General features: G+C 56.7%; 3 protein-coding genes across 5 annotated transcripts in view; 2 read left to right on the top strand and 1 right to left on the bottom strand.

Annotated features, from left to right (window-relative positions):
* Window positions 1–3,181, top strand: part of REXO1 (RNA exonuclease 1 homolog) — a 24,016-nt gene extending 20,835 nt beyond the window's left edge. Inside the window, exons 11-17 of one of the 3 annotated variants that reach the window (XR_013995157.1) lie at window positions 1–42; window positions 287–397; window positions 935–1,050; window positions 1,143–1,281; window positions 1,405–1,525; window positions 1,597–2,021; window positions 2,587–3,181. The exon at window positions 1–42 is cut by the window's left edge and continues 32 nt beyond it. Coding sequence is in view for 2 of the 3 variants with exons in the window: in XM_081077098.1 (XP_080933224.1) it covers window positions 1–42; window positions 287–397; window positions 935–1,050; window positions 1,143–1,281; window positions 1,405–1,525; window positions 1,597–1,681; window positions 1,884–1,983 (714 nt within the window). In the remaining variant the exon portion in view is untranslated. Of the gene's footprint in view, window positions 43–286; window positions 398–934; window positions 1,051–1,142; window positions 1,282–1,404; window positions 1,526–1,596; window positions 2,531–2,586 lie in introns of those variants that run through there. The other 2 variants (XM_081077098.1, XM_081077099.1) reach the window with 2 other exon arrangements.
* A 3,167-nt stretch (window positions 3,182–6,348) lies between these two features.
* ATP8B3 (ATPase phospholipid transporting 8B3) lies at window positions 6,349–25,105 on the top strand (the record flags this gene model as incomplete). Its single annotated transcript, XM_081077413.1, has 26 exons — window positions 6,349–6,397; window positions 6,863–6,954; window positions 7,468–7,581; window positions 8,426–8,524; window positions 8,864–8,925; window positions 9,458–9,530; window positions 9,653–9,723; window positions 10,176–10,258; window positions 11,326–11,484; window positions 12,193–12,281; window positions 12,869–13,059; window positions 13,142–13,370; window positions 14,455–14,611; window positions 15,052–15,240; window positions 15,319–15,431; window positions 17,035–17,199; window positions 17,305–17,416; window positions 18,291–18,366; window positions 18,562–18,676; window positions 18,932–19,313; window positions 19,398–19,621; window positions 21,526–21,609; window positions 22,245–22,484; window positions 22,662–22,800; window positions 22,963–23,090; window positions 24,248–25,105. 26 exons carry the CDS (start codon window positions 6,349–6,351, stop codon window positions 25,103–25,105), a joined length of 4,293 nt encoding a protein of 1,430 aa, XP_080933539.1.
* A 4,681-nt stretch (window positions 25,106–29,786) lies between these two features.
* Window positions 29,787–47,816, bottom strand: ONECUT3 (one cut homeobox 3; the record flags this gene model as incomplete). The annotated part of the gene is made up of 2 exons (XM_081077114.1): window positions 29,787–30,164; window positions 46,682–47,816. 2 exons carry the CDS (start codon window positions 47,814–47,816, stop codon window positions 29,875–29,877), a joined length of 1,425 nt encoding a protein of 474 aa, XP_080933240.1. The 3' UTR covers window positions 29,787–29,874.
* Between the last annotated feature and the right edge of the window lie 21,586 nt (window positions 47,817–69,402).

Genomic DNA, 69,402 nt, shown 5'->3' on the forward strand with positions numbered 1-69,402 from the left:
TGTTCAGCTGCCATCGGCTCTGTGGGCTGCCAGGTCGCCAAGGTGTGTCCCCTATGCCCTGCTCTGTGGATGCTTCCTAATCCTGGGCAGCCCCTTCCCTTTCCTAGCTGGAGCTGTCTGCTTCCTGTCCTCTGGTTTATCTGCCTTGGAAAGGGGAGTTTGGCCCATGAAATCCCCCAGCACAGGCCTGGCCCCGGGACCTCGGCCTCATTGGCTTTTCCTGAAGCCTCCTCCTCGCCTTGCCCTCCAAACCTGCCACCTTCACCTTCCTTCTCCTTACCCTTAGCAACACGTGCAGGACGGACGCAAGGAAAACCTGGAAGGGTTCGTGAAGACCTTTGCTAAAGAGCTTCCAGAAGAAGCTCACCCCGGAATCTACGCCCTTGACTGTGAAATGGTGCGTCAGCCAGCTGCAACCGTGGGGACTCGCTGAGAACTCGTGGCCTCTGCAGGTGGCAGGGCTCTTCTGCTCCGTGGGGCTGTCCTGGCTCCCCTTCCTGAGGCTTTGGGCCAGTGCAGGTTTTAGTATAAAGAGCAGACGAAGAGCCGTGAACAGCAGCCGGGTCTTCGCCTCTGGGTGGGACATGGTGTCTGTAGCTCTGAGCCTTGCCAGCATCTGGTCACAACGGGGTTTTGTCCTGTCACCAAGCAGATACTGTCACCTGACCCCCAGCACACACTACACGCTCTTGACAGAGCTGGCTTTACTCAGGCCCCCCTGCACTGGGCGGCTCTGCGGGCCCTGTGAGTGCAGCGCGGGCTTTGGGGAAGGGTGCTCTGCTCACCCCACTCTGTCCCCGGGCCAGAGACCTTCAGGGCAACATCTGCCGCAGGCTCAAGCTCCAGGGCAGCCTTGTCGTGGGCACGGGGCTGGGGTGTCCGGTGTGTGGGGCCATGTCGGGGCCACGTGTGAGCTGCGTCGTCTCGCCCGCAGTCCTACACCACGTACGGCCTGGAGCTGACGCGTGTCACCGTGGTGGACAGCACTATGCAGGTGGTCTACGACACCTTTGTCAAGCCGGACAATGAGGTGGTGGACTACAACACGAGGTAGGGCCTGGCCCCCTGGGCCTGAGACCCCGGGTCGTGGCTCCCGGCGCCCTTCCAGGCCCCTGAGGTCCCTGCCGTCCGTCCTTCCCCAGGTTTTCGGGGGTGACCGAGGCTGACCTCGCTGACACGAGCATCTCACTCCGGGACGTCCAGGCTGTCCTGCTGAGCTTGTTCAGCGCCGACACCATCCTCATCGGACACAGCCTGGAGAGCGACCTTCTGGCCTTGAAGGTAAGCAGCCCTCCTCGGTCCCCAGAGGCCCGGCGGGGCTGTGGGGACAGTGAGCGGCAGGAGCCCCGGGTTCCTTTGTAGCCCAGCTGTCCTGAGGCCCCGGTGCGCTGGCTGTTCCCACAGGTCGTCCACAGCACCGTCGTGGACACGTCTGTGCTCTTCCCGCACCGCCTGGGCCTCCCCTACAAGCGCTCCCTGCGGAATCTCATGGCTGACTACCTCAGACAGATCATCCAGGACAACGGTGAGCGGTGGGCCGGCCTGGGCCGCCCAGAGCCCGGGCTGGCCCAGCCTGACCCTCTGCCCCCCCCACAGTGGACGGCCACAGCTCCAGTGAGGACGCCAGCGCCTGCATGCACCTGGTGATCTGGAAGGTCCGAGAAGACGCCAAGACCAAGCGGTGACTGCCGCCCACCCGCCTCCTGCCTCCCGCTGTCCCAGCCCGTCCTCTAGTCCCAGGCCTCTTCCAAAACAGTGCAATAAATCTCAGAGCTAACCCTGTCCACGTGGCCAAGACACAGAGGCCTCGAGCATGGCAGGAGCCCACGGCACCCGAGACAGCACCCTTGAGGCCCCTCGTGCCCCCCGCCTCTCTGCCCTAGACCTCTGTCTTCTGGAGACTGCTGCCGACCCGACGACAAGCCGAGGCCGGCACCACCCGCCTGGCACACGAGCTGGGCGCTGCTGTGTCCCAGGCACTGAAACCACCTGCTCCTCGCTGCTCACTGCCAGGGTGTCAGGTGGGCCAGGCGGGCTTGTCGCAAGCTTGTTTAGACAGCGGTTAGCTTTCTTTTTTTGTATTGTTATTTTTATTACTTTTAATTTAAACCTGATGACTTCCCTGACCTGGAGGAGCAAGACCCTGGTGCTGCCTTCCCTCCTGGGGGATGGGGTCGAGTGGGCGGGAGCGGTCACCTAGCGCCTTGACAGCTACCAGGACCCAAGAGTCCAGCCCGGCCTGGGTGGGTGGGAACTGGCCTCCTCCAGCCCACCCAGACACGACCTCTGGGAACCGAGCCAGCCCCTCCCCCAGCCCACAGGGCCTCAGCCTTTGGACACTTCCTACTAGAGCCCCAGCCTCCCCTGGGGGCTGTCTGTCAAGGCCCACAGCCCAACCCCCCAGTACCCTGACCCCCTCTCCTCTACCCCCCCGGCAGGGACAATAAATGTTTGTATGGATTTTACCTCGGTCTGGTGGTGGTCTTGGATCCCGGTGTGGCTGCACACCCTCTGTGGAGGTCACTGTCCCCATGACCAGGACCTGCCCCAATGGGGGAGCAGGAATAAAACCTTGCTCACCTGCAGGAAAGCCAGCACAGCACCCGGGCCACTCCCCTGCCCAGTGTTCCCAAGCAGACCCAGAGCTCTGGGCAGCCTGGATTGGAGCCTGTCACGCTTCCTGCCCCTTGGGCTGCTGCGATGGTGGAGCCAGCAACGAAGTCCTGTGAGTGGGCTTGCTCGTCTGACATCTACCACGGAAAGGGCCGGGCAGACCAAGCCCACTGTATCACCTGCTGCTCCCCGAAAATGTGTGTGTGCCCAGTGCCCTGAACCCAGCCCATTCGTGCATTGTTCTGCTCGTGGGGGTGGGAGGGCAAGGGCTGTTCAGGTCACAGCTTTTAATTTACTCAAAGTGAAACCAGAAAAAGCCTCACGGGCCGGTGATGCTGGGGTCCTTAAGACTGGATGCCGGCGCACAAAGGTGCTGGGAGGAGGGCTGCCTGGAGGAGGCAGCTGCCACCCTCCTGGGGTTTTGCTAAGGGCCAACAGGGCAGGATCCCAGACTGAGGACACAGCAGCCCCTCCCCGAGGGACTCCCTGGGCTAGGGCTGCATCGGTTTCCTCTCTGGGTCCTGGGAGCCCTGAGGGGGTTGTGTCTTGTTCTAATTAGGTCCCACCACTGTCATATCCCTCCGTGGCTCTTGGAACCAGTTCACTTTCTCCTGCCTCTTCGATAAACAAGAGTTGTTTTCTAAATATGTGCCTGTGGCTTCACAGAAACCCTGAGTCTGTGTTGTGTTTGCACTCCCTCCTCAGGGCACAATGAGGGAGGGAAGGCTGTGGGTAGCTGGGGGAGGAGCTCCGCAGCTCAGACGGTATGCGTGTTTTCAGCTTGCCAAACCTACTGCCTCTTGGAGACCCAAACCCATTTCTTGCCACTTGGGAAGCTCCTGTCCCCTCTGTTACTACCCCAGGGAGAAAATTGTGTCCCCTGACCCACTCTGCAGAGCTGTACCCAGCAAGGTCTCTTCTAAAGGCTATTAGGACAGTTTGCTCAAGCCCCATCCCTAGGGTCTTTTCATTAACCGTTGAGTAGGATAAACGTGTTGAGTGAATGAATGAAAGGAGAGGTTTACCGGTACCTCCAGAGGCCAAGCAGAACGCACAGACCTTCCGCAGAAGTTTGAGTAGGAGATTGCTGCTCTGACGGCAGTGGGATCCGTGTGCAGTCACCCCACCCACTCATTCATTTAACATCCGCTCCTAGGTGATGCCTGCCTCAGAAATCCCAGCCCCAAAGGAGACTAGGGCACAGAGTCAGACACGGGCACTCCCATCTGCTGGGGCAGGGCTGGGCTGCAGGGAGGGATCCCAAGCCTTCCTAATTTCTGGAGTTCAGGGGGTTCCTAAAAGTAAATATGAAAAACACAGCTTAATCATCTCCCCTCTGTCCCGTTTGCCCCTCCCCCTGAGCCCTCACTATCAGGGGGACCCTAACTTTAATAGCCCCTTCTACACACACTCCCACCCTGGCTCTAGCTCCCCAAACTCTGGAGGCTGTCCCAGCCTCACCGCTGTCCCACCCGCATCACCTCCTTCAGGAAGGCCCCTCCCCCCCTCCAAGAACCCCGGCTGCCGGCGGGGTGGGCCCACGCTGGGACAGAGAACTGTGGGCTTCCTCTTGGCGTTAGGAAGGGCTCGGTGGCTTTAACGGCCTCTCCTAGGCCAGCGCCCAGCACTGCACGGGCGCATGGCAGGTGTGAAAACCCAGGCACACAGCTCAGACTCAAGACGAGGTAGGTACCTGCGGTTACCTACCTGTGCTTCCCTCCTCCGCCCTTGGCCCCACATGGGCACAGCCCAACCTCAGCTGGCTCCAATCCACCCCACCTGGGCCGAGCTTTACAAGGTCCCGCCCCTAATGACAGAACCTTTAATACCCTGGCGCTATTAAGACGCCCTCATCCCGTTCCGCTGTGCGAGGCCCGGTCCACTGGCCCACCGCAGCCCCAGACTGCCCCCACCCTAACACCTCTGCACCCCATCTTGGCTCGCGCCTATGCGGCCACCACCCCAGAGACACTCCCAGGCGCTGCCCTGGCCCCGCCCCTACCTTGGCCCCGCCTTCTGCCATGGTCCCACCCCCAGCCCCGCCCCCGACCTGCCCTGGCCCCGCCTTCATCTCCCACCCCCTCAACCTCGGCCCCGCCCTTCGGCCCCTCACCGCCCCGCGACCACACCCGCACCGCCCGTTTCAGGCCGGTTGGCACCGAGCTGACAACTACATCACGTCCGCCACCCTGGACGCCTGTGGACCTCCCCAGGCAGCTCGGCGCCTCCCGTCCCTCCCCTCACAGGTGAGCGGCGGCGCTGCCGCTGCTGTGCTTTCCCGGGCTCCCGGGCACCCTCTCTGAGGGAGAGAGGACTGGAGGTCGCTGAGGCAGCGGAGGGGACTCCCCTAGAGGTTCGCGCGGGGCGGGATCCGGAGGGATGTGGACCCGGATCTCCCGGTCCAGGGAGGCTCCGGGGTGCTGGACCACGAACACTGCGCCCTGCGGCTGCGGGAATGCTGGGGCTTCCGGGGGGCTAATGGGCAGCTCTAATGAGCTGAGTGGGAGTGAGGAGGGGGCAAGCACTAGGAGCATCTTGCTGCCCCAGATACACTTTGGGTGCATTCTGGCCGTTCCAGCACCTCTCCAATCCCACCTGACCTGCGCCGGTTCTCTTTGGACTCTGGGTTCCATTGGCTAAACCTCACTCACCCTGAGCCTCACTTCTCCTCATCTGGTGAATGGGCACGGGTCCTGTTCAGGCTCCCAGGCGCATCAGAGCTGGCCCTGAGCCAGGTCCTCCCCTATGGGCACTGGGGACTCAGGTGCCAGCTGTCCCTGCCCTGGGAGGTTGCCAGTTCAGCAGGCGATCCAGACAGGGAAAGAAGCAGAGGAGAGAGGGTGATGAGACCTGGGATGGGGGACACCCCAGACAGAGGGGGAGCCCAGAGGAGGCGCTTGAACAAGCCGGGACCATCTGAGATGTATAAGCTGAAACCAGAAGGGTGAGGAAGCAGACCAGGCATGTGGGAAGGGTGCTCTGTGTGAAGGGAATAGCCCCCGCAAGGGCTTGGAGAGGACAGAGTTGATGACTGCTATGGGGTGGGGGGTCACTTTGGGAGCTGCTGAGGGCCCCCTGGTGACACTCAAATTCCTGGCAATTGAAGGAGTGACCATGAACTAGCCAGTGGGAAGGTTCCAGGCTTTGTCGAAGGTCTGGTATCTGCCTCCATCATGGTTGACTGCCCGGAGAACGTCTGAGACCTCGCAGAACAACCTGGCCCTCTTATACACACTTAGAGATATAACGTATAACCCTGGGGCCCCATGTAGGCAGTGAACCAACACTGATTGAGCCCCTTACTGAGGTGGGCATTATGTACCATCCGGGGATTGGGACAGGAGAGGGCAGCAGGGCTACTAGGAGGAGGTGGGTGTGGCCATCTCAGGAGAGGAGATGGTGGCCTAGACCAAGGGCAGCCCTGGGGGTGGGCAGCAGCAGAAGTAGAATCCTTCACCCTGGGGGACTGGCTGTAATGGGGGGTGAGGCAACCTCAGCATGCTAGCTGGGGGGGACTAGTGGACGTGGAGCTGTTGCAGGATTGGGGATCAGCCGGGGCCCCAGATACCCAGACAAGGACTCACAGCCAGTGGCTGGAACTTCAGAGCCCGGGGAGGGGCCATCCGATGTACGTGGGAGGTGACATTTTGGAGCGGGCAGAGTAATGGACAAAGTCTGGCAAGGCCTGGGCTGCTGGTGTGACCTTGGGTTCCTCTCCCCAACAGCCCCACTGGCATGGGCAGTCTGACCTACCATGAGGATCTTGAGGAGGAGAAGAACTCAGGTGCATGTTCTGGGGCCAAGCGTGGGGTGCCGCGTCCTCGGAGGAATCCGATGGCATTGAAAAATGTGGTGGCTGAAATGTGGCGACTGGGAGACAGGACCAGCATGGGGCTCTTGTTGGATTACAGATAGTCCCCAACCCCATGACTGAATGTTAGACTTCGGAATCAGGGGCTGCACAACTGAAATACTTGTGCTGGGCATGCAGCCTAAGACACCTGGGAGCCTGGCACCAGGCCTCAGTTTACCTACCCTCTGTAGAAAGAATGGGCATGAATGGGTCTCCCAGGGCCTGTGCTTTGAGCCTAGGGACTGGCCCTTTTGTTTACCAGCTTCCACACTCCTGGCCATGAGCTGGGCATCCCTAGTGCCTGGGTCCCCTTGGGGCCCATTAACCCTCCCCTGGGGGGTAGTTAGGGGATATTCGTCCATGCCCCATGTGACATCCTGCTCTCCCTGGCTTCAGCATTTACCTGGGAGGTGAAGGCCAACAACCGGGCCTACAACAACCAGTTCAAGGAGAAGTCCTTCCTGTGTTGGAAGAGGAAGAAGTATAAGGTGGGTAAACCCAGCCCCACTGCCCTCCCCTCTCCTCTCGCCCAGCCTCCCCTTCCCCCCAATTTTAATCATGAACTTAGGTGTTGGAGTTCCTGACTCATTAGCCCCACTTCAGTCGAGTTAAAATAAGTTAATACGAAACCTTAAATGCACAATGTGTTCGTCAGGCTCTGCCTAAAATCCCCTTACGTGCTTCACTTTGGAAAATACTGGGGTCACAGCCCTGCTCCATGAGCCTTTGCACCCAGTAGGGGGTCAATTAATGCTGGCTCAAGGCTTTGCACTCCTCAGGCACCCAGTAAATACCGGTCTGAGGGCCTTGCATTCAGCAGGTGCTCAGGATAGCTGGCTTAAGGTCTTGGATCCGGTAGATAGTTAATGCTGGCTCAAGGTTTTGCATTCAGTGGGTGCTCAATTATTGCTGGTTGTGGCCAGAAGGCATGGTGAGGACAGGTGGGGTGGGGCAGGCAGGACCCCGACCTGGCAGCACCCCCACATTGGCTCTCATTTCAGGGCAACATCATCCACACGGCCAAATACAACTTCTTCTCCTTCCTGCCCTTGAACCTGTACGAGCAGTTTCACCATGTGTCCAACCTCTACTTCCTTCTTATCATCCTCCTCCAGGTGGGTGGTGTGGTGGCAGCCCCAGGGGTCAGTTTCTGTGCACACACCATTCCAGGTGTGTGCTCAAGTCACCTCCTCCAGGAAGCCCTCCCTGACCACCTTCATCACATGGCTCTGCAGACACACGACAGCTGTTTTAGTGTGTTTGTCTATGTGGTTGGGGGTCAGTGTCCAGCTCCTCACACACTGGATGTGACCTCATGGCTGCATTTCCACTGCCCAGCCCAGGGCCTGGCACACATGAGGTGCTCAATATATGTTAAATGAGGAAGGTGCTTAGGTGGCTCCCCAGGTCCGAGGAGGGTGCAGCCCCTCCCCAGGATGGACAGCCTCAGCCTCACGACCCCCTCTGCATTTATCCATCCATCTAATAAACACTGAGCACCTATTGCGTGCAAGTCCTGTGCTGGATACTGGGGACCCGTCAGTGAACCACTGTCATTAAACCACGTGGTGGGTACCAGTGATGGGGACGGCCCCCCCCACCAGGCTGGTCTGGGGCTCACTTGGTGCTAAGGCCTGAAGGGTGACTATAAGGAACAGGGTTACAGGAGGGAACAGTACAGCCAAGGCTCTGAGGAAGGAACAAGCTTAGAGTCGGTAGGGCTTCCTGGAGGAGGTGACACAGAAACTGGGCATAGAAGGAAAATAAGTTTGCTAGGGAGAAGTTCTGGGAAGGGAGAAGAGCTAGAGGGGCAGTTGTCTCAAGGTTTCTGGGGGAGGTGGCTGGCCCCAGGCCCAGGTGGCTGGCGGGTGGGACACACGATGCCAAGTTGAGGGGCAGAGTGAGAAGGCATGGGGAGGTGGTTGAGGGGCATCTGGAATGACCTACCCTCCATGTCAGGGTATCCCCGAAATCTCCACGCTGCCTTGGTTCACCCTCTTCATCCCATTTATCTGCCTCCTTGTCATCCGGGGCACCCGAGACCTGGTGGATGACATCGTAAGTGGGGTCAGGGAGCATCTGGGGAGGGGACGGGGGGCAGGGCAGAGCCCTTGTCTGTTGCCACAAGGGACAGGTACTCCATGGCTCTTTGGTCCTGTTGTCTTGGTGGCCACACTGAGTGACAGGTGAAGCCTGCCTTCCTTCTGCTGTTGACAAGAGTTGTCCCAGCAGCCCCACCCCACCCCAGGGACCCATGGGCGGAGGTGGGCTCACTAGTGGGGCCACCTGTGTGATCTGGAACTGTGCTCTGCACCTGGGCCACACCAGGGCATTGTGGGGGAGGGGAGGGAGCATGGCTGGGGACGGAGCACCCCTCAGATCCACCTATTGATTCAGGGGCGACACAGAAGCGACAACATCGTCAACAACAGGCCCTGCCAGATGCTGGTGGGGAAGAGGTGAGGCCTCCCCATGTGTGTAGGAGGTCCATCCCAAGGAAGGCAACTCCAGCACAGTCCGGGAGGTGGAGGGGTGAGGTCATGTCAGGGAGGGGTAAGGCCATGTCGGGGAAGCCTGCAACCTTTCATGCCCCCCGCCCCGGACATCCTGATTGAGTCTGACAGGGACCCAACCAGCATTTATTAGATGCCTACTGTCTACCAGGCCTGGAGTGGGCCCTATGATGGGCTGAGGACCAGACTCTTAACCCTCGCAGGTCTGAGAATTCAGCTGAAGGGAGAGGCAGGGAAGGTCTGAAGGGCCTTGTATACAGAACAGGGAGGAGGGGTTGGTGTGAGGGAAGGCTCGATTTCCTGCGTGGGCTGAGCCCCCCTGCCACACGTGGGCACTCAGGGAACCAAAGCACCACAGAGCCATCTGCAGCCCCTGCCCAACCCTGTTCTTCCAGCTTGGGGGTGACATGGGGGCTGGGAACTCCAGAGCTGGGCCTGATTGGGGCTTCCTCTCATGCCTGCCACCCCTGCACCCCAGATTCTTGTGCAAAAAATGGAAGAAACTGCGTGTGGGGGACCTCGTCTGTCTGCACAAAGACAACATCATCCCGGTGAGCTGCTGTCAGCCTGGCCAGAACTCCCTGCTCCTGGGGGAGGTCTGCCTTCTTGCTTGTTGTCCTCCTGCCTCCCTGCCATGCTGTTCCTTTCCTCCCACCACTCCTCCCCACCCCAGGCTGACATGCTCTTGCTGGCCAGCACGGAGCCCAACAGCTTGTGCTACGTGGAGACAGCTGACATCGATGGGTGAGGCATGGGTCATCACTAGGGGTTTGGGAGCCTGGGCACCAGCGAGGCCTTCCCCAACAGCCACAAAATGTGGCTCCCCAAGCCTTCTTGCATATTTAGGTCATTTGTCCTGGGAACATTTATGTTCCCTGCAGGCTGCCAAGGGCAATAACATTAAACCAGACGAAGGGATCCACCTTCTTTGCACCAATATTTCTGGAGGCCCTATTGTGTGCCAGGTGCAGCCACCCTAAAAGTAAGAAGGTTTGGGCCTCAGCCCTTTTTCAAACACCCTATGTGTCCTTGGGCAAGGCCCCTCTCCCTCTCTTGGTCTCAGCCTCCTGATTGGCAGCTGGTACACAGTAGGGGCTTGGCAAAAATGTTTGAGTGATGCTGGAAGGGAGTTAGAGATGCCTTGCTTGGGTGCTGTCTGTCCCTACCTCTCACCTCACTGCCCTTCTCATCACCAGGGAGACAAACTTGAAGTTCAGGCAGGCCCTGATGGTCACCCATCACAAGCTGACCAATTTAAGGAAGGTGGCTTCCTTCCAAGGTGAGAGGTGGCAGTCTATCAACCTCATCTGGGCCTCCATCTGTCCCTCTGTGAAGTGGGTGTGAAAGATCCCCACCTCACCGGGTTTTGGGGATGACAATGGAATATGCTGGGGGTGTTGGGTGCCAGGATAACTTTTAACAGGCCGGCTTATCCCAGGCCTGTTTCGTGTCCTCTGAATCCATGTAACAGTTGGGGTGTTTTCTGTTATTGTTGTAAAACATGCTGCACTGTTTTATCTGGCATTGCATTTTATTTTAAAAATGTGGTCACATTGAAGCAGATGTTTTTGGTTGTTTAATCAAAAAGGCAGCCTGTGTGCACAGGTTCAAGAAAATGATCCACCCCTGCAATTTCTTATTTTCCACCTGGAAAGTGAGACATTTCACACCTGTGGGTACAGTTACTGTTGCTTGTGGCTGAGCAAGGGGATACATTATTATTATTCCCCTGTCTTATTGCAAAGGCAAGTTACACTCTAATTGGTGCTGGAGCAGAATCTTTCTCTTAAACCACAGCCCCTTCTCTCTGACATCCAAGCACTGATTGTATGTGTGTTCATGATATCTGGGGAAAGTCCTCCCTTACTCAGAGGGCCAGGCACTGTGTGCCAGGTGTTGGGCTGGGCGCTGGGGTTCCCAGCATGACTAGGATGAGGCTGGCACCTCCTCTCACAGAGCTCACCACCAGCAGGAAAAAATGTCTAGTGACATCTCAGGATTGTAACCATGAAGAAGGGGTTTGGTATGGGGGCACTGATATGGCTGAAGAATCAGGAGGGCTTCCCTGAGGAGGTGTGAGTCCTGCCATGGGGAACAGCATGCACAAAGGCCCTGAGGCTAGACAGAGCCAGCTTTGGAGAATCCAGGAGGAAGCTATATGGTGGCAGAGGGGGGTGGCTGGTGGAGGTGCCAGCAAGGTAAGTTTAGGGAAGTGTAGGACCCCTGAGGGTGGCCGGAGCCACAGGGTGACAGAATGTTCCCCACACTCTGCCCCACCCTGCATTGGAGAGAAGTGTCCCAAGCCCAGCCATGCCCTGGGCTTCCTGACTGCTCGGTCACCCGCAGGCAAGGTGGTGTGTGAGGAACCCAACAGCCGGATGCACCACTTTGTGGGGTGCCTGGAGTGGGAGGGCAAGACGTACCCCCTGGATATTGGCAACATCCTCCTACGTGGCTGCAAGATCCGAAACACGGACACCTGCTATGGAATGGTCATCTATGCCGGTACAGCCGCTTGGGGCCTCTGCAGCATGAGCTATCCTGGGCGGGGGGACGGAGGCAGCGAGAATGCTGAGGTCGTTGGCAAGAAGTCACAAGGCCAGGCCTGGTTGCTGTATGTCTGCTGCCATGAGATGTGGGGCTCCTGGCATGGCTTCTGGGAACCCTGAGTTCTAAAATTATGGACATGGTCATGTTGAGCCAGCACCTTTGTTTGGTTGGAAAACGTGGGGTGCTTGTATGTAGATGGAAGGATGGGCAGCTGGGAAGGTGGATGGATGGGTAGAGGAGTGGGGTGACAGAGGGATTGAGGTTGGGGTGGATGAATGGATGGATGGGTGGATGGATGGGCAGATGGAAGAGGGATGGATGGATTCATGGATGGATGGATGGATGGATGGATGGATGGATGGATGGATGGATGAGTGGATGGGTGGGTGGATGAGTGGATGGGTGGGTGGATGGAAGAGGGATGGATGGATGGATGGATGGATGGGTGGATGGATGGATGGATGGATAGATGGATAGATGGAAAGATGGAATGGTGGATGGATGGATGAGTGGATGGATGAGTAGATGGGTGGGTGGATGGAAGAGGGATGGATGGATGGATGGATGGATGGATGGATGGAATGGTGGATGGATGGGTGGGTGGGTGGATGGGTGGGTGGGTGGATGGATGGATGGATGGATTGGTGGATACAAACCCTGCAGGTTTTGACACAAAGATCATGAGGAACTGTGGCAAGGTCCATCAGAAGAGAACCAAGATAGCCCACTTGATTAACAGGCTGGTGGTCCTGGTGAGCTGCCCAGAGCCCCTGCCCTGGGGTGAGGGGGCCTGCCGGAGGGGGGAGGCAAAGGGCCCCTCTTCACAGACAGAAGCTCCAGCTGTCACTTTCCAGGCCTCAGTTTCCCTCCACTGCAAAATGTGCAACCCAATCCTCCAGACAAGTCTGTGGGTCAGAGAATCTTTTCTTACAATCATGATTTAAAAAAAAAAAAAAAAGTCTTTGTAAAATAAATTTTGATCCTGACATGTTTCCAAAACCACAGGAGATAATAAAATGCTCACTTACCTTCCACGGACGTTTAGTAATTCTTAACTTTTTGCCTAACTTTAACTTTTTAAAAGTCTACGGTAATAATTTAAAAAGTAGCAGCCATAAAACCCAGCAAAACCACTGCAAGTTGCCCTCCCCCTGGGGCTGCCAGCCACCTCCCCCCACCAGTCCTCCTCCTCTGTCCTAATGGTAGAGCTGGGGGGGGGCTTCCCAACTCTGTGTTTGTCCTTTCATACTGAGTGTGTCCCCGCTGGCAAGCCCCTGGGGTGTGTGGGTGCTGCCCTGGGTGCCCACACATGCTGCACCATCTCCTGTCTGCTGTGCAGATCTTCACGACCCTGGTGCTGATCTCTATAGCCTTGACCTTGGGCTTCTGGTACAAGGTGACGGAATTCAAGGCCAAGCACCACTACGTGTCCAAGATGCATGTGTACAGTGTGGCCACAGAGTCCTTTTTCATCTTCTGGGGCTTCATCATCCTGCTCAGTGTCATGCTGCCCATGGCCATGTTTATCATGTGAGTCGGCTCCCCCACTCCTCAGCCGGGACAAGTAGGAGCTCGGGGCGGCAGGCCACATGTGCCCATTGTGCATTTGCAGAGCTGAATTCATCTACCTGGGGAACAGCGTCTTCATCAGCTGGGACGTGCACATGTACTCCGAGCCCCAGGACATGCCCGCCAAGGCCCGCACCACGAGCCTCAGTGACCAGCTGGGCCAGGTGGAGTACATCTTCTCAGACAAGACGGGCACACTCACAGAGAACATCATGACCTTCAAGAAATGCTGCATCAATGGCATCGTCTACGGTGAGGACCAACCCCGGCATGTCCCTTCCCCACGGGGCCACCCAGCAAGGACTGGCTTTGGGGTACAGGAGGATCCCTGGGAGACCTGAGTGGGCCTCAGGGATATGTGACCTGTCCTGTGCTCAGCCCCACTTCCACTGAGCCGCAGAACCACAGCCAAAGGCATCAGCTGGTTTAGGGGTCAGCAGGCTTTTCCTGTCAAGGGCCAGTGAGTCAGTATGTCCCCCCGACCACACTTTCTCTGGAGACTTGGCCCTTGTCCTGGGAAAGCAGCCACTGCATGTGGATGCTGAGCTTCAAATTTCATAGCATGGTCACATGTCACGAGACAATATTCCTTCAATGTCCCCCCCAGCCAATTAGAAATGTGAAAGCCCTTCTTAGATTGCAGGCCACACGAAAGCTGGCAGTAGTGCAGGGTGTAGTTTGCTGGCCCCTGGTCTAGTTTATAACTAAGGGACGTTTAGAGTGAGAGCTCACAGAGGACCCAGCTGGGTGATAACTGGGTGTAGTGGGCAGTTACCAGTATGACAAACGGAAATGCCACCTGACCCTCAACCAGGGTCTGAGAGGTGGGTGATAGGGAGCGGTGGAGTCTATGGCGAGCAGCAGCAATCCCTGGCTGGGTTCTCTCATGTTGCTAGAAGCGCTCAGGGCCTATGTTTCCATGTGAAATCACCTAATTTTTCAAAGTAGGCGGCCAAGTCTGAGTTTTAAAAAACACCACAAACAGATCAAAGAAGATTCCTTCCATGGGGCCAAGTCCCACTCAAGGCTGCTTTTCTGAGGTCCCCCAGGAGACGTGGCCCCGTCTTTCTCTCCTTTGTGCAGAAGGCAAAGCTGGGCGGGGTCCTTGGTTGTCCAGGTGTCGGGTCCAGGCTTGTCTGCATGCAGCAGCCCTAGGAAGCCTGACATTGCAGGGTGGGGACTGCAGGACCCCGAGTGGTCCTGGGGAGTCGAGGCCTGAAGCAGCGTCTTTCCCCAGGCCCAGATGAGGAGGAGGCCCTACGTGAGGTGAGTGCTGGCCGCCCTGCAGCACTGGATGGTGGGGGCCCAGGCAGCGACCCACCCAGAATCGGCCTGCCCACTGCCCCTGCCCTGCAGGAGAACCCCTACCTATGGAACAGGTTTGCCGATGGGAAACTGTTTTTCCACAATGCGAGGCTCCTGAGCATCGTGCTTGACAAAAAAGATCGGATGGTGCAGGAGTTCTGGCGCCTGCTGGCCATCTGCCACACCGTGATGGTCCAACAGAAAGACAGTGAGAGCCTATGGGCTGCCCCATCTCCTTCCCCTCCTGCAAGGGTGCTCAGGTGGCTCCTGAGGTGGTCCAGCCCAACCCCCAGGGCTCCTGTCATCCTGCTTAGAGGGTGCTCAGGCCCTGGTCCCAAGCCCCATCTCTACTGGACCTAGCGGGTGTCCAGGCCTAGGACTCAAGATCTGTTACTGAGCCGGGAGGGGAAGGTCCTTTAGACTGGGACCCAAGTGTCTACCTTCTTTTATTGGGCTTAGAGGTTGTACTGAACCAAGAGACCATTGTCTTGTCAATATCTAGTGAGCACCCACTGTGTCCATTTTCTCCCGTGGGCTATAGAGATGGAAACGGGACCTGCCATAGATGGGTGGTGGGTCCCGAAAGATGGCAGATTCTCAGTGAATGAGCCCCTACCCCCCACACCTTGGGGTCCCCTCCCCCACCAGACCAGCTGGTATACGAGGCAGCTTCTCCTGATGAGGAGGCGCTGGTCACAGCGGCCAGGAATTTCGGCTACGTGTTCCTGGCACGCACCCAGGACAGCATCACGGTGATGGAGCTGGGGGAGAAGCGAGTGTACCAGGTCCTGGCCATGATGGATTTCAACAGCATCCGAAAGCGGATGTCTGTGCTAGGTGAGCACCGTGGCCCCAGGATGGAGGTGGACGGGGAGGAGAGTGCACAGGTGGGCAGCCAGGCCTCTCCCTCCACAGTCCGCAACCCCGAGGGCTCCATCTACCTCTACACGAAAGGCGCTGACACCGTCATCTTTGATCGCTTGTCCAAGAAGGGCTTGACAAAACGTACCACGGAGCAGGCCTTGGCCGTGAGTTCCTGTGGGAAGGGAGGAAGGGTAGAGGTAGACGGAGAGAGAGGCAGAGGAGGACAGTGTACAGCGAAATGGCTCCAGGTATCCAGGGTGGCCATGTGCATTTGGCCAGGCTGTGTACTGCACAAAGAACTTCCCCTAGTCCCCTACACACATGAGCAAGGAGGTGCTGAACTCCAAGCTACATCTGCCCAGAGTGGATGTCTTTTTCTAAGTCACACAAGGACACTCTGTGGTTGGGCTTTGGCCCTGGATTTCACCTACCTATCCCAGCCACGCCTGGGTTCCAGGACACGTTCACCCTCCCTGCCCCAAATCTTTCATCTTCGTGGGTATAGCCCAAACTCCTCAGCCAATCTTTTGAAGCTGTGTCTTTCTGTTTCCTACTGGCCTCTCTAGACTGGTCTCTGCTTCCCCTCGGGGTATGGGGGGGGTGGTCCCTAGGACCCCAGTTTCTGGCTTGCAGTTTCCTCCATGCTCAGATGATGCCCCAGGACCTTTGCACATATTGTTCCCTCTGCTTGGATGCCTTCTTTGTTTGTCACTCAGGATCTTTTGGTCCTCAAGGCTCTGTCATGAGGACCCCACCTCCAGGAAGACTTTCCTGCCTGACCCTAACATGGGGCTGACATGTCATGCCAGCCTCCCCCTCTCTGACCCAACCCTGATCCTGTGGGGCTTCCCCAAGGGCTTTGCTGGGCCCCCAGCATCACCTAGCATATGGGCCAGTGATGATGTCCGTGCAAAGAATGCCCTGTGCTCCTCACTTGGAACCTCTCAGAGAGCCCTGCTCTGCCGGAGGGACCGTGGGGGACAGGCAGCTGGTCTCTGACTAAGAACTGGGGAAGAGCAGTCAGAACAATGACCCAGAGCCCAGGAGCTCAGCAAGGTGGCTTGGCTTGACCACCCAGTGGAACGGATGGGTTAACTGAGGCGCAAGAGGAGCAAAGGCCTACCTGGAGCTCCTGATGGCCAGGGAACCTCCAGTTAAGAAGGAAAGCGAGACCTGGACCATCCACTGGGGCAGAAAGCCTGGTGGAGGGGAGAAAGAGGGAAGTAAGGAGCCACGGTGGGTACCTTCCTTGTGGCTATGCAGCCCCCAAGGTGTCCCTAGGGAGAGTGAGCTCTGGGTCTTCCTGGGGGGCTGGAGACAAGGTCCTTCAGGGTTCTTCCTGTTCCCTCCCTATCCCCAGAGCCCTTGAAAAGTGAGGCAGAGTGTAGGGTACAGCCATTCCTAAGCCCAGGGGTCAGAGGGAGGGGTCCAGCGCTGTGGGAGCCTGGACTGGGGAGGGGTCTGGCAGGGCTATGCTGAGAGGGTCATCAGGGACAGTTAGAAATTGCCACGCAGAGCATAGGGACGGTATTCCTGGGGGGGGTGGGGTCACAGCAAAGCAAAGGTCTGAAGGCAGAATAGAACTGGACCTCTTGTAGGGGTGTGAGACAGAGCAGGTGGGGAGCAGGGCGGCACATGATTCCAGTTTCTCTGGTGAGGACAGACCATGGGTGGGGGCAAGTTTCCGGGAGCCCAGGCAGAAGGCGAAGGGCTGGGAGGAGTGCCCAGGGAGTCGGGGTAGTGACAGGGTGCCTGGCCGGCTCCCAGTCCTTTGCGCAGCAGACGCTGCGCACGCTGTGCCTGGCCTACAAAAGGGTGGATGAGGACTTTTACGAAGAATGGCAACATCGGCTCCAGGAGGCTGGCATCCTGCTTCAGAACCGGGCCCACGCCCTGTACCAGGTGTACGAGGAGATGGAACAGAACCTCCAGGTGGGCATGCGTGGTGGGTGGGGACCAATACCCCGGCCCCAGCCCTGCATGTCCCTGCCAGGGGAGCGAGTCCCTGCTCAGTCTGCTCCCTGCCCCCACCGCCAGCTGCTGGGAGCCACAGCCATCGAGGACAAGCTCCAGGACGGGGTCCTTGAAACCATCCAGTGTCTCAAGCAAGGAAACATCAAAGTGTGGGTACTCACAGGGGACAAGCAAGGTGGGTCCGGGGCAGCGCCCCCAGCAGGGAAGAAGGGAAACTGCTGGGAGAGAGCTCATATGTGCCGGGCGCTACCGTCAGCCTGTCCCACTGGTCTGGCCTCAGCACTGCCTCCACCCCCTCCACTTTGTCCCTGGGAAGGGAGAAATGGGAACGATTAGAACTGCTGTCACCTCCCTCAGGCTGTGGCACTGTGCCAAGCATTTGCAGGGTGTTTGGCCCTCACAGCGGCCCCATGAGTTGGGGCCCTTGTTACCCTGTGTTATAGATGGGTCCAGCTGGGCTCAGAACCTCAGGGCACCTGATGAAGATTGCCCAGGCACATAGGGATAAAGCTGGCACGGAACCTCAGTTCCTGTGGCCCTGGAGCCCTGATGCTCCCCACCGCACTGCAGGGTCTCCAGGGCCCCACTGGGCGTGGGTGCCAGCAGGGCCACATTAGCAGTTCTGTGGGCACGAGGCACACACAAAATATTTAAAATGACATTTTACAACTGTGTTAGTATAAAGATAAATGACCAGACTGGATTATGTTCACTTTTTTTTCCTTCTGATTTAAAAGAAATTGAGTCATTTTTGTGGGTTCCTGAAAATGCCAATGGGCCCTAGGCAAAGGATGTCTAATGGCCCCTTGGCCCTGGGCCCAGCTCACCTCGGTCTGGCAGCCCCTTTCCAGCCAGCCGGCATGCAGGCCCCTTTGCTCAGAGCTACAGCCAAAGTCTCAGGGCTGGCTGTCATTGGCCAGCCTGGGTCACATGCCTTCCTCGGAACCAATCACTGTACCCACTGCATGCTGCTGTGATTGGCCTATGGTCAGGTGGGTGTGACACCTAGGTAGGGAGCTGCTGAGGTGCTGAGCGGGACTGGTTTGCAGAGACAGCAGTGAACATCGGCTTTGCTTGCCAGCTGCTCTCTGAGGACATGTTCATTCTGGAGGAGAAAGAGATAATGTAAGGAGGGGGTGTGGAAGCGGATGAGCTGGTGGGGACAGGGTGGGAAGGCACCCCTGGCTCAGGTGTGGCCCCCGGGGTCTGCAGAATGTCCTCAGCCTCCAGCTGCTTGGACTCCCAGAGAGGGGCATAGCTGGGGAGGGGATGGAAGGAAGCTGTGCCTGGGATGGCTAAACCCCAGTTTGGTCCCCACAGTCAAGTTCTGCAGGCCTACTGGGAGAACAACAACCTGCTGAGTGGCAAGGGCTCTCTGAAGAACTGGTTCCTGCCACAGGTCAAGGTGGCCATGGTCATCAGCGGGGAGTTCCTGGTCAGTGTCAGCTCTGGGCTGACCTCAGGCGGACCCAGGCACTTGGGAGGGGCTGGGAGGAGCAGCAGGCAGGGGGTGGGGTGGACTGTTGGAAAAGCCAGGGAATGCCACCATGAGGGACGGTTTTCAGAGGGATGCAGTCAAGTCCAGCCTCGGTTGGGACAGAAGCCAGGAGGGGTGATCAGTTGGGGGAGCTGACAGAGGGGTGCAGGAAGAGTGGCACGCCACCTTACCCCCACCCTGCTCACTGGCCAGGACCAGCTGCTGCTGCCCCTGAGCAATGAGCCCAGGACGCTGGTGCGAAGTGTGAACATGGATGTGGAGTCCTGGCAGGAGTGGGAGGAGCAGAGGACGAGCTCCGTACAGGCCAGACGCATCTCTCTTGTGTGGCGGATTCTCGGGACCCAGCTGAGGGGCACAGGGCTGGGGCCGCAGAGCAAGGACTGCGACATGCACGAGAGCCCCGAGCTGTGGCGGGAGCGGGCCTTCATGGCACTGGCCTTGCAGTGCCATGCAGTCGTCTGCTGCCGGTTCACGCCCAAGCAGAAAGCCCTGATTGTGGCACTGGTGAAGCAATACCGGAATGTGGTGACCCTGGCCATCGGCGACGGCGCCAACGACGTGAACATGCTCCAGAGTGGGTGGCAGGCGGCAGGCCTGGGGGGTGCGCGACGGGCTGCGGCTGGCCCGGGCTGAAGTGCGCGCGGCATATCCCCTGCAGCTGCGCACATCGGCGTGGGGCTGGCGGGAAAGGAGGGAATGCAGGCCGTGCTGAGCAGTGACTACGTGCTGGCCCAGTTTTGCTTCCTGAGGCGGCTGCTGCTGGTGCACGGGCGCTGGTCCTACATGCGCATCTGCAAGTTCCTACGCTACTTTGTCTACAAGACGCTGGCCAGCATGATGGTCCAGATCTGGTATGCCTTCTACAGTGGTTTCACTGCCCAGGTGAGCTGCAGGGGACAGCCCTTCAGGGTGCCTGGGGGTGCTGTGTCCTTCCCCTGGCCTCCAGGAGGGCAGCAGGCACACGGACACTGGGGTCCTCGTGGGGCAGGCTTTGCCTGAGGTCACAGGGCAACGCAGCCTTTTCTGTGGCTGCATTCATAGAGATATAGAATCCAGATAAGGGGAGGGTGTGGTTCCTGCCCAGCATTGCCCGACATTTTCGTGGCTATTTGGCAAATTTGAGTTTTGAAACCCAGGGCAGAGCTCCAAAGGCACATCCTTCTAGGGGTGAGAAGGAGAGCGTGATCCTCAGAGAAGATAGGACTGTGGGGGCTGCACGGTGAACACTAGATGTGCCCCTTGCAGCCCTAGAAAAGTCATAGGGTGGTGGTGTTTTTATTTTTTATTTCTAGATATTTTATTCCTTTAGATGCTGCTATACATGGAATTGTTTTCTTAATTCCCTTTGGGGGTGTTCACTGCTGGCGTGTAGAAACACAGCTGCTTGTGTGTGTGTGTGTGTGTGTGTGTGTGTGTGTGTTTGTGTGTGTGTGAATGTCAATCTATGCCCTGCAAGTTTGTTGAATTTATTTATTGGCTCTAGGAGCTTTCCTGTGAATCCTTTGGGATTTTCTGCATGTCACCTACCTGCAAACAGAGATGGTCTTCCTTCTCCTCTCCAATTTGGATGTCTTTTACTTCCTTTTCTTACTGATTGCACTGGCTAGCACCTCCAGTGCTGTGTGGAGCAGCAGTGGGGAAGGCGGGACCCTTGTCTTGTTCCTGATCTTGGTGGGACAGCGTTTAGTCTTTCTACTTTTGTTAACTGGAATTCTTCTGTGAGCAGAACCATGCCTTCTCCCCCTGTTTATTTGTGCCATTATTCACTTTGATCAGTAATGGTATGGACTCCTGGATATTTATTTTATTGTATATTTCATTGCTCTAGTTCCCCTGATTTGTCCTTTTGACCTGTGCCTGCTCTTCCCTGAGCACACCTTCACTCCCTGGTGCTACAAGAAGTTCCAGGCTCATTTTATTCTTTCCCTTCCCCAACCCTGGAATCGGCTGTTCGCAGAGGAGCTCTTTTCATTAGAGAACGGTCGTTAGACACCAAGAACTAAGTGCTTGGCGTGCTCATTGCCCCGGGGTGCTTTTTCCCTCTCAGTAGACAAAGCTAGATATGCACATCCTAACCCATGGGTAGACGCACTGCTTCTGTCCCTATTTGTATTTCCATATCTGTTTCTGTCCATCTGTCTATCTTGTGTATATTACAAACTGTGAGCTCACACTGCTACCTCTGATTCCAGTCCCTAAGTGCGAGGCTCAGCTTAGCCCTTTCCAAGTACTCATTTACTACACTTGTCTTCAACAGTGAGAAACTCGATTCTTATAAGATTCTGGACCATCATGTATTTTTTTCTCAATCCCAGAATGTACATAAAATGATTTTTGGAACTGAAACCCATATCCTTTTAACCGGACTGAACTCATGCATCGGGAAGAGAGTTGGGCTACTTCTCCATAGGGTCTCTTCCAACTCTTTTACCCATCAGTGACTCCCTAAATCTAAAATGACCAAAAAACACATTCTCTAGCCGTTTTCCCTCCGTGAGCTCTGTATTGAAGCCATCCAATTAAAGACTCAAAGATGCTGTTTTAAAAGAATAGGACCATGCTTCTTCTCTCTGCCTTTTATCTTCCAGCCTTTATCAAATCTCAGTTAACCCAACCCTGGTCTTAGACTCAACCTTGATTATAAATGTGACTTTCTGAGAGTACTCCTCAGGTGCTGAGGCAGCTTGGGTGGGTCTCCTCAGGTAAAGACGCATTTCCATTTCTGACAATTTGGCATCTGTGGGCTGACCACTAACTGCAGTGTCCCTTCCCTCTCCCCTCCCCAGCCTCTGTATGAAGGCTGGTTCCTGGCATTGTACAACGTGCTGTACACCACCCTTCCGGTTCTCTATATTGGGCTCTTCGAGCAGGTGAGCCAGTGCAGGAGTAGCCTTCTTGTTCCCTGGAGATGCTCTCTCAGCCCCTTCTTGGCCCCCTGGGGACCTGGGGCGGAGTGGGGGTGGGGCTGGGAGACCATTAGGCCTTGGAGTTCAGTTCAGCACCTCACTCCCTGCCCGTTACCATGTGACTGTTCCCATTAGAGCCTAGCCTGATGGCGGTGTCAGTAGGTGGAGCCCTCTTGCCCAGCTACCCCCACCCTTTTGTGGGATCCCCAAATCCCAGTCCCACTGTCTGCCCCTTTGTACAATGGGGGGAGGGGATCAGAAGAGATGGTTCTCCTGTTTACCCACCCCCCACTCCCCAGAGGCCCTGGCTAAGTGGGCTGGACTAGGGCCGTCCCATAGCAGTGTCCCACGCCTTCACTGTCCAGACAGGAGCCACCATCCATTGGTGTCTAATGATGAGCACTTGAGGTGTGGCTGCTGTGGCCTGAGGAATGAGATTTCATATTTAATGTTTTAAAAAGTTTTTAAATGGTGGTAAAACACCAATAACAAATTCACCATCTCACCCATTCTCACGTGCATTGTTCAGACACCCCACGAGCAGCCCAGCATGTGCTCATGATTGTGCAACCAACTCCCAGAATTCACCCCTCCCCCAGGACGTGAGTGCCGAGCAGAGCCTGGAGTTGCCTGAGCTGTATGTCGCTGGCCAGAAGGACCAGCTCTTCAACTATTGGGTCTTCCTCCAAGCCATTGCCCATGGCACGGCCACCTCTCTGATCAACTTCTTCATGACCCTGTGGATCAGCTACGACACGGCCGGGCCGCTCAGCTTCAGTGACTATCAGTCTTTCTCTGTGGTCGTGGCCCTCTCGTGCCTGCTGTCCATCACCATAGAGGTAGGCGGGGCTGCTGCTTGGCCCATCCCTGGGCGGGGCCTGCGACACAGGCCACAGAGGTCTCACCACATGGTGACCCTGCCTGGGAGGTCTTAGCAGGTGACCTTCGTGGACCCCAGAGGCTTGGCCCCATCCCACGCCACCCCACCCCCGGCTTAACCCTTCCTCCCCATTCAGGTCATCCTCATCGTCAAGTATTGGACGGTCCTGCTTGTGCTGGCCATTTTCTTCAGCTTTTTCTTCTACGCGGTCATCACTTGGGCCAGTCAGAGCTTCCAGCTGTACATAATCTCGCCCAAGACCTTCCCGTTTCTGTGTGAGCCCCCCAGCAGGGGACAGGGCAGCCAGCCCTGGAGATGGGTGGGACCTCCTGGGGGTGAAAACTGGAGAAGAGGGTGGCGTGTCAGGAGGAGGGGGTACCGAGCACGCCCTGGGTAGCTCCACCTCAGGCTGGGCCATGACTCTGTCCTGTCTCCAGATGCTGACCGCACCGTGATGTCCCACCCCTCCATCCTGCTGGTGGTCCTGTTGAATGTGTCACTGAACACCCTGCCTGTACTAGCCTTGCGTGTCATTTACCAAGCCCTCAAGAAGCCATACCCCAAGGTGAGGGAGGCTGGGGTCCCCACTGCACATTCCCAGGACCCCAGCCTGTGCTGGAAACAAGGACTCCAAGGAGACAAACAAGGAGACAAACAAGGAGGCTGGGGGAAAGGGGCAGAGACCCACATGCACAGCCAGTGTCATCAGGGAAGCCACATAAAAGGCCCCAGGCCCCCAGGGGGAAACCGTCCTTCCTAGGATGGAGGAGGCCAGCCTGCTTCCAGCACTGACATCATCAGATTTTCACCATAAATTGTCTAGGACTTGGGGGTTGAGATGACAGAAATGACCTAGAAATGGTTTAGGCAAAGGGGCAGCTTAGAAATACCCCAAGTGTCCATGGACAGATGAATGGAGAAATGCAGTGAGGTCCATGCACACACTGGAATGTTATCCAGCTTTAAAAGGAAGGACACTGGCACCTGCTACAATGTGGACGAACCTGGAGGACATGATGCTCAGCGACACAAGCCAGTCACAGAAGGACAAACACTGTGATGGCACTCACAGGAGGTCCCCGAGGAGTCAGATTCAGAGACGAAGAGTAGATGGCGGGGCCACGGGCTGGGGGAGGGGCGGGCAGTGAGTGTTTAATGGGGACAGAGTGTCAGTTTGGGGAGATGGAAAGTTCTGGAGATGACGGTGGGGATGGCAGCACAATGATGTGACTGTGCTTCATGCCACTGAGCTGTGCACTTAGAAATGGTTACAATGGTAAAGTTTAGTCATGTCTATTTTACCACAATGAAAAAAGGTGATGGGGACTTACTGGCTCAGGTGACCAAAGCCTAGAAGGACTGGTAGCAGCTGGGAGGGACTACAGAATTGGCTGGGATAGTGGGCCAAGTTGTGGCCACAAACCGGTCACTTTCTGCCGCACAGGCTGGACACATGGTTAACCTCTCCTGGCTTTGCCACCTGAGGGCACTTACGGCACCTGGTGGCTGGTCCAGAGTCAAGTGCCAGTGAAGAACTGTGATTGGCTCACCCAAAGTCCGGTCCCAGGGAGGACTCTGGTTGAGTCCACTGGGTAGAGAAGAGCCTGGCCAATAAATGGTGGCCAAGGGCTCTGAATGGCCCCGAGTGGGAGCAGGTGACCTGGGTGCAATCAACACAGTGGGAGCCTGATAAGCCTTGCTCACCCCTTTGCTCTGCAGGAGGAGGAGAAAGAGGAGACCCCGACAGAGGGGATCCTCACGGTGGAGCCTTTGCCTTACATACAGCGGGTGTCACATGCCCGGCGCTCCAGCTATGCCTTCTCCCACCGGGAGGGCTATGCGCACCTCATCACACAGGGCACGATTCTTCGGGGGTCACCAGGGGTCAACGGAGACATGCTGTCTGATCACATGAGCTTACCCGATGAAGAGTTGGACCCGAGCAGCAAGGAGACACCCTGGTACCACAGGAAGATGTCATTCCTGGGGAAGAGGAGGCACCAGCACCGGGGGAAGATGTCCGAGGACATGCGGCTCGCCCCCGTGGTTAGCTCCTCAACTGCGGAGAGGCAACATGTGGCTGTCTCCACAAACTGGCGATCCAGGTCTTTCCATGAGACGTTGCCGATGAAGCAGCGGGGGCTATATTCTCCTCCCGATAGTCTGCCCACAACCAAGGAGAGGCCACCGTCACCCAGAGAAAGCCAGCTGCCACTTTCTAAGAGCCAGCCACTGCCTCCAGGCCAGTCCTCTTCAGAATTCCAGCCAACTTCCTTGGAGGAGATGACCTTTTGGAAGACGTCGCTGCTGTCCTGGAAAAGTTGGCCATATATCTGGCAAAAGGAGCCCCAGCCCCAACAGGAAGGGAAGGTACCACTTCCCAACAAGACCCACACTCCTGTGGTGGAAACTCTGCCACCAAGTAGGGGAGACTCATCCACAAGCCAGCAGTCAATGGAGGTGGAGCCCTCACCCGCCGAGAGGCAGCCGTCACCCGTGGAGCAGCTGCCAGTGCCTGGCGGGAGCCAAGTTCCACCTATTCTGATAAGACAGCCACCCCTGCCTGGTGAGGAACAGTGACTGCCCAGGCTCAGTAAATGGCAACCAGCAAGCACAAGGCATTCCCCCGAGGACAAGGGCTCCACATCCTTTTCTTTTACTAATAAACTGGGGTCCATTTGACCCCAGAGCTCCTTGAGGCTCACTCTTTTTGTTTGTTTTTTTGAGGCTCACTCTTTTCCAATGCTTCTTTCCCTGAAGCATGCTGGAAAAGTCACAAAACACTGACTTCTAGTGGCCAGGTGGGGGATTTACAGGGAAAGCTTGTATTTATTTGTTTATTTATTTTTCCTTCTTCACCCTGGAGTACCTAATGTGCATAAAACTATATTGCCCTCAGAAGGGAGAAAGGTGCTGAGCAGATTCTGCTGACCACGCCTATCTCTCCAGCCGCTGCCTGTTGACCCCTCCCAGGGAGCCTGATAAAGTCCAATTCCGGGACGACCACAGCCTCTTTTCTCACCAGGCTGCACTGGTGTCTTCCCCTCAAATAAACCACCTTTCACTTCAGGCTCCAGAAAGCCATGGGCAGTGATGCCTCAGACACAGGTTCCCACAAGACGTTCGTCATGAAGCTTGGTTGGCTCCAAAGCCCAGGCTTTTCTGTTCTTAACTGTTCCTGTGGAAGGCATTGCCCTGAGGGGGAGGGGGCTCAGGGAAGGCCGTGGCCGAAGAGGGCAGGGTTCAGAGTGGAGAGAGGTGGGCTTGGTGAGGCGGACCTCCTCCTCTCTGCCCATCTTCATGGTAGGTGACCCCCATTCCTCGCCCTCCTGCACACACACACACACACACACACACCCCATTGGCCAACAGACACATGTGAGTGACTAGAAAATAATTTATTGGAGAAAAACAAAACAAATCCAGCACAGCAATGGTTAACAATGATGATGATTTTTTTTTTTTAACTTTTAAGCCCATCATCTGAAGGTGGGGCAAAGAGGGCTTCTGTTCCCTCTAGTATTGGAGCGGGGGTGGGCCTGCTGGGGCCACAAGGAGGAGCCCAGAAATCTGATGGGCTGGTGTGGCTTAAATGCTTTGGGCAGAGAAACTGAACTGGCCACAGTCCCAGCTAGTGCAGGGCTGGCTGGCAGGGGCCCTGCGGCATACCCACCCCCACACTCATTTTCGTAGAGTTGAGCCTGCAGCCCAAGCCCAGCCCTCCAAACTGGGACCTCTGATCTTCAGGGTGTGAGGGGACCCCTTTCTAAGGGCCTGTCTTGGACGGTGGGCTCTCCCTTGGTGGGAGTGTGGGGCCTCATGGCAGAAATAGAGTCACAGGCAGTCCCAGACCCCCTTTCATGATTTTGGGGGGCTCCTCTGTTGTCCAGGGTCCCAACATGGGGTGGGAAGAGGGCGCCACAGAAATTCATCCCCCCACCTCCCAGGCCAGACAGAAAAGTGAATTCAGGCCCAGCCCAGGGCCAAGGAGGCTAGGGGTGTCTGGGTGAGCTCGGCTGGTGCCTGTCCTGGGGGTGTCTCAGGAAGGTTCTTTGGATCTTGGGAAGTTGGGATATACTCCAGTGCCCCACTGCCTGGGGCAACAAGACTTGAATTGACTGATTGTCTCTCTCCTCTGAACAAGACACTTAGGAATTCATGCTAATGTGAAACCAACCAATCCAAGATGGCAGTGGCAGCCCCCTGTGCCCAAGAACCAAGAAAAGGAGGACCTGTGGGCACAGGCGGGTAGCATGTGGGTGCTTGGAGGTGGGAACCCGGTCTTGGTGCTTAGGCCCTACTGTCTGCCTTCTCTTTCCTCCCACCAGCTGGACACAGACCCTCAGAAAGGGGGAAATTAACAGAGCAGCGCAAAGGGGCCCGAACAGCGCCATCGGGCACAAAACACAACAATGCACATGGAACCCAGGGCTCCGGCCCCATGCCCGTCCCCACCCCCCACCCCTCCACTTATTACATTATCATCAAGAAAGATTACATTAGTCATGCATCAAATCAAATTCCATTGCGTCTTTTTTCATTTTTCTTCCTTTTTTTTCTTAAATTACATTTGAACACAGAACACATAGAATAATAAATACTCTTATAAGACATGACTCCAAAACAGAACACGCCAGAGAACACAAAGGTGTCTCTCTCTCTCTCTCTCTCTCTCTCTCTCTCTCTCTCTCTCCCTCTCTTTCCTAAAGGACCCGTTTAAATAAGAAATCTGTAAACGCCTGGTCCTTTACTCTCAGTCTCTCTCTTTCCCGCTCCCTCTGCCTTTTGCCTCTGACCTTTCACCTCTGACCATCACCGAGCTTTCCCTGCCCCAACATTCAATATGTCTCCCACAGAACTCGTCAAAGAAATGACATACCATCGTCTGCAAAATTATAATTTAACGGTATAAAGCTTCAAGTCACGTATTCCAAAAACTAGCTAAGGATTTTTTTAATCACATAAACTATACATTAAATATTTTGAGGTATTTCAGAGAAAATTGTCAAAGGCTCAAAGGAGCTGTGCTGGAGGCGTCACTCCCTGCGTGGAAAATGGTCTTTGGTTTGTGACAACCAGCTGGGTGTTGGGGACAGGCGGTGGTTCAAGGGGGTTCAGGTTGGGTTGTGAGCCTGCTGGAGGGGCTGGCCAAGTTGGGAAGGAGGTATGGGAGCTGGTATATGTGTGTGTGTGTGCACGTGTGTGATATGAAGGTGTTAGAAAGGGACCCAGGAATGGGGGGGACGCTTCTGTGACCTGTGTCAATGGGGCTTGACCCCATCTGACCACAGTTCACCATCACTAGAATGTTCTACAACCAGAGGGATCCCAAGACAATTCCTAAATTTCCAGCAAGGGATAGAACAGGAGGGTCCTGGCCTCTGACCCTTGGGCCTTGAGTGCCAGAAAAGCAAGTGACTTGCCCAGAAGAGGGTGTCGGAGAAGCCCTGTCCCCTGCAAGCAGGTGCTCTGGCCAGTGGGGCGTAGGTGTTAGCGGGGCATGTGGGGGGGGGGGGGTAGAAGGAAGGGACTATGTCCAGCTGTATTTGGGAGGAGGGGTTGGTTGCTGAGCGGGAATGGGGACTCTTTTAGGATAATTTCCCAACACCCACGGTTGTAGAAGCATCACTCAGATCCAGTTGCTTACAAAGCCCGGACAATAGCGAGTCGATAAGGACAAGAGAACATTTCACACACATCTTTGGTTCAAGAAAAAGGCACTCATCGACCTCACTATTCTCTCTCTCTCTCTCTCTCTCTCTCTCTCTCTCTCTCTCTGGTGTGTGTGGGGGCGGTGGCACCTGGAGGGCAGGTTCCAGGGCAGGGTCTTGCACACACTGTCGGAGGCAAGGGAATTCTAGCATCCAGCACAATTCCTTGGGGGAAAATCTTTGGTATCAGACGTGATTTTTCCAATCACAGACATGAACATTTGAGTGAGGTAGCCTTTACCTGGGGGAGGGGGGCATTTTACTAGAAACGTCTCTTGCATTCTCAAGGGTTGGGGGTGGCCACCTCCCTGGGAGGCAGGGGAGGGGACTGGGTTGTGGGGGGAGAGGTTCCTTCTAGCCTCCAGATCTTGAACCCCGAGGAGGCAGGTTCTTGGGATCCAGCTGCCAGCCAGTCTTGGGGTCACCTGGACCAGACGAGCAGGGGAGGTGGATGGGGTGCTCATCTTCATTTCTGACCCTTCTTTCCCCCTTCTCAATTTTTTTTCCTTTTTTCTTTTTTTCTATTTTTTGGCAAAAAACAGAGCAAGTAGATTCCACCTTCTTCTCTGAGGAGAGAGGTGTAGCAAAGCACAGGTTCACCCCGTCACCCCTTCTGGCCCAGCAAAGCATCCCCCAGTGCTGGGGAGTGGGGGGTGACTTCCAGAGGGTTCCAAGCAGATAGCAACGCCATAACCCCAGCACACAGGGGGCTCTGATGCTCTCTCTGGGTCTGTGGAATCCTCTGTGGAATCTGGATGTCTTCTGTTTCCTATGGTCTGTCTCTCCCTGTGTGTCATTCATCAAGGTGCCTAAAGCTAAAGTGAACTGACAGAGGGGTGGGGGGGAGGCGTCTGGAATTTACCCGCATGTTTGAGCCTGCAGTCCCCTCCAGTCAGATAGGGAGGGAGAGGGTGCTCGCTTGTGGGTGCTGGGCATTCGCTGCTGCGGGGTTGGGGGGGGTGTGTGGGGTGGGGGGGCCTCCCCAGACGTTAAGGCAGGCAATTCTTGGCACAAGGAAACCTGGCCGCTGGGAGGGGCAGCTGGGTTCTTGGCTGTGGGGTCAGTTCTGCCAGCGGATGGGGTTGGTCTTGGTGTGAGTGGGGGCACCATGGGGATCCGGCTCCACGTGGCGACTTTGGAAGGGGTTGAGTTCTCAGGGAAGGGTCCACGGGAGGAGAGTGGGAGGAATCCTCCTCCTGCCTCCCTCTATGGGGGCGAGGGGCTGGCGAAGGAGGAGTTCTTCTTAATTTTTTTTTTAAATACCCGGTTTATATTTCTAGTATGTGCTTCTTGACCCGCTTTCGGGAGGACATGGTGAGCCCTGGTTTTCCGGAGGCCCCTGCGCGTCCTGAATTCAGAGGGAGCTGGGAAGCCCCTTTCTGTCACCCCCGACCCTCTGGGGGAGGGTGGAGGGCTTCCTTTGGCCTGGAGGGGAGGAGTGGAGGGAGGACAAGGGCCCTTTTTGTGCACTTGGGCTGGGGGGGTGTGCTGCGTCCCCTCCCTGGATGTGGGGGACCCGGACAGCACCTGCAAAAGGCGCCCCCTGGGGCGGGTCTCCGGACCTGCAGTGTGGGGTGGGAGACGTGGGAGGGCAGCGCCCAGGCGGTGGAGGCAGGGAGGGCGCGGGAACGGGGCGCCTCAGGCTTTGGAGAAGGTGGCGGTGCCGGCGGGGCCCCCGGGGGCCGCGCCGGGCTCCTCCGCCCAGCGGTTCATGCAGCGGCGCCGCGCGTTCATGAAGAAATTGCTGACGGTGTTGAGCTCCAGGCCGAGCTGCTGCGAGATGGTGACCTGCATTTCCTTGGACGGCCGCTTGTTCTCCTTGAAGATGGCGATCAGCGTGCGCCGCTGCAGGTCGGTGAACACCAGGCGCTGCTTCTTGGGCTGCAGCGCGCGCTCCTTCTGCTGCTCCTGCTCCTTCCGCTTGCATGCTGCGGGCGAGTGGCGGCGCGCCGACCGGCAGGCGACCGGGAGACAGCGCCACCGCGTGGCCGGGCGACAGCAGCACGGGAAAGACGGACACAGCCCAGTGCAGAGACAGCGACACCAGGAAAGCAGAAATACGGGAAATGCACAGAGATGGAGAGACAGCAGAGGGACAGGGCCGAAAGACACAGGGACACACAGAAATGTGAATAGGACGGGCGACATGGAAGAGACCAGGGGCAGTAAGAAGGTAGTAGAGACAGCAAGAAATGGAAGGAGAGGGGAGGGCCGACAGTCGTGGGAGAGAGCGTAGAGGCACAGGGAAGGTGGATGGAGGAGTGGGGGTGGGGGAACAGGACAAAGAAGGGGACACAGCGTGAGCACACCTCCACAGGCATGGACCATCACCTCCAATCCCCATTCTGCAGTCTAGCCCCCTCCACCCCCCACCCCCGCTCATATCCCCAAACCTCCACCCCAAAGAGTACAACAGTTGTGTTGGTGGCTCCCCCTTCCCTTCTGCAGCCCACATCAGGGCAATGTTGGGGGAGATGACACGGAAGGTCTCCATGTGAGGTAGCTGGCTCAGTGTAGACGGGTGACAGAGGCAGTTAATTAATAGGTCCTTGGATGCGTCACAAATCGCAGTGACCTCCCCCTAGAGTGAGGGGGCAACCAAGTTCTCAGAAGGGTAGTGACAGTCCATGCTTCCGTCCTTGGGCTGTCCTCTGAGGCCTGACCTCCTTAGGGACCCTGTATTAGGCTGATATTGGCTTCCACAGACTGATTTCAATATCTGAACCCCACCTCCAGGCCTGCCTCTCCCACTGCAGACTGAGACTCAGACTTGGCCCCCATCAGGTGCCCAAGGGGCCCTGTGGAGCTGGGAGGATCTAAGAAGAATGTGGGGGTGCAAGACCACCCCTGCCTTTCGCAGAACCACCTGGCACAGAGCAGGGAGAAGCTGCAGGAGGCTGTCCCATGGCCAGTAGATGCTTGTGAAGGGGAAACAGCAGCAGCTTGGGTACTGGAGCAGGGCTGGCCCCTACGCTCCTGCTCTCCCCTGCTCCAGTTCCAAAGCGGACTCCCTCCCCCAGCGCAGTGGGGATCAGTGGGTGGAAAAGATGGGCTTCATCAGACGGGCTGGGGGAGGCTTGTGGCATCAGCACAAACTCTATCAGAGTCTCAATTTCTCTGTCACATACCAGTCCAGGATTGTGGGTGCTGGAGAGCCTGCCCTGTCCTGCCTCCCCATCTACTGCATGCCCCCAGTGACTTCCCCGGAAGTGACCAGGAGTGCAGGCTATTGTCGCAGATCCCCCTGCCAGCCTCAGTGGCCTGCTGGGACCACACACGAAGCTGGCTTATTTTTGTTCTGGAACAGTCTGAACCAGATGGCATGCCAGATCAATGTCCGCACATGTCCGCCAAAATAGATGAATGTTCCCTGTGCTGTGGCTCACTTCTCAGGGACAACAGGTTCTCCCGTGTCACCTGACTCACCACTTCACTCTCTATCTCCCTCTGACCTGGAACACACAGCACTTCTTATTGGCTGTTTCAGGTTTTATGATTAAGTAAGAGTGATGGCTGGAGGTTACTGGACATTTTAGAAAAGGCTCTAATGAAAGAGAGAGAGAATAAACAAGAAAAGTGGTGGAGGCGAGGGGCACGATGATCTCAGAAGAAACAGACAAATCGGGCAAGCTATAATTAATATTCTCAGAGGGGTACAAGAAAAACACTGTGTCCATGAAACAGGAACAGGATGCTGTTCAATAAAAAGGACAATGAAAGGGTCAGAAAATGCATTGGAATTTAAATATATAATATAATAGTGGGAATAGAATCAATGTAAGGATTGGAACATAAAGTTAAGCAAATATTCCTTGAAACAGAGTAAAGCAGATGCAGAGATGGAAAATGAGAGGAAGATGATAATAAAGTTAGAGGATAACTTGAGCAGGTTTTGTCAAGAGGCAATCTATCCAAAACTAGAGAAGGAAATTGTCAAATAAATAATGAAAAAATAATGCAGGATTGAAGGGCATGAAAATCCAGTTTAAAGGAGCCCAAAGTGCTCAGCTCAGGGAATGAAGAAGACACTCCCTAAGGCTCATCCTTGTGAAATTTTAGAGACCCAGAAAAAAGAGAAGATTGTTAAAACCCCCAGAGAGGAAAGCCATATGATGGACTAAGGATCAGAGTGGCTTTGGGTTTCTCAAAAACTAGGAGACAGTGGAACAATGCCTTTAAAATTCTGAGGGACAATTATGTTCAGCTAGAATTGTATGCCCAGCCAAACATCAAGCATGAAGGTGGAATAAAGCTATTGACACATTGAAGGTCTCCAAAAGTTGACATCTGTGCACCCTATGTGAGAAAGCTGTAGGAGCTGTTCCATCAAAATGAGGAGGTAAATCAAAAAAGGAAGGTGTGGAATTCAGGACATGTGTGGTTCAACCTAAGAGAAAGGGAAAAGAGATTCACCCAAATGAGGAGGGGAGAAGCTAGAAGACAGCAGCACAAAGGGACCAGGGGCAAGGAGGGCAGCTCCACCCAGATCAGAGCAGAAGCACCAAGGAAAGTCTGAAGGGGAGATAACCTAAAATGTGTGGGAAATCCTACTGAGCTCATTTCACATTTTGTTGGGAAGTGTGGGAAGAATTTGTGATTGGAAACTACTAAGTCCTGGAAAAACAAACAGTTGTACACGAAAGGAAATTCAATCCCAGTACTCTATGTGGCTCAGCAATGGATGATATTCACTGAAATCATAATAATGTAAATAGTGAAAATTGACTTAGGCAAGAGTGTATTTTTAACTATATTGAAAAGTTGATAGAGAGAGAGAGGGTGTGGTAAGGATATGGAAAAATGGTGAGGCAAACCTGGGTGATGAACAGGGCAAGCAGCCTTTGTATACAAAATGGGAGAGCAAGAACATATGTTCATATTTTATCTGCATAAAAAATTGGAAGGAAATGCACGCAATTGCCTTGACCTCTCATATTTTCGGAACCTGGGTCATGGGAGGGGGCCAGGTCCCCATTCTTTCAAAGGGAAGGCTGGGTCTTAGGCAGTGAGACCAGAGGGGAGAATCAAAACTCAGCCCCAGACATTTAAATTCCAATGGAGTGCTTCTTTCCTACCCGTTGTAATCTTCAACTCATTCATTTATTCGCTCATTCATTCACTTAACAATTTACTCACAGACTCATCCTACATTTACTGTAGGGACAGAGATACAACTGCTCCTCAGAAAACTCACAAGAACTTCACATGTGTCCTATTTTTAATCCTGTAATAATTCTATAAGCGGAATATTTCTTCTTCAGTACTCAGTGAAGGTGAGCCACTTGCCCGGAGTTGTTCAGCAATCTCTGGCACGGAATTACAGGACAGGAATCAGGGTTGACTGGCCCAGATGGGGAGGGAGGTAAGATGCAGGTCGCCTCTTTCCCTCCTGTCTCCCCCTTCTCCAATCAAGTGCCCAGTGGGCACGCCTCAGGCAGAGGCTGGGGGAGGGGACGGGTGAAGCAGAGTCGAGAAAAAACTTCACGTTTTGTCGATCACAGCAAAAAGGGGCTCCGTTTGCCCCCCTCCTTCCTGGCATTCAATCTAATTACAGCTCGTCACAGCCTGAATCGATCCAGCCTCCAGTTGGAGCTGTTTACCACGAGCAGCTTTTGTCATCCTTTCCATCCCCCACAGCCCCCCAGAGTCTGGCCTGGAGGCCGCTGCTGCTGAGGTGTGTCGGGGGAGGCAGCCCAAATGCTCCCCATCAGCATCCCACCTGGCGCACAGGGTCACCCCCACCAGCTCCAAGGCCACTGTAGTCCCTGTGCCGCCCAGGGCAGCCCCAGGAGGAGGGGAGACCGTGGGCATGAGCCCCTTTTACCCAAGTGAAAACTGAGGCTGGAAGAGAAGGACTGACCGGGGAGCAGGGCAGGCAGCGGGAGCTGGCATAAGAAGCCCTGGACTCACGGAGGCACCGACCAGCAGTGTCAGACCGCACAGCCACTGCCATGGCCACCTCTTCCATGAAGCTCTCCACTGGGGACTGCCACCCGCAGCACCTCCTCCACGCCATCAGCACCAGCACCTTTCCCGCCGTCACATACAGCACCGCCACCACCACCTGTGCCACCATCACCTCCATCAACAGCGCCACGGCCATTACCCTTGTTTCCGTCGCTACCTGGACCTCATTTCCGTTCTCATTGCCTCCCCCACTTGCATTTTCTCACCTCATTTCCATCACCTTTCTTATCTCCACCGTCGTCCTCCGGTGTTTGCTTCACTTCCATCACTATCCCCTGCACCAGCACCTCCACCCACCATCTCCTCCATTATCAGCTACATCACAGCCCCTCACAGGGCTCATCTTGCGGGTACGTGCCCAGCACAGGAGGATTAGGCCCCTCACCAGGAGTGGCCCAAAGACCCTCACCACCAAGCACAGTTGCCATGACAGCAGGAGGAGGAGCCAGCCAGGTTGGCTAGTGGGGTTGTTTCTGGGGGGCAGGGGTGGGGCACTGGACGCGCTCTGGGACCCTGGGGGAGTCCGTCCCTTGCAGAGCCTCAGTCCCCTCATTTGCAAAATGGGGACACTCTGCCTCCTTCAGACATATTTTTAGTGCAGGTCAGCTACTGCAAGCCCTCCCCACCTCACTCAGCCCCTCCCCCTCCCCCTGCCTCCCAGCCAGTAACCTCGCGTCCTCATCTCCCACCACTGGCCCTCACTCTGCTCGCCCTCTGCTGTCACACCGGTCTCATCCTGGGCATGGTCCAGCCTCAGGGCCTTTGCGCTGCCTGTCACTCACTTCTGCCTGCATTGCTCTTCCCCGTTTCTCCATTGCTCCCTCCCTCCTTCCAGCCTTTGCTCTGTGAGGCCCACCCTAACCCCCAATTTAATACTGCAACTCTTTTTTCCCCCAACCAATTTTTCTTTCTTTTTTTTTTGTAGCACTTAAAATGATTCACGCACCCTATCCAGGGGCCAGTCGAGTAAGGATTTGGGTCCCAACTTTCTCTCCTGTCCACCCTCAGTGACACCAGGGACTGAAAACTTGATACTCAGAACCAATGTGAGACGCTCATCTCGGTGCCGGTGCCAGAGCGGCACCCCAGCCTGTCTTCCCCACTGCTCCCAGTCTTTTTGGAGTCCAGACATGAGCAGGGTCTGGGGCTGGCTTCTGGGGGCGGGCAGAGGTTCTGGGAGATCAAAGGCGACCCAGAAGACATGGAGATCCCATTCCCAAACCAGCCCCCTCACGGCGCCCAGCAAGCACGCTAACGGGGGCCTTTCGGTAGTGTCTGGCCCGCGGTTCCCGCGGCGACCGGCAGAGAGCAGCCCTCTCAAAGCAGCCCAGGCAGGTGGGGCGGGGCCGGCTCATCCATATTCCAGGTGGGGGCAAAGGGAGGTGAATGGGGGGCCCTCAAGGTCCAGATGGAAGTCCTTTCCTTTCAGACCACCAGGGACTTGCCCCCCCAGCACCTGTCTCCTCTTGCTTCCTGCCTTCCTGGAAAGTTTCTGGGCTCAGCAGACCAACCCCACCCACCGGGACCCCTCCTGAGGCCCTCGAGGGGGTCCGACCCCACCCCTCGGGAATTACTAAACAGTGTTGGCCATCTGAGACGGTTTCCTCAACTAGAAAATGGTCTTAATCATTGTCTCTGTCTTGTCTGGCTGTGGAAAAGCATTTAGCCAGAAAAGTGCCGAACCTGATGGGGAGGCTGGAGCGAAGCCTGGAGCTCCCATCTTGGGGTCCCTGGAAAGAGCTCGGCTCTGGGCCCCACATGCTGAGAGGACATGAATTTCTCCCCTTCTAAGGACAGGCCTCAAGCCTCAGCACCTCTCCTGGGGTCTTCCTGGAGTAGGGTGTGATGGAGAAACTGAGGAAGGCAGCAGGGAGATGGGTTGCCCCAGCCAGAGAACTCCTATATATCCCTCAAGGCCCTGCAGCAGTGGTCTTTCCCCCAGGAAGCCCTTCCCCTCACCCCAGCAGAGCCCCAGCTCCCTCCTCTGGGACCCCCAGCCCTGACCCTGTGGGGCCAGGCCTTGGCTTGAAACCCCTTTGTTGTCCAGCATGGAGTGGGTCCACAGGAGATAGCAGGCTGGATATGTTTGTCCAGTGACTGGTGCCCCTGGTGAGCCACCCCCATATGGGGGTGGGGCAATGAGGGGACTCAGCCCAGACTCAAAGACCCTGCCCAGGGAGACCCAGCCAGCCACTGCCCTGGAGGGCCAGTGGGACCCCTGGGAGCATCGTCAGCAAGGAGCACCCTCTCCCATCAGTGACGAAGTAGTTTGGACCCGCTGATACGGGCATGCAGGAGGGAGCCCCAGATTTAGTCACTCCTCAGGGAGTCAGATAGAATCAGGTATGCACTGGAGGTCTACCTTCTTCTGATAGACCCCCATCTCCTCCCCTCTCCTCCTTCTCACTCCTCCTCACTGCTTCCTGCTCCTCCTCCTTTCCCCTTTGCCCTTCCCCCCTCCCCTCCTCTCTTTCCCCCTTTCTGCCTCTCCCTCCCCAGTCCTATCCTTTCGTCCTCTCCTGCTCATCCTTCCTATCCCTGGTCTGGAGCAGGTTGGCTGTGTAGGTGTCCATCTGTCTGTCCCACCCTTGCCTGGTGGGGCTGCAAGGGGGCCTGGCCAGGTGGAGGGTGGTATGTGGACGAGTGTTGTGTGCCATGCGCTTTGGCACAGTGGGAGGTGTCCACACATAACCAAACCACATGCATGTGAATGTGTTACAGACACAACCTGTGGTGGTAAGAAGGGCCATCCAGGGAGAGGGGGTAGTGGCGTGGGCACCTGGAGTGGCAGCGGAGGACAGAGGCCTGAAATAGCTGGTGGGGGAAGACCCAGGGGCCAGCAGAGCTCAGCATGCCATTCGCGTCTAGCTGGCCTTGGGGACACACAGTGTGGATGCAAGACGGGAGGATGTAGTGTGAAGGACAGAGGGTGGGATGTGACACGACTAGGTGTGACGGTGGCTGTGGGTGGTGTCCCAGCAGAAGCCCGCTGAGTGCATGGGATGCAGGCTGTGTCCATTTAAACCGCCCAGGACGGTCCTGTCTGCTTACCCGCGGCTGGCTGCCCACCCGCCCCCTCAGCATGCCTAGGCAGCAGGGACACCAGGCCTGGGCTCCATGGGCCGAGCGGCCTTGGGCACACACTCCGTGGACATTGGTTTCCTGGTTTATCAAGTGGATGCTGTGCCCCATGATCCTGACGTCCTTATCTGTAAGTGGGGTGACCGTCCCACCGTGCAGGGGCCATGAGATCTGTGCAGCAAACACTGAATGATTGGGACCCTGCAACACGTCCCTCCCTCCCTCCCTCCCTCCCTTTCTTCTTTCCTCATACATTTACCAAGCACCTACTGTATGCACTGTGCACGAGGCAGTGCTGGGGACAGCTGTGAGCAAGACAGACGCAGCTCCTGCGTTAAGGAGCCACAAACTGACGTGAAAGCCACGTTGCTCTAATAATCACAGAGATAAATAGAAACAACCAACTTGGCTCCAGAACACGGCTGCTGATGCTTGTCTCGGAGCAGTGGGGCAATGGAGGCCTATTTGCGGGGAAGACATGAGCGGGGCTGGGCTCCAGAGGCCTCCTTGTGAGGACAGACCTGGGCATGGAGGGGAGAACTGGAGACGGAGCCTGGGCGGCAGAGACGGTGGGGAAGAGGGAATAGTGAAGCTCAGGGGAGGCAAGGGGGCTTGGGCTAAAGTGGCACCAGGAAGATGAGCACCGCGCCCCCCATGAAGGCTGGGTCTGACAGGGAAGGACAACAGTGGGAGGGTGGCCCCAGAATTTGTACATGGGGGCACCTGCATGGTTGTCCTCATCCCTGAGACAGTGTCAAACTGTCTGGGCAGCATCTAAAGCCGCAACCAAACCTCTTGTCTGTCCCCCCCCCCAGTGTCTGTCCACCTGAGGACTGGATGGGGGTGTGGAAGCGAGAGCTGGAGCTGGCTGTCCCTCCCCTCTGCCCACCTCCTGCGCTCAGCTCCAGCTTCACCGGAGCAGACAATTCAATACGGAGCCAGGTCTCCGACTGGGATGATGACCGGTTTCCTTGGCGACATGTCCCGCCCCTGGCCACCAGCTGGCCAGCCCCAGATGTGGGGAACATTGATGCCCCCACCCTGGTGGCTTGTCCCCACTGGGCTGAGCTGACCTCAGCATCCCCCACTGGCATCCCCAGGCCAGAAAAGGTGGGTGACTTGCTCAAGGTGACACAGAGATTACTCTGAGGGGCTCCTAGAGCACTACGTGTGTCCATCCTCTTTATCCACACCCTGCACCCTTGAGGGAGCCGGGGAAGGGGTTCCCATGGGTGAGGGGGCAGAGTCAGTGCTGAGCCAGACTCCTGACCTCCGATGAGGACTTTCAGCAGCCCCTCATTGTCCCCACTCATCCGTCTGACACCTCTCCACTCTCTGCCCCTTCTCCCCATCCCCGGCCTACCTGGCCCACACCTCCCCTCCTGGCCTCTGCACACACCTTGGCCCCAACCCAGCCTTCAGGAGAGCCCTCCCCTTCTCTGCCCCTGATGGGATTTTAATGGCTGCATTTTCAAATTAGTTCTGAGCCTTTCAAAGACTTATCAGGGAAATGAGCATTTCCACTGGCCTCTGGGCTGCCCCTCCCAGGGGCTCCATCTGGAAGTTGCACTGCTGAGGGTGGGGGCACAGGGTGTCCACCAAGGGGAGCTTTCATGCTTGGACCTTCAGCCACAGAGGCTCCCCCTATTCAGGCACCCTCACACAGGGGCAAGCCACACTGGCACGCACACACACACACACACACACACACACACAGTGCTCTTATCTTTAAAAAAATGTTGAGAAGTCATAGCAGCTGGCAGTTGGAAATGGATTTGAAAAAGATGACAGGAAAAGAACCAGTGATAAGAAAAAGAGCAGAGAGGCCAACTCTGCTGAAAAGTGTGTGTATGTGGTGGTGGCGGGGGGGACCACAGCATTTCAATGATTGGGAAATAAATCCACAGATAAACTCACATGCCAAATGGTCCGCCCCAGATGTCAGCCCCAGACGTATTTACCGTGGCCAGGGCGACCACAAACCATTGCTGGGCGGGGAGGTGGCTGAAAAAAGGAGGAAATGGCTGAAGAGAAGAATATTACACAGCCAGCAAAAATGACCGTGAGGAGCCCTCTTTCCTGATGTGGAATGTTCCGGTGTCTGGAAGGGGACAAAATCGGATGCTCTCCATTGTGGTGGTTCCCCCCCCACACACACACACACCTTTTTTTAAAAGAAAACTAAAAGGATGTGCTTTTGCAGCAGCTGGATTCAGTGTAACCTTTCTCTAGAAGGAGAAATAGAAACTGGTTTGCAGAAAGGAGGGCAAGGGAGGAAGCCCTCTTGCTTCGTTTAAATCTGGAGCCTGACGAACGCGTCCGTTTAAAAAATACTACAGCATTTTAAAATAAGAGGGACAGAGGGAGGTGGAGGGAGAGAGCAGAGGCTTTGTCGTTGCTCTTGCTGCGTAAGGGAGCCTTTCCTGCCCCGTCTGGACTCGGGAATCTCCTCCATTTGGGGGAACCGAAGCGCCGGGGAAACGACGTGGCCAAGTCACCGGCCTGCGCCGCCGCCCCACAATCCCTCCGAACTTCTCTGGGCGCCTGGCCGGGCCGCGGGACTCGCTCCCGGCGCCTCTCCTCCTGCCCTACCCCCCCCACCCCCCCACCCCCCACCCCCCCACCCCCCACCCCCCCCACCCCCCACCCCCCCACCCCCCCACCCCCCCACCCCCCACCCCCCACCCCCCCCACCCCCCACCCCCACCCCCACCCCCACCCCCGCTCCATCCCAACCCCCCCGTTCTCCGCCCCATCCCCCCCCCCCCCCCCGAAGTCCGCCTCAAGGGGTCCGCGCCCCCAAGTCTGAGCTCCCGGCGCTGCGCCCCTAACGCTCGCTAGGAGCCCACAGCCCACCGCACCAAGCGCGGAGGGAGACAGCCCCAAAGCGGCTCCCACGGGGAATAGGGCCGGATGCCGGCGCCTGTCGTGGGCTTCGCTCTCCTGTGGAGCGCGCGCGCATAACCCTGAGGCCCCGGCCCCAGCACGAGGGTGTGCAAGGCAAGGGTCCCGGGCTCCTTACGACCGGCGGCATGAGCCCAGGGCCCGCCAGGCTGCGGAGGGCCCATGCACGCTCCATTCTTTCGGGTTTAGGCGGATGTGGAGAGGCCCACTGGCTGGACCCCGCGGCTGGCTTCCTTAGCACTGAGGGGTGGCGTTCGCTTGGTGAGGAAACTGAGGCACGGACATCCTCCCAACGCACGGTGCGGGTGCGCAGGAGCGCTTGGACACGCGTGGAACCAGGTCCCCTATGCACCCACTCCCGTCACTGTGGGTGGATGCGACGCACTCCCAAGCCCGCACCGCTAGGAAGTAGGGTCAGACAACACCTGCCTCGACGCAGGGGAAAGATGGTCCCACAAGCCCACTGGGGGTCGTATAGGTGATTCCCAGCAATCTGCGCAGGTCTCCGGGAGACAGAGGGGGATCTTCCTGATGGCCTCGAATATGCCAGACCAGAAAAGGGTCCTGTGCCGGAGTCTGCGCGCTCCTCCCAGTGGGAATATGGGCGTCCTGTGCGCATCTAAGCTTGTGTCCCCTGCACCTCTCCAGCAGCCTGAGCCAGTCCGACCCCTCTCCTTGTCCCTGTTTCCATTCGCTGTGCATCTGTGGCTTTGTGGGTGTGACTTCATAGGTCTGAGGGGCCCCCCACCTCCCCCACATCTGCCCACATAGCAAGAATCCAGCGACAGGAAGGTCCCATTTCCTAGCCCCATCCACAACTACTGGGCAGAGGGGAAACTGAGACTGCAAGGTGTCCTGGGGCTGGCCAAGGTCACGTGGGTCTCCCAGCCCAGCCTCTCCCCTCCCCCACTAGCGCTGCCTTCCTTATTGATCAAGGGCCATGTTTAATTAAAAACTTGATTCAAACAGCCTGAGCTCCCCTGATTAAGCCCGGCTCCCGCTACATACAAAGAAACAGGCAGCTTGCAGGGGCCCAGCCTCAACCCACACAGCCGGTCTGGGCTTCCCATCCCCAGCCTCTCTTCCGGGTTCTACCACTGCCCTCCCATATCCACACGGAACAGAAAGTTAGGGCAAGGAAGTCTGCGGCAAGGCCTTCCTCCACATCTTCCTCCACATCTTACGGCTCTGGAAGTCCTGTGCCCAGATGCTAAACAGAGGTGGGGATGGAGCCCCAAAGTGACATAAAAAGTCCCACTGGGGAAGAGGATACCTGGGGTGAGAGCAGAGGCTGGAGACCAGCAAGGAGGAGGTGGTGGCAGGTGGTGGGTCATTCAGACTAGAGTGGTGATGGTTGATAGGGAAGACGCACAGGAGTGGAAGAGAGACTAAAAATGAGAATGGCTCCGTCTTCGTTAGTTCTAGGAATTTATGCCTTCAGAATAAAGGAGCCAGAGGCCAGCTCCAGCCTCTTGCCTTGCAAGCGGCTCCCCCAGACTCATCTGTGTGCTTCTCTGTGAAGTGGGGGTGACCCTCCGTGTCTCTCAGGCAGGAAGGGATTATCATCGGCCTAGCACTCACCCAGAGGGCTGGCTTTGAGGAGAGGGCACTTCGCCAGGAAAAGCAGGGTGTGGGGACAATTCTGGTGGCTTGGAGTTGGCCAGGAGGAAGTTGGGACCTGGGCCCTACAACTCCCTTTGCTGGTCTCTGGTGTACCACGTGAGTACATAATCCTGCCACCCTCAGAGGAGCCTGGAGAACAGGCACAGACCTCCCCAGATGCCACTGTCCACTCACCTATGGTCACTCAAGCCACCGTAACTTTAAAAGCCACCCTCCTGTATCCACTGAGCTGCCCCCTTCCAGCCTTTGTCCCCAGTGGCCACCTGCCTGCACGCCAAGGCAGGTTTGTAGATCCAGCAGATTCAGGGGCTAAGGGAGCTGTAACCTCATTTGCTTTTGGGAGCCCGGTCTGCTCCCCCCTGTGGGAACAGTCCCCACTTCACACTGGGTGTGTGGCTTTGGCAAGTGCCTTCCTTCCTCTCAGCCTTGGCTGGCTTGCTGGTCGGTAAAGTAGGCACAATAACCCCACTTGGCTAAAGGTCATCCCACATGATTCCACTGCTCATTCCTGGGCTGGCTGGGGCAGGTGGGGCTTCCACCTCCCAGCTGGCCCCTCTCCTCTCCTTCCCCATCAGCATGAAGTGGGTGGAACCAGAATCACTGAACCTGGGCAGGGTCCTGGGGCAGCCTCAACCCAGGTCTGTAGTCTGGAAGAAGGAGGCTGGTTTTGAAGGGACCTAGAGTCACGTGCACAGCCCCATATGGCTCTGGCACACACAGTCCCAGAGACCCAGTGTCCCCCTACTCCATGCATCCCTACGGGGGCCTAGTGTTCCCTCCAGTCCCCAGAACCCTCTAGCACCCCCTGCCCACTCTTTGTGGGTCCCATTGAGCCCAAGCTGCTGCTAGTGACCAGGACCCCCCTGAAGATGATAAGTGGGTGTGAGGGGGTGATTGAGCAACATGGCCTTAAGGTGTGGGGCCTGTGAAGGTGTCTTGAGGGTCTCCGTGGGGGGAGGGGAGAAGGCTCGATTAGAATAACCTCAGCAAGCATCTGGTAGCTGGCATCTGATTCTGTCCATTTCTCAGATGAGGAGACTGAGGCTCAGACCCTCTCCCAGGCCGTGTGGGAGCCCAGGTGAGTTCCCCATGCTAAGCTCTCCTGGAATGTCTTTTCTGGGGGACGGGTCTATAAGAGGCGTGGCCTCTTTGCAGTTCAAAGTTAGGTTTTTACCATCCACTCCAGACCCCCAGCCCCTGGCCACTGCTCTGCCCACCTACCACCAAGTAATGTCCACAATCACTGCGACTGCTCCCATCAGCAACTTCCAGAAATGGCTCTTTCCCTGCCTCAATTTCCCCCACTCTGGCCTCCCTCTTCCCTCATGGATTCTGGTCTCCCGAAGGAGGAGAGGGCCCTTCTTTCAATTGCCTCCTTCTGATATTTTATTTTATACACATTTTTTCTGATCGGTTACAAAAAATATTTTTTCTCTGGAGTTGCAATTTAAACAATATTTGAAGCTGGCCGAAGCTATCGACCCAGAGACGGTGATGAATTAGAGACGGTAATTCGAATTCATCGACCGCCCCGCCCCCCGCCCAGGAGCCCGCCGCCCCTCCCCCAGCCCCTCTCCTATAATTACTGTTTGAGACAGCGGGGAGGTCTTCGAAGAGGAGGCGGCTAGGAAACTGCCAGACTTCGGGTACCGCGGGGTGGGGTGAGGTCCCCATGGGATAGGACTGGCCTTGAACGAACTAGCGGGTCCCAGAATCTACAAATGTTAGACTCAGAACCTCGCTCCCCAATGCACACATTTTATAGATGAGTAAACTGAGGCACACAGAAAAGGCCGTCGTTGGGGGGCAACAGGTTGAGGGACCCTGAGGTATACTTGGTCAGATTTCACAGGTACCTCATAGAAACAAAGAAAGCAACCCTTCCCTCCTGGGCCCCAGACCTCGGAAGGAGAGAGGAGTGGCGAGTGAAGAGGGTGGGTGGGGGGAGACCCAGGACCAGTGGACCCCACCCAGAGGGGCTGCAGCCCCCCAACTCTCACCTCCCCTCCCTAGGTCTCTCTTTGTCTCTCTCTCTCTCTGTGTCTTTCTCTGTTTCTGCTTCGGTCTATCCACTTCTGCCTCTTCATTTTCCTCCTGTTTTTCTGTCACTTTATGTCTCTCTCTCCCTCCGTGTGTCTCCCTCCCTTCTGGTCCCTTTCTCCTGGCCACAGCGCCAGGACAGACACCCCGCCGCGACACCTCCGAGGCGGACAGGCGCGCTGGCCAGACTGGAGGGCTAGCCTGGCGATTCCCGAGGGCGAGGAGACTGTGGGCAGGCGCTCGGCTTCGCTGGGCCGGGGCTGCGGTCAGGGGAGGAGGAAGGGCGGGGAGCCCTCCCTGCCGGGTTTGAAACGTGCGGAAGGGGAGCGGGAGGGGCGCCTGAGGCGCTTGGGGCTGTGGCTTGCGAAGTGGCGCATTTAGGACGGGGATGCGCCCTACCGCCTCTCCCCAACCCGCGCGATTTGCCGCCACTTAACCACCGCTTTTCATTTGCGCAGCGACCGGAACTAAAGGCCTCTGGGCCCGTGCCTAATTACCCCCAGGCCCTTGGCCACTTCTCGCATCCCAATCGGAGCCCTAAGCTCTGGACGCGCTCCGAATGCTCCGGAGCTGTGGCGGGAGCCCAGGAGCCGCACACGGACCGGCGGGTTGGTGGGGTCACCACAGGGGCCTAGGTGGGAGGAGCGCAGGACAGGCCCCGCCACCCCAGTTCATTATCCCCGGTACTGCCAGGCCCCGCGTCACCCTTTCCACTTTCCCCTGACAGGGCGACGGTTCCTAATCATTTTCCAAAAGGGGAAACCGAAGCTCAGAGAGGTGAGACTGCTCCTGGACCCGCAGAAGTCAGGGAGGCCCGGCTGGGACGCTGACTGGCCTCAGTTTCCCCATCTGTAATTATACTGGCAGCCTGAGGGAATCCCAGACTTGGACGGCAGGACACCTGCCAAGGCTGGCACTACCTCCTGCAGTGTCACCTGCAGGACTTCTCACCTGTGCTTTGTCTTTTTGAAGCCCTGGCCTATCTTTTGGGTGGCTCCAAAATGTGCAATTGAGATACCACCAATGGGCCATGTTAGCTGCATAATGTGACAGTGAGAAAAATGGAAAGTGGCATGTGTTTTTTGGGGTATACCCATGTTGGATTCCATGTCCCCGAAATACATGTGCTGGGGAAGAGTGGAAGGTGGCCAGTATGGCTGTATGTCGAGTGCCCTGTGTTACCCGTTTGATGTGTACCACTTAGTATCTAACGCATTCGGGCTATGCCTTTGGCCAGGGAGTAGGGGCTGTGCTCTCTGCTACCTGATGTCACCTACACTGTACACGTCTGTGTGTTGATATGATTGAGTGTCCCTTTCAGCACACCTGGTCATTGCATGTATCATGGAGAGCAGGGCAGAGTCGGTCCCGCCCTTACATAAAACTGTCCAGGTTCCCGGTGCCATTTCTAACATGTCACAATGACCTCCCTGCACACTTGGTCACCTGCCACATATGAAGGAGAATTTATTTCCCTATTCCCCCAAAGTGGAGAATCTAAGAAGCCTATAAGTGGCTCAGCTAGTCACCTCACTCCGTAGAAGGGGAAACTGAGGCTCCTGTGTGGAGCAGCCTCCCTGGCTCGTCCACTGTGCCTGGGAGGAATGAACACAAGACTCCTCTTCTGCCCCATGGCGTCTCCCTCTTCCCAGCCCTGTGCCCAGGCAGGGGCACAGCCATGGCCCTCCGGGCCTCCCTGCTCCACCGTGCCCAGTGTGAGCCCCAGCCCACTCCATCTAGCCCCACCACCCTGTACGCAGAGAAGCAATCGATCCAGCGCCCGCGGCAGCTATTGTCCCCGCGGCTGGGGTGGCTGCAGCCTCCTCCCCCTGCGGCCAGGGAAAGAACCCCCTCCCAAGCCAGGCCCACTGCAGTGACAGTGGGCGACTCTCCTGCAACCCTACATGCACCCAGGAGAAGGGCCTGGCCAGGCCGCCTCTCTGGGGGCAGGTGTGGACCCAGCTGTTGCCAGCTGGGAGGGAGGTGGGAGTGGGGTCCCCAGGGTGGTGGGGACTGAGTGTCAGTGTGAGTGAGACAGAGACACAGAAGCAGAGAGACTGACATAGAGAAGGAGAAAAGATGAGGAGGAATAGGAGAAAAACGGAGAGCATGCAAAAAACAAGAAGATACCAGGTTGCTCCGACAGAGAAATGAGAGAAACACAAAAAAGAAAAGAAAGGCGGGCAGCGGGGCGCGCACCCGGGCCAAAAGCAAACGCACCGGCGGGCGGCGGGCCGGGGTATGAAGGCCTCGGGACAGTGCGGACGAGGGTCCCCCGGGCCGCCCCTCCCCCGCCCGCTCTCGGGTGACCTTTGCCAGCGGCCGGAGAGGGGGAGGGGGCTATCGATCGCGGAGGCCGAGCTACAAAGATGCGCGCGCTAGGGCCGGGGGTGCTGAGCCCCGGCCTGGCCCTGGCCGCCGCCGCGCCGGTGCTCGGTGCGCGATCCCGGCTCTCTGCCCCGGGGCTGGAGGCGCTGCAAGGGGCTGTTCTGGAAGAGGGGAGTGGCAGCCCGGAGCTGACAGTTGCGGCGCGTTTGGGGCGCAGCACCCTCACCCCCCCACACCCACACACCCCACACAATGAGCGCCCCTGCAGACTGCGTCTTCGGGGAGTCTCGCTTCCCAGAGGGGCTGGGCGGGCGGCTATGGGGGCAAAGGCGGCACGACCCCTTTCTCCCTTTTGGCGACGGTACAGGCGGGCAGGGTCGCGGACCACGCTCTAACCTCCGGCAAGGGAGCCCCGAGGCGGCTGGAGGGCCGCACGGCCGCGGCGGGGTGCCGGGGAGCCCCGGCCGGCGCCCGGGGTGGGCGGCGCGCTCCGCGCTCCTACCTGCGAGGCGCAGCGCCGACATGCGCTGGAACTCGGGCTCCTGCAGCCACTTCCACATCCTGCGGAAGGTCTCGCGGCCGGACTTGAGCTTGCTCCAGGGCTTGGGGTTGCGCAGCAGGTCGGAGAGCGTGCCCTGCGAGCGGCACAGGATGCGCTGCGCGAAGATGGCCTGCGGGATGCTGTAGCGCTTCAGCTCGGCCGTGATGCGCTGCGCCACCTCCTTGGTGTTGATCTCCTCCGCCGCCGCGCCCGCCCCGGGGCCGCCGCCGCCGCCGCCCGCGTGCGGCCCGTGCGCCCCGGCCGCCGCCAGCCCGCCCAGCGGCGCCAGCAGCCCGGCCGAGCCCCCGCCGCCCGCGCCGCCCCCGCCGCCGCCCCCGCCGCCCCCGGGCAGCCCGCGGGCCAGTGCGTCCTCGGCGCGGCCCAGCAGCGCCGCGTGCGGCTCGAAGGCGGCGGGTGGCAGCAGCTTGTCCCCGGCCAGGTGTCCGGGCGCGCCATAGGCGGCCAGCGGCGGCGGCGGCGGGGGCTGCGGGGCTCCGTGCAGCGCGGGCGGCAGCGCGTTGGGCAGCGGCGACAGCGGCGACCCCATGGCGGGCAGCTCCTTGCCGTAGGGCCCGTACAGGTGGCCCACAGAGGCGAGCGCGGCGCGTTCGTCGCGCATGAGAGTGAAGCTGCCGCTCACGCTGGCGGCCAGGCGCTGCGGCGGGGGCGGCGGGGGCGGCGCGGGCGCCGGGTGCGGATGCGCGTGCGGGTGGCCGCTGTGCGCCCCGGCCGCCGCCGCGTGCGGGTGGAACTTGTCGGCCACCGCCGCGAGCGGCGGCAGGTGCTGCAGGGGAGTGAGCGTGGTGTAGGTGCCGCCCAGGCCGGGCGCCTCGCAGGCCATGCCCATGGTCGGGTGCAGCGGGCCCGCCAGCTCCCCACGGAAGTCCGCGCCGCTGCCGGCGCTGCCCGCGCCGCCCGCGCCCCCGCCGCCGTCCAGCAGGCTCGCCATGCCGGCCACCAAGCCCGGACGCCCGGGCGCCACCAGGCCGCGGTGCTGAGCTGCCGCCGAGCGCGCGTGGCCCGGGCTCAGCAACTCGCCCGCCTGCGCGTGGGCCACGCCGTGCAGGCCCCCCAGGCTCTCCAGGCTCAGCTCCATGCTCGGCCGCCCGCCTGCCGCGCGCGCTCAAGGCCAATGCATGGCCCCCGCCCGCTCCCCGGCCGGCTGCGAGCGCGGCCACCAGGATGTGGCGGGGAAGCCGCGGCCGGCGGCCCGGCCCGGGTCTGACGTCAGCGCCCCCGCCCACCCGCTCCCCTCGCCGCCGCCTCCCGCCGCCTAGCTCTCTGCCCGCCCCGGCCCCCTCGAGCGCCAGGCCGCTCGGAGGGGGCCGGAGTCGGGGCACCTGGGGTCTCCCGCCTCAGCGACCGCTCCGGCCGCCTGGGGACAACGGGAGGGGGTCCAAGGACAGACTCTGGCGAGGTGGGGCTGGGGGCTTCCTCTCTGCCTGTGATTCCGTGTCTCTCCGCAGGAAGGGTGCTTTCCTACCTATCGCCCCCAAGTCCCTCTCCAGGGGTTGTGGCTGCTTAGCTGCCTACCATCCACGTGTCCCCCTCCACTCCCAGCGCACAGACCCCAGGCAGTGGGTCGCTCTGCAAGCTCAGCTTCTTTTACCCTCAGGCGCAGAGTCACAGCCCCTTACAGGACCTCTCTGGGGGGAGTGGTGCAGAAAGAGGGGTCCTTAGGGCCTGCTTGCCAGGGTGCTTGGGTCCGTTCCTGAGTGTGGGCACCTGGGCCTTGGTTTCCCCAGCTGTACAATGGAGCACCTGGTTTCACGCGTGCTCCCAATTCCAGGTCCTCCTTCTTTCTTCCAGTCCCAGGGTGGGGGTGCTTTGGAGCTGACGCCTAAAGAGCCCCTGTCCCACTCCAGCACTGCCAGGCAGAGGATGTGGTTCCTCTCTGCTTCCTAAGAGGTTCCTGTTTCAACCCCCGCTTCCCCAGGGTTTCTGGGTGGGGGGAGCAAAGGCCCTTCTTTTCCCCACCTGGAGACAGGTGAGTCCCAGGGGCCCCTGGGAACTGGGATATATGGGGGACCACCCGCACTCAGAGAGACCCCCAGGTGGTCCCTCCAGTGGGGCCAGATGCAGGTCAGGGAAGGGGTCCAGAGCAGCCAGGTCAGACCCCAAAGGGTGCCCCTATATTAAGGGCAGGGAGAGAACCCCCCAAATCAACCCACCCCTTCCTCTTTCTCCATGATATCTGCCTCAGGGGAACCTTTGCCGGTCCCCCAGAAGAGGAAAGAAGGTTAAAGCTGTTAAGGCCTCTGCTGCAGTCCTCACGCAAACCATTTGAACACCCCTCCCTCCACCTTCAACCCAACTCCCCCCAACTAGGAGATGCAGCTACACCTTGGGGACTTGGCTATTGGAACTGCAAGTCTGCAGGGTCCTTTCTGTGTCTCAGTTTCCCCTCCCTGCCTGCCCCAGCGGACAGCAGAGCGCTTCTGTGCTGAGCTGGAGAGGGTGGGCGGTCCCTGTGCGCCAGGGAGTTGGGGGCCTGCGTGAGCTGGACCCAGCCTGGGGGGATCAGACAGCAGAATGGCCTGCTCCACGTTCTGGGGTGGGACGAGGCTAAAGGAGTCTCGGCATTTAGTAACGGCCTATTTCCCCGGACACATACTCTCCTGACCCAGCCGGGTGGGGGAGACACTATATCTGTTTTAGGACCAAGGTAGAGAGTGGCAGGGGCAGGGCCCCCCCTTCGTTCTCCTGTTCTGTCAAGTGTAACACTGACCGAGGTCCATGGGCATTTCAAGTCCATGGTTTATATACAATTTCCGGTTTTAAGCAATTACACCCATCTTCCATGTAGGAAAATAGAGGTGGGAAAGAGGGGAGGGTATGGACAATGAAATATCCCCCTCCCCATGCAGATTCCAAGTCTGGGGGAGGTGTTCTGGCTGTGCTGAACCCTAGCCTGGGTCCCCCAATTCCACCCTCCAACAATCACAGATAATTAAAAATAATCGTGGGATTTAAAAATCAATCAGCCTCATAAAATGAGCCTGTCCCAGGGCCAGAAAGCATGGATCAGGCGCGAGCTGGGGGGGGGGGTTCTCTGTACGTGAAAAAACAAAGGTGGAAGGACGCACCCCCAAATGTCAACCGAGGGGTGCTCCTTGGGGGGTTCATGGTCATGCAGCCTTTTGCTTCCTTCTTTCTATATTTCCTCCAGCTCAATGATCATTTTTATCTTTATAACAAGCACGTGTGGGTTTTCTGTTCTGATGGGGAAAGCATCCATTTTGAAAGAAAAGAGGTGGACTAGTGGCTTTGAGAAGAAGGATCTCCCCTCCCCTCTGCTGCCTCAGGACCCCCTAAGATCCCCAGCCTTAGACACGAGTCTGGACCCCAGGAACCAGCCCCAGCCAGGTGCAGGGAGGCCCCCACCCTCTGAAGCTGGCCCTGACTTGGACTCGCCCGGGGAGAGGGTCTCTGCCGCCCGCACAGGCTGCGCTCCCACTGCGAGATTGAGCAAAAATTTCCCAACCTCCAGAGGGGGAAGAAGGTGGCCTCGTGGAGCCCCAGAACCAACTTCCCCCACCAGCCGCTTCTTAGTAATTAGTAAAATAGGATTGAGCCTGCCGCGGGCGGGCTGGAGGCTCGAGCCTGATCGATTTGGGGTCATTAGGCAAATTGCCGGCCGCGGAGAGGTGGGCTGGATGAGGGCAGGGCGCCCCCCATTCTCGCCCCTGCGGGGACCTTGGCCAAGTCGGGCAAGTTCTCCCGCTTCAGCATTCCCTCCAGGAGGACTGGAGTTGAACCCCTGGCTCCCGGCTGTGCGCTGCACGGTGCTTCCGCGGGCGCTGGGCTGCCCCTAGCCAACGCCCACCCTCTCTGTGTCCAGCCGCCGCTTCGGAGAACCAAGAAGCTGTAGGCTCGGGTCCTGCTAACTCGGAGGCTCCGAGTGTCCTGCGAGCGGCGGGAAGACGGGCTGCGGCGCGGTTTTCCTCCGCGCCCAGGGAGCCCGGCCGCCTCCACCGCTTCAGTCTCCATAACCCGCACACAGCGCTGCCACGCTGTAATCTTCCATCAGTACCCTCCACCTCTCCTCTTCTCGGACAGGCCGCCTTCCCTGTTGTTCTGGCTCCCGCAGCGCAGCTGGAAATATGTTTTTTTGTGGGGGAATATACCTGCGGTCTTCCTCCCCAAGGCCCCTCCATAGTTCTCGGCTGATTCTGTGATTCGATTTGTCTCCCACGGAAATGAAAGTCACTGGCCCCTGCGCACCCCTTCTTTTATTAGAACGAGGTTTGATAAACAGTGACGATTATTGTTCCCCCCAGTGCCGCCAGATCCCGAGGCCCGGCCGCAGCTCTAGCCCTTGAAACCTGCAGCCGCCCCAAATCCTGGCCGGCGCGCATGCGGCGGGGCCGCGTCCTTGCGCCCAACTCCTGCGCCTTCGTTGCGGCGGGGTCAGAGGACTTTATTTAGATTTGGAGCCGAAGAGTGTTAGGATTTCCCCGCCAGGCGGGGGTCCCGGAGAAGCTGCGCACTGGGTGCTCCAAGGTTCCACTCCTAGGACGTTGGGGGCGAGGATATTATTCCCAACCCTGACCCTGAGGCGCTGCGACGTTGGGGTTTCGCCTTCCGTGGGTCGGACGTCCTGGGCTTCCTGCCCGCGGTTGGGGGGGCGCTAGGTGCGGCGGGCCCGCGGGTTAGATGCTCCCGCGGGCGTGTTGGCGACAGCTGCTCCAGATCGATCCCCGCGCCCGCCCGAGCTTCGTAGCCCCCGCCGTGGCGCGCGGCTCCATCGAATCCTCATCGCTTCTGGGCCGCGCCGCCCGCCGCGCTCTCGGCAAACACGGCGTTTGTTTGCGCGGGGACACCGGGTCAAGGTGTGTGTGTCGGGGGCCTCGCGTCATGCTCCCCTCCCTCAGCAGCTGGGCCCCCGCGGGTTCGGAGTTCGAGGGACACAGGGAGCGGAGGGAATTCCCCCTCTCCCCTAAGTACTCGGGGTGCGTGGACGTGGTCAGGTCTGGCAGGCGCGGGGACCTGGACTGCGGGGCTTCGGCCCGCACTGCTCTTTCCGTTCCTCAGTTTCCCCATCTGAAAAGAAACACACAAGGGCTGGGGGGATCCCAGGGCGCCCGAGGTCTGCTTGCTCTCCCCCTGCCCCCTCCGGCTGCTTTCGCCTCTTCCGCGCCCTGCGGGGCCAGTGAGGTCCGGAGCTGCGCTGGAGGCCCGCGCCTCGGACGTCGAGGTGAATACCGCGAGGCTAAATTGGAGGCGCAATCAGAAGGGGCTGGGGAGACGAAGACACCCCCTTACTTCAGGCCCTCACCCCTCCTCTTTGTGCTTTCAGGAGATTCCCCTCCCCCTGAGTAGTGAGGAAACTAGGAGTCTGTCCCAAAGTTTGCAGTCGGGGAAACTGAGGCCTAGCGAGGCTGGGCGCGGGCTGCCTCCTCCTAGAGGATGGGGGCGGAGGACAGGGCGCGCTGGGCAGCTCGAGGACGCCCCCTCACCCAACTCTGCTGACCCTGCGGGTCAGGGCGCTGCAGGCCGCGGACTTCCCGGGCTCAACGAAACCCGCGTCTGGCGCCGCGCTGCAGGGGGCCCCAGGCGCCACTCCCGCCGCGCAGCTCCGCTCCCCGGCACCACAATGAGACCCCAGCCCCTCGCGGCCCGAGCGCCCTCTGACCCTTCCCGGAAAGGAGGCTCGGACAATCGAGACTGTAAATATGTATGCGTTTAATTCACAGCGCCCTCCTCCTCTGAGAGGCTGCGGCGGACCCTGGAAGCGAGGGGTCGCCTTGGGGAGGCCCCAGGTTGTGGAGCGTGCGAAGCTGCAGCGGGTGCCCTCCGGGCCCCTCCAGCAGCCGCCTTGGCCGTGGTCCTGGCCGCTGGCTTCGCAGAACCCGAACACACCGGCTTCGGTACTCCGAGCGTCCGGCCCGGGAGCCCAGGACGCGACGACGGAAGCAGGGAGGACAGGCCTGGGCGAGCGCCCACCTTCCAGACACCGAGACCGAGGCCTCAGCCGGGAGGGGGGATCCCGCGGCTCCGAGCGTCGGGAGCTCCCGCCAAACGGGGAAGCTCTGGGGGCAGCCAGCGGGCAGCCTCGCCCAGGCCCGGCGCCCCACGAACGCCTCTTTTATCTGAACACACCCACGCCCTGTCCTCCGGGCCAAAGGGGGTGGGAGGAGACAAAGCAGGCTCCGCCTTCATGCCCCGAGGCTGACTGCCCTCCTCCCCGCCGCCCTGCGGGCGCGTCTCCTAGAAGGTGAGGGGGCCTAAGAGACCTCTCTGAGGGGCTCTGAGGATTTGAGGCTCGGGCAACGGGTGCACTCTACAAGTGGAGGACAGAAGAAGGAAGCTGGGCCATTCAGTTGATTTAACAAACTTCTCTGTGCAGCCCCCACCTTACAGCTGAGGCCTCAGCCCTGCCTTCCACGTGGAGCTCCTAAGCCTGGGGAGGTGGAGACACAATCACTCACGCCCCTGGGGTGAGGACTAGGACAGGGAGACCAGACTTCCTGGAGGAGAGGATCTTGAGGCTGGGTTTTGTAGAATGTGTAGGAGTTCAGGTCAGGTAGGTGAGTCAAGGGATAAAAAGACCCGGTATAATTTGGGGAGGAAGGGAGCAGGGGCAGGTGGCTAGCCTTAACTTAGCTCGGCACCTTGAAGGCCTTCATTAAGGGTGTATTTGTCTAATGAGTCAATGAGATAAAGCTGAGAATGGACAGGAGGGGTGGGTCTTGAATGCCAGGCTAAGAAGAGGTTGTGCTTTCTCTTGTTGGCTGGGAGGCCAGCAGGACAGGGTCCCAGGTGGCCTTTACAACGACTCCCTTTAGCCTCAGTTTGCACAAAGGTGGTCATCAGAGAAGCTGAGTATAGAACGGTGGAACCCCTCCCCCCAGTGCTGTGGGGGGGAGGGAGAGCTGTTTGTTCCTGAGCCCAGCAGGTGAGTCACTGTGTGCAGAAAGGAAAGGGCTTTTTCCTTCCTTCAATTATCAGCTGCCTCCCTCCTCCCTTCCTAGGGGGTCAAGGTGAGAAGGAGGGTGAGGGTCCTGGTTCCCTGGGGATGAGATGCTCCCAGCAAAACCCTGTTCTATCTGTTCCTGCCCAGCTGCTGAGCTGAGACTGTGAGGGAACAACTCTAATTATCCTCATTTTTCAGATGAGGAAACTGAGTCAGGGAGCTTCCGGGATTTGCCTGAGACCCCCCCCCCCAAGCAGGTGAGCTGATCCCTCAGCCTGCAATACTGAGTGGCCTCCAGCCAGTCCCAACGTGCGTCCAGTTTGCGTGTTGTGTGGAAACATTGGTGTGTCCAGCCTGCGATTTGGTTTTGGTGGCAATACTGAAGTCCTTGCTGAATTTGTGGGGCATGGGCGTCCCCACCCAGGGTCCTTTCCTCTAGCGGAGCCATCTGGACAATCCCAGGAAATCCAGACTCTGGCATTTGTGGGGGCAGTGGCGAGGAGACCGCGAGGAACAGTCCAGCCTCCACTTGAGGGGTTCCTCTCTCCCAGGGCCTGTGCCTGGCAGCCAGGCGGTGGGGTAAGTGTGTGGAGTGTCTGTGGCGCCCGCCTCCCTGGGCTCAGTCCTGGCCAGTTAATCATTAAAGGAACTCGAAGGGGAAGGGTCAACTGAACTCCTGACAAAAAGGCTGCTGCTGTCCCCACCCCAAACTCTTGAACTTGATCCCTTGGGGAGACCCCAGGGTGGGGATGAGGGGTGGGGAGAGCAAAGCCTGTTGCAAACACCCCACACTGGGTGGGGTCTGTAAGGGCTGAGAGTGGCCTCAGTCTGTCCTAATGGGAAGGAAATGGGGAGGTCTTGATGCTCCCCTCCCCTCCAGTGTAACAGCTGTAATGTGGGTTAGCCCACCTAAGGAGCACTGGCGCCCCTTGGAACAGTCCCTGTGTAATTGCCTTGTAATAAATGCCCACACTTTGGCTGTGTGGGAACCGCTGGAGTTCCCTTTAAAAAAACCAAGCACAACATAACACTTCTGTTATCACTGGACTCCTGATAATCAGGAGATGAGAAGACAGGCCCTCACTGGCAGCAAATTGGGGAGAAGACCTTCAGACCCCTCCTCGCCCTCCTGCCCTCCACTGTGGGGGCAGGGGACCCAGGAGGAGTGAGAAACAGGCCGGCTCCTTCCTGGCAGGCCCCCTGGTGGGCTGCCAGACCTGGGGGGCCAGGTCTCCTGGGATCACAGTCATAGCAGGAGTGGGGAGTGGTTAGGAAGGACTGAGGGTCATCTGGGGACCCCTTGCTTGTTTTCCAGGGGAGGAAACCAAGGAGGAACCAAGGGCCCTTCCAGAACAGGCGCCTCTCAGCTGTCAGGAGGAATGGAAACCCTTCAGGTCCCAGAAGCAGAATAAAAGATGAGGTACGGTGTGTGTGTATGCCAGGGCTGGCTCAGCGCTGGTATGGCTGATTCATTCATCCATGTCAGGGTTGGGGAGGTGGCTGAGCCTGCACTGGCTACTTGGTGGGGCAGCTGACCCACTCACAGGGCTGACATCCTCTTGGGATGCTTCATTGCCGAAAATCAAGGGGACCATCCCTGAGAGCTGCCGTGGTGCCACTGGCCACTGGCCCAAAAGCCCAGGGGCAGGTTCAGGATTCAGACTCTTGCACCCACTTATCCACCTCCCTGACCCCTTTGGAGCCTCAGTTTGCTAGTCTGTGAAATGGGCATAACACACACACACAAACATACACACACACACACATACTCACTGCAAAGGTAGACCCTCAGAAAGTGCAGCCACTAAGCTTTGTGCTAGCCCCAGACTACACGAGCCAGTGGGTGGCGGGTGAGCAGAAGGACCGTGAGCCAGGGCTGAGACAGAGGACAGGAGCCCAGGATTGATCCTCACATCCATCCTGGGGGAACTGGGAGGAGGGAGCAGACGGAGGCAGCCGGAGGCTCCTCCCCCCACGCTTCCCCCAGCCCTGGAAGGCCCTCCCCAGTGCCTGCAGGGACCCTCTGAGCTGAACAATGCAGACCACACTTCACAGGAGGTTCTGGGAGGAGGCAGAATGGGTCCGTGGTGTGTGTGTGGGGGGACTTAGGTGGCTTTGCGTTAGCCAGGCTGCGTTTCAAGGGTTTGTTCCAGAGTTCCCTGTTTGCCTCTGCATATCAACCCCTGATTTTCTGTTCCCTGGACCTTCCCAGGGCTGCGGCTTTTTCTGGTTCCTTTCAGTGTGGCAGAAATGACAGAGCTGGGTTGGGGGCCTGCATTCAGCATCCTAAAGCATCATCAGAGTGTTGGCCCTAGTTCACCTCCCCACCCCATATCCCAGCAGATGGGCACGGCCAGGGAGGTCACTCATTTTATGGGTGAACAAACTGAGACTCCAGTAGCCTGGCTGTGTTGACAATTACAGACCTGAGGTGTGGACTCGGGTCCCAGCTGGTGGACTCTGGGAAATGCACCGAATTTGTTGTGCCTCATTTTCCCCACCTGCAAAATGGGGATCATGTCAAATTACTGTGAGTTGGTGCACATTACGGAAGTGTTTGGAGCTGACCTGACACAGGGTGGGCGCCATTGTTCTAGTGTGCGTTGGCTGCGTGCACGCGTAGGTCTGCGTTCAGGCCCCAGGGCTGAGCAAAGCTGCCAAGAGGCAGCTCAGGAAGAAGGATGGCGCGGATGGGGGACGCAGAGTCTGAGGACAGCACCCCAAGAGGGCCCTGCTGGGCCCCGGGTCGTCCTGTAAGAACTCTGCTCCCAGTACAGCGGGCTGGCTGCCTATTGCTTGTTGTGGCTTTCCCCAGCGTGGGAGTCCCTGGGAGGCGCAAAGGGTTTGGCGTGTCCCGGTGTCCCCATCACCCAGCTCAGGCCACGGACCCACAGCAGGGACAAGTGCCTGAGAGAGCTGTTCAATTGCACCTGAAGCAGTGGGTCGGGGCCTGTTCCGTTAATGATAACAGCTAGACATGTAGTGCGAGAAAGTGCACCTTGCCTCTGTGCCCCTCGTCTTCCCTTTGGGGGCTTTGGGAGGGCTGGGGCCAAGCCGGGCCCTTGTCTGGAGGCTGGAGGTGGGGCAGGCCCAGCAGGCCTGATGGGTGGACTTCATGTCTCAGCACTCTCTGTGCTGCCCACAGATGGTGTGCCGAGGGAGGCACTCTGGTGGCAGTGCCGGGGTTGAAAATCCCAAGTCTGGGCTAGAAATCAGGGAGGAGTTTGCTGTGGTGTGGTTGTCCTGTGGTTGCTTCAACCTGCTCAGAGGTTGCCTTGCCAACTAGTCTGTGTGTGTGTGTGTGTGTGTGTGTGTGTGTGTGTGTGTGTGTGTGTGTGTGTGTGTTTTAATTTAAGTGAATGGTGCGTTTAGCCCAAGCTCTCAAACCTCATCACCTGGAATGGAGCCCAGCTTCTAATCCAGATTCTCAAATCCCTTTCTTAGCTGATGTTCTTTTTATGTAAGATCCTATCCTTGCAGAGATTCTCCTGCTGGCCTTGAAAAAGTGAGCTGCCCTATTGTCAGGGGTTCCTGGAGGGGCTTCATTGTTGGGAAATAGCTGGCATGCTCTGGTTTCTGAGGGCGGATCCTGGCTGACAGTCACAAGGAAACACAGGATTTAAGTCCTACAGCCACAAGGATGTTGAATTTTACCAGAAACCATAAGAGCTTGGAAAAGGACCTTGAACTCTAGAAAAGAACTCAGTCTGGCTGACAGCTTGACTGCAGCCTTGTGGGATCTGAGCAAAGAACCCAGTGTTGTATGTTGTTTGAAGCTCGCAACTTTATGATAATTTGTTATTCACAACTAATTAGCTAACTAATACATGGGGTGATGTGCTCCTGCTTTCTGCATTTCCATCTGCCAGTGGCTCAGTAAAGGCCTTCTGCTCCTTAATCAATTGCACACATGGTCATCGTCAGCATTTGCATTTATTGAGCACCTACTACGTGTCAGGTTCTACACTATGCATTTGATCTGGGTCATCTTGGTTTGTCCCTTCTCCAGTCACAGGAAACCATGCTTAGTTTCTAAATGGGGAAACTGAGGCCTGGCAGTTTAAGTGATCTCTCCCAGAGAACACAGGAGTAAGTGGGGGCTTGAAGATGTCTGGCCCCAATGTCCCCCTTTGCCTGCTGCTGGAGGCTTGTCCCGTGTCTTCATCTCACCAAGCAACTGGCTTTTCCCTGGTGCAGTGGCTCTCAGAATGAGGGCCTATCCCCCAGATGTGGGGGGCTTCCAGATGTGGGGGGTTGGCTGTCAGGGTTTCCATGAGCTTTCCAGGCAGTCCTGATGCACGCTTACCTTTGAAAACCACAGAGAGAGTGGATTCTGCTATTTGGTGTCTCTGGGCCTTTGCACAGGCTGCTCCCTCTAGAGGAAAGCCATTCTCCTTGCTGTTCCTGTTTGAAGAGGCCACTCCTTCTAGTTTTTCAGGTCTCAGCTGGTATCAATACCTCAGGGATGACCCCCGCCCCCAGACATATCAGCCCCTCCCTGTTCTACTGTCTCACACTTCTGTGTCTCTTTACAGGGGTCTTATGATTTGTAGCAATATATTTTTTCCTCGAATTTTTTTCTTAGTATCCTTTTCTCTGACCAGACTGTGAACTTCAAAGAGGCAGGAGCCTGGCGCATAGTAAGCGCATAGTAACTGGCTGATGTACTAGCGGGTGAGCGAATCAATGAATGGATGGATGGATGGATGAATGGAGGCCCCGACCTTCCCAATCCCCTCCAGGGGAGGATGGAGGTGGACTGCCATGAGAGAAAGGAAGGCAAATTTTAAACAACTCGAAGATAGATCTCAACTTGCAGCTGCCAGAAACACTAGCTCCCCTGGCAGGATGTATGCACCCACCGTGGGGCAGGCGAGTGTCTGGCTTTGTGCAGGCAGAGGTAGGGGGCTCAAGGCGGGGCGGGGGCTGCACCAACCCACTGGGCGGCAGTCAAAACACTCCACCCCACGCCCAGCCGTGTCTCTGCAGACAAGCACGGTCTGCTGGTGGGGGGCCTGCAGGGTGTGTGTGTGAGTGTGTGTGTGTGTGTGTGTGCGCGCGCGCGCGCGCGCGCAATGAGCAGCCTCTGCGGCAACCAGGATAGAAAAGCCCTCTTAACACACAAAAGCTAGAAAGATACATTAAGCCCATTATCAATATTTTGCCTGGAAAAAATACAAAAAGCATTTTCTTCTCTGAAAAATTAATAACCTGGAAGGGGGGGTGAGGCTGGGTTTGATGTCTTGTGAGTGGAGTAGGGGGAGTCTTCACTCTGCCCCCAGTGGGTGCCTGAGTCCCTCGGAGCAGCTCCCCCCCAGCCCACCTCTGACCCACCCCACCCGCTCCTTGTCCTGGCCGAGCCCCAAGCAAACCTCCAGCAGCAAGCCCTGCCCATCCAGTCCACCTCCATCTTCCCCTGGAGGGGTTCATCCTCCCCAGCTGAACCCCTCCCAACTCTTCCCAAATAGGCCATGTCCTCCTATCTCCCTGCCTGTACTTCTGCTGTTCCTTTGTCCCTCTGCTCTCCCTAGGAAACTCCTACTCTACCTGCAAAGCCCAGTTCCAATGGCCCCTCCTTTACACAACCTCCCCTCCTTTCCCAGATAGACCCCTCACTGCCCCTCCCCAACCCCAACCACAGCACCCTCACTCCCCGTAGGGACTCCTCAGCCCTGGGTCTCTCTCTGGCTTACCCAGTATCCCTGTCTCCCCTACAGCTTCCTGAGGTCTAGACCAGAGCCACCCTTCCAGGACCTCAGCATTGCAGGGTGGGTCAGTATTTGCACAATGAATGGGGCTCACACACACCTTTGCTTAGGCCTGTAGAGAAGATTCTGGATTCTGGCTGGGGAGGAGGGGCGAAGCCACATTCTTCTTAGGACTTAGTTTGCCTTTTTATAAAATGAGGGGTTTGGATCAGATTTTAAAATTTGGAATCATTTATTTACTCACTCACCCCCCAACCCTTACCAAGCCCCTTCTGTGTGAAGAGTTTGCAAAGTTCTAGATGCAAAGAAGAAACACTGGCCGGCGCCCGGGAGCTCATAGTTTGCAAACAGCGTTGGTGTCTGCCACTCCCCCCATTTTCCCCTTCCCAGAGGGTAAGGCATTATAAGGTAAGTATAGGGCTTCCTATATATTTTATTGAGGGCACTGAGGCCCCACCAGGAGGCAACCGGGGGCATCTGTGATGGGGTCCTAGGCTCTGGATGCCCTGACGAGCGGGGACCCCTGACTAGCTGCGACCCCTCTCCAGTTCCCGAGGAGCAGGGATCTGTCCTTGGTGCTGAAGCCAGAAATGGCGGTCCCCGCTCTGTGCAGGGGCTTCCCTCCCAGCCCAGCCATCTGAGTCTCCTGCCCCGCCCCGTAGGTCAGGCCCTATGTCCCTTCTCCCCAGGCAGGCTGGATGAGCCCAGTCCAGTCACTTTGGGTCTGTCTGCCTTCCAGTTTGCCATCATTGCATCCTAAGGGGACGCCCTCCAGCCCTAATGCTGTCTTGCCCCCCACTTCCCTTCATCTTCTGTGCCCCCATCTATCCTGCCCAGCTTTTCAGGTTGGCCCCATGGGGCTGGGAATACCACAGCCCAGCTCTGCCTCTCCCTGTGTGGAATGAACAGATGAGAATCTCGACATCTGGACACTGCGGTGTGACCCCACAGGGGCCCAGCCTTTGTAAGGACCCCAGCCTCCCCCCCAAAGCACGAGATCATCCGGGCTGCAGGCATGCGGAGACTGGGCTCAAGAGGTCCGAGAGGAATTCCTGGGGGAGGTGACCCCAGCAGAACCCGACAGGTGGGAGGTGTGGATGATTCTTTTTCCACCCCACCCCCAGCCCTTGAGTTGAGCTTGAAAGGCTGAGGAGGGTGGGCAGCACCTCATCTGCCTGGAGGGCAGAGAGCCGAGCTCGTTAGGGAGGGCATCAGACGCGCAGCTTCGGTGGGGGCGGGGGAGGCACAGGCGAGAGGGAATATTTTATCGAGGCGGCTGCGATCTCTCTTCCAAGGCCAGCGGCCCCTCAGATATTGAGCATCGCTGTCGATGCCGCTAGCTGTAAGTGGAGGGAAAAAATCGCTTAATGGGCAGCTTGAGCCTCACTCAGGTGGTTGGGTGCCGGGCGGGCGAGAAAAGAAGGTGGCGCTGGACCCTTAAAGGGGCTTCTGTCCCCTTCCCCCACCAACCTCTGCCCATCTTGGGGGATAGAGGAGGGGGGCTCCAGACGGCTGCTAATATCCTTTCATGATGATCCCCTTTCATAAATGATCCCATTTGCTGAGTTCCTGCTGCATGCGGCTGCGAACTCTCCATGTATTTTCATTTTCCATGCAGTTGCCCAAAGGACCTCAGCCCTAGAACTGGGAGGAAGTGGGGTTCAGACCCTAAAGCATGACCCAGACTAAAGGGGCTGAAAGGAGGGCTGAGGGCTTCCCTGAGAAGAGGACATTTGCCCTGATAGCTGTAAATGGAGCAGGAGTTAAATGAGAAGTGGGAACAGCATTTCAGGCAGTGGGAACAGCATGTGCAAAGGCTCAGCATTTGGAGTAGTGTGGGGTTATGAGAGGCTAGATCATCACTTTGAGAATAAGGGGTGCCAGGGAAGGGGCTGAGGTGGGTGGGACATGGTTGGATTATTATTTTGATGAAAACAAGCACTGTTTTTAGGAAAAGCTGGTGATGTTATTTTCACTATATAAAAGGGAAACTGAGTTATGTAGACATGAGCTGCCACGACCTCCTTCCTGCTCCGAGTAGTGAGCTGGGAGGACTGGAGGCCACAGGCAGGGGCCATGGGGGACAGACCCCAGGTTCCAGAGGTAGAGAGGGCATCAGACAGAGTCATCTGTAGAGGAGACTGGGAGGCCAGGGTTCCTGTGTCACAGCCAACTTCAGAAAAGCTGACATACAAATAGGGATTTCTACTCTTTGTTATATTTTCTATCTGTTTTTTGAGCAAGGAGTACATGCATGGTGGACAAAATGTTTTTAAAAAAACAACCACACAGGGAACCATAAACCTCCATCTCTGTCTCAACGGCCCCGGTGTGTACAACGGCCTCTGTCCTCAAGCCTCCTTTTATGTGTGAATAATGTCAGTACCACGTACAGAGAGACGCTCATTTCCTTCTTTTTTTAAATAACAGACTGCTTTTTAGCATAGTTTTACATTTACAGAAAAATTGAGCAGAGTATAGGGCTTCCTATATATACCCCCCCCACAACATACACACATAGGTTCCTCTATTATAAGATTAATTTGTTACAATTAATGAACTAATATTAATACATTGTTAAGTGTTATGGGTTGAATTGTGCCCCCCCCCAAGATGTTGACGTCCTAATCCTCAGTATCTGTGAATGGGACCTTATTTGGAAATAGGGTCTTTGCAGATGTTTAAGTTAAGATGAGGCCGTTAGGGTGTCCCTAATCCAACATGACTGATGTCCTTATAAGAAGGTGATATTAGGACACAGATATGCACACAGGGAGGAGAAGGCCATGGGATAACAGAGGAAGAGATGGGGGTGCTGTGCCTATAAGCCAAGGGAGGCCAAAGATGGCTGGTGCCACCAGAAACTGGGAGAACGTGGGACAGACGCTCCCTCAGCCTCAGAAGGAGCCAGCCCCACCGACTCCTTGATCTCAGTCTTGCGGCCTCCAGAACTGGGAGAGAATACAGTTCTGTGTTTCAGCCACTCCGTTGGAGGTCCTTTGTTACAGCAGTGCTGGGAAACTCGTACATTAACTCAAGTCCATCACTTACTTTAAGCTTCACTCTTTGAGTTGCATGTTCTGTGGGTTTTAATAAAATCATGCACCCACCATCACAGTGGCATCAGAGCAGTGTTGTGCCCTGAAACCTCTCTGCTCCCTGTGCACCCCACTCCTCACCCAGCACCCATGGATCCTTTTCCTGTCTCTACAGTTGTGCCTTTTCCAGAATGTCCTGTAGTTGGAATCATACAGTGTGTAACCTTTCAGATTGGTTTCTTTCACTCAGTAATATGCATTTAAGATTCCTCCATGTCTTTTCAAGTCTTGATTCTTTTTAGCACTGAATAATATTCCGTTGTCTGGTTGGACCACAGGAAGGACCAGGAAGGTTTGAGCAGTTACGGATAAAGCTGCTGGAAACACCTGTGTGTAGGTTTTTGTGTGGATATAGTTGCTAACTCCTTTGGGACAGCTAGCCTTTAGCTGGATATGTCTTAGGAATATTCAGTGCCACTACCTGATATCACTGTGCAGCCCTGTGGTTGGTAACTTATTTAACCAGCCTCCTATCGTTGGCTATTCATGTTGTTTCCAGATTTTTGCTGGAAGAGTTAATGCTTCTGGGAACATGATTATGTAAACGTACAAATATTGCCACATTTCTGTATGCATACTCGTGGGACAAATTTCCAGCAGTGGAAACACAGGAGCCAGGGGAATTCGTTTACCACTTATTAAGCACCTATTATGTGCTGAGTATGGTTTTAAGGGGCACCAGTGGGGAAGGTGACAGGCACCAAAAGGGAAGTTTTTGTCCTCACCAAGCGCTCATTTTAAATTTGGCTTTACATTTTGTTAGACATTGGCACATTGCCTTCTGGGAAGATCCACTCAAATTGACCCACTCACCAAAAGTGTATAATTGTGTGTGTGTGTGTGTGTGTGTGTGTGTGTGTGTGATGGGGCTGTGAGGGACTTCTAGTATCCCCTCTCCTCCTGGGCTGATGAAGACGACAGAGGTGGGGGGGCATCTGGCCCTCCTCCCTGGAGGGGCAGGAGTAGCTGATAAGCAAACACGTCAATCACTCCATCAGTCGAATTGGGTTAATAAAGCTGCCAGATGGAGAGATGGCTTCGGAAATCCATGTGCCCAGCCACGTCCAACCAGGGCAGCGCTCCAGGACAGCTGACACCCACCAGGGCTGGTGCTTGGTTGGGGTGGGGGGCACATCCTGGGGTGGGGGTACCTGTTGTCTCAGCCTCAGCTTCTCCAGCTATCCAAGGGGTTCCCACACTAGCAATGTCACCTTGTGCCATCACAGCCCAGTAGTCTCGTGGCTCACCTATGATCATCATACTCTCATCTAGTCGTCCTGTCCTGGGCACTGGGCACTGAGCAATGCTCAGGACAGCAGGCTCCTGCCCTCAGAGGACACCCAAGGGAGGTCAACATTTATGAAATGAATGCATAAGTACAATTGAATGTGTTTTCCCAAGTGGGGCACCTGGGCCTGGCCAGTCTGGGATGGCTTCCGAGAAGGTGACACTTGAAGGGAGACCTGCCATGAGCAGCATCAGCAGGGGAGAGGGACACCCTTGTCTCTGGGCAGGAATAGCAGGAGGCCAGGCAGGGACAAGCAGCCACAGAAAGTTGGGAGTGGAGCTTGGGCAAGAGTGGAAGGCTGGAGGGGCAGAGATACAGGCACACTTGTGCACACACGCACTTGCACACACCCTCATACGCGGGCACAAACACAGGCACATGCTCACCGCACAGTCATATGTGCATATACACACATACTTCACATGCTTACCCATGTGAACAAACACAAGTACACATGTGGACAAATATACACCCATGTATGCACTCATATACATGTACTCACACACACTCATGCACAAACACCCTTGCACACACCCTCACATGCTCATGCACATGCATGAACACATACATGCACACACACAAAAATATACAATGCATGTACCCACAACACATACACACCCACTCACACCTTCACACGCATGCACATGCACGCACATACACACGCACACACATGCTAAAAATGCACACAGTCACCTACACTGACCAGCCTCGGCCTCCCTCCCTCTCCTCACTCCCTCACAGAATGCACTCACACACACTCACACCCATGTCACACACACTCACACACTCAGGGCTGCCATGCAACCTTTCGTACATCACAAATCCAAGCAGCCATTTTCAAAATAGCTCATCCTTTGATAAAATCCAGCTTTTTCATCTTGCACACGAATTGGCCCACCTCCGCCTCCCTCCCCCTCCCCACTCAATAACCAGGTTAAAATAAAAATTGAATTCCAGCATCTGCTTTCAAAAATAACCCTCCTCCCCATCCACTGGTCAATGCCGCTTTTCTCAGCTGTTAAGAATTGGAAATGCAAAAGCCACGGAGGGAGACTGGGGACTCCCCAGGTGCGGCATTCTGTGAAAAATAAAATAAATGCCAACATTTTTTTTTGGGGGGGTGACATGAAGACTGCAACTCTGTACAACATGTCTGTGCATGGCACAGAGGCCAGCGATCTCTGGACAAAATGACCACAGCTGATTTTAGGCAGGGGAGCTGTGTCTGACCGTTTTTCCTTTTCTATTTCCTTTAAAGTGGTGTGAGAACTGCACTGTTTTCCTCCTCTGTAAAGCCATGTTGATTTGGGGGGGGGTGTGGGGAGATTGAGTATATTTAAATAAATCTCAGCACTGGACTTAGCACACATGTTAAAACTATCATGTACACAAAATTTTTGCATCAAATGACTCCATCTTGTTTTTACACCTAAAGATGGAAGTAATATTTTTGGCCCCACAGAGGGAATCCTACTGTTGTATTATAAACAGCATCTTTACTTTTGAAATAAGTTTTTCTTTGACAAAACTCAGTTTTAATAAACCCAATTAGTTGTTGGGGCCTTTGAGATTTTGTTTTTACTAAGCTGGAAGGTTTAGGACACAGCACCGTCCCCCCTTCGGAATAACCAGTGTCTTTTTTGAAATTTGTCCCCTTGGGTCGGGGCCTGCCACTCTGTGGACTTCTGTTGGAGAGGTCGCTGTTTAGGCATGAAGACCCCACAGTATCCCCGAGCCGGTTAACGTCAACCTGACGTTTTAATTTAAATCATTGTCCCTTCTTATAGGATTGTGGACCATAGGCAATGAGTGTGTGGGACCCTGTGAACACTGGATAAGTGTTTTGGCTTTCTCTGAGGGGGTGGTTAGTGGTGGGCCTGATGTGGCAGAGAGAATCAGAAGCCTCTGAGCTACACCTTTTGGGTACCAGGCCCACCTCCACCCTATAAATCCTGTGAGCCCTTCAGTGTATTGATTTTTCCCAGTTAGGGAATGGGGCCAGCTAGCACAGGAAGGTGGCCAGGTAGAGCTCGTAGATGCAGCCCCACGCGAGCTGGGGAGCGGGAGAGCAGGGGAAGGGGGTCCTCGCCGCCTCCTCACCCCCAACCCCAGCCATTCAGTCGCCCCCACCGCAGGAAGCCGTGCGTACCCGAGATAAGAAACGGGTCAATAAACTTTTTTCCAAGACCGGCCGGTTGCTCCATCCTCCTGAGCCCCCTTTCCACCCGCAGCCCCCTCCTTGCGCCGGGAAAGGTCAGATGGGAGGCGGCATCGACCAGAGCCCGGAGCCAGGCCCCCGGCCACGCCGCGGCCGCGCTGACCAACTGACCACGCGCCGCCCAGGAGTCCGGCTCGCCGCCGGCCAATGGGGGCGCTCTGAGCTGCGGTTGCCGGGCAACGCGGGCCAGGAGGAGGGGCGGGGCCGGCACGGTGATGGAGCGGAGATTGCCGCGATCAATCCGGCGCCCGCGCGCATGCGCGGCCCGCGGCCGGTAGGGATGCTGCAGCAGGCGCCCAGTGGCCATCGATCGCCGCGGCCAGAGGAGCTTAATAAGCTGGGAGAAGGGCTTAAGGGAGGGGCTCGGGTGCCCTCACCACCCGCCACCTCCTCCCATCCTTCTCCCTTCAATAATATAATATAACAACAACAATAATAATACTAACAACAACAACAGCTCACATTCACACAGTGCTTCCTGCCTGCTGGACCATTGCACTTAAAATCTCCCAACATCCTAGCGGGGGGAGTCAGTGAGTTTCTGGATTCATCCCAGAGGTGGGCGCAGGGGCCAAAAGCCCCGAGTTAGAATCGTGTCCCCACCACCCACCAGCTGAGTGGCCTTGGGCATGTGGGCTAGTCTCTCTGAGCTTCAGAATCCTCACCTGTAACGTGGGGTAAAAATGGTACCTGACAGGCAGGACTCTGTGACTGGTTTCTCGGTGGGCCTCAACCATGTTTTCTTCTTAGTTGGGGACGCTGAGGTCCCAGAGGGGAAGTCACCAGCTCAGAGATGGCATCTGTTACAGGAGGTTCCCACTCTTTCTGCTCCCCAGTTCGTGGACCATTTCCAGTGAGCTAGACAAGGTGCTAAGAGCTTTGCATGTATTTTGTGCATCGGTTCTTCAAAATCCAGTGCATTGGGTGACTTATCCCCACTTCACAGGTGATGAAGCGGGGAAAACAAGGCTCTTCTCCTCCCCCACGCTCTTCTCTGTCTTCTCACTGTTCCTCCTCCTTTCCCCTCCTGCCTCCATCTCCCCTTTCTCCTTCCCATTCCTCTGCGTTGTTGATTTCAGTCAATGGTTTTTTCATAGCACTTGCCCCTGCACTTCCCTCCATTTCCCTTCCTTTTCCAAGATTGGTGGCATGTGAGTTTCCTGGGCTGCTGTGACAAAATGCCACACACCAGGAGGGTCAGACAACAGATTTATTCTTGCACAGTTCTGGGGGCCAGAGCCCGAGATCAAGGTGTGGGCAGGACCGCAGCTCTCCCTCTAGCGGCTCGCAGGCTCGAGGGAAGACTCTTCACGCCTGTCCCAGCCTCGGTGGTCCTTGGCACACCTGGCATTCCTTGGCCTGTGGCTGCATCACTCCAATCTCTGCCCCCTTGTCCCATGGCCCTCTTCTCTCTGTGTCTCTGTGTGTCTCCTCTTTTTATAAGGATGCTCGTCGTTGCATTTAGGGGTCACCCGGATTTAGTACAACCTTGTGTTAACTAATGATATCTGCAAAGACTGTATTTACAAATACGTCCACTTTCTGAGGTTCCAGGTTGACATGACTTTTGGGGGAGACCATTTGACTCATTACAAGGTGGACATAGATAGGAGGAAGATATGAGGATGGTCTTCTCCAGGGTCCCAGGAGTTGCTGGGTATAACTGGCTCTGGGCTAGGACCCAGGAACATGCTGACAGAGGCCTGGGGCTTCACCAAAGTGGCCTCATGGGACCTCATGTGGTTTGTGTCTTTCACTTGATCACATGTGAATCCTTCTACCTCATTGCAATTTTCCCTCCTCCATCACATTTAATAGCCACCCAACATTCCTCCCACAGAAGAGACATCCACTATTTATCAATCCCCCCTGCCCCTTGGACAGCAAGACTAATCCGGCACACTTTGTTCTGGCAAATGGCAAAATAGCAAGGGTAAGTGTAACAGGCTGGAATCCACTGGGCATGAGGACGTGGATAACGGAGGCCACGCCCCTGCAGGTCTGCACTGGATAAAAAGCATTTAAAGTTTGTTACCCCATGAGGAGCCAGTGTCACCCAAGCATAGATGCGCGGCGATGGGGACGGTCTGCTTCATTCCGGTTGTACAGTTTTCCTTTTAATTGGGGTGAAACCCATATAACATAAAATTCACCGTTTTGAAGTGTACAATTTAGCACATTCCCAATGTGTGCGATCATTACTATTATCTAGTTTGTAAACATTAAATTTTTTTTTAACTTTTATTTTTATTTATATACTTAAGTGTGTTTTTCCAGGACCCATCAGCTCCAACTCAAGTAGTTGTTTCAATCTAGTTGTGGAGGGCGCAGCTCACAGTGGCCCATGTGGGGATCGAACCGGCAACCTTGTTGTTAAGAGCACCGAGCTCTAACCAACTGAGCTAAACGGGCGCTCCAACATTATTATCTTCCCCAAAATAAGCGACGTCCCCATCAGCATCACCCCCACCCCTTCCTCCGCCCTCGATAATCATGAATCCACGTCCTGTCTGTGGATGCGCCTGTTCTGGACATTTCCTGTAAGTGGAATCACACACTGTGTGGCCTTGTGTGTCCGGCTTCTCTCATGAGCACCATGTGTTCAAGGTCCATCCATATTGTAGCAGGTATCAAGGCTTCACTCCTTTTTAAAATAATTTTTTTCCATTGTGTATTTTTTTTGCATTGTGATGAAATATATATAACATAATATTGACCATCTTAACCATTTTTAAGTACACAGCTCAGTGGCATTAAGCACATTCACACTTTCCCCATCATCCCTCTCGAGGACTTTCCATCTCTCCAAACTGACACTCTGTCTCCTTTAAGCACTAACTCCCCAGCCCTCCCCCAGCCCCTGGCCCCACCATCTACTCTCTGTCTCTATGAATCTGACTCCTCTGGGGACCTCCTGTGAGTGCGGTCACACAGTGTTTGTTTTTCTGTGACTGCCTTACTTCACTGAGTATGATGACCTCAGGGTCCTTCCACGTTGTGGCAAGTGTCAGTGCGCTGCTCCTTTTCATGGGCGATTGGGTGGGCCACGCTCTGTGTGTCCATTCATCTGCCCATGGACACTTGGTTTGTGTCCACAGCTTGGCCGCTGTGAATCGTGTTGCTGTGAGTGTGGATGTACCTCAGTGACTTCGACCTCACCCACTTCTGTGAAGCATGTCTGGAGCAGTGAACAGACCCCATTGGGGTCAAGCACCCCCATCCCAGCCCACGTAGGACTCAAGACCCCAGTTGAAGGGAAGATGTCAGGAGGGGTCCTGGGCAGAGTCCCAGGTGTGGGGCAGGGCCCCCCCGAGTCTGAAACCTAATTGTGTGATCTTGGGCAAGTCACTTCCCCTGATTTGGGCCTCAGTTTCCTCATCTGAAATTGGAGACAGTGAGATCTTTCACTTGTCACAAGCACAGTGCCCGTGCTGCAGAGCAAGTCCCCAGTAAG

The sequence above is a fragment of the Rhinolophus hipposideros genome (genome assembly GCF_964194185.1).
Source record: "Rhinolophus hipposideros genome assembly, chromosome: 16".
NCBI lineage: Eukaryota > Metazoa > Chordata > Mammalia > Chiroptera > Rhinolophidae > Rhinolophus > Rhinolophus hipposideros.